Source organism: Eublepharis macularius, chromosome 2, assembly GCF_028583425.1.
Source record: "Eublepharis macularius isolate TG4126 chromosome 2, MPM_Emac_v1.0, whole genome shotgun sequence".
Taxonomy (NCBI): domain Eukaryota; kingdom Metazoa; phylum Chordata; class Lepidosauria; order Squamata; family Eublepharidae; genus Eublepharis; species Eublepharis macularius.
Window position 1 is genome coordinate 63687902 of NC_072791.1, and position 72089 is coordinate 63759990.

Sequence of the window (72089 nt, forward strand, 5' to 3'; positions counted from 1 at the left end):
CCCTTCCAGGAAGTGATTTCATTACACTGGCATAAGGCGGCTGCCAGGAAGAAGAGAAAGGTAAGCCCTGGGGTCCCCCTCCCTCCTGCCAAGACAGTAAGGGGACCTGGCAACCCTAGAATGTAGGTTGTTAGCTGGAGCAAAGCAACTACTTAATTTGCATGCTGGGAGGAGTGTATGTAGTTACTTTGTTCACTGTAACCTTGGTGGATTGTGATGCATAGAGGGTTTGTTATTTTTCAAAAAGGCCTTTTGAAAGCCTTGTGTTTCTTCCAAGCAAATGTTATATCGCTGAAAATGCCTCAGCTGAAGAAGGAGTAGGTAAGAGCTACAACAAAAGCAAGCCATCGCTCATCTTGGGACTCTCAGCCTTTGGTTTGGGAGAGAAACAGCACAAGTTCTATTTATCTCTGTTCCAATTAATACAGTTGTTCTGCTTATACCAAGGTGTGTGAATGTAAAGCAGGGTGCTATAAGAAAGGAGACCCTAGATCTTGAACTCGCCCTTGATTCCAGCACCTGGGTTTCAGTATTATTAACACCCTAACCAAGAGACTGATGGAGTTAATGTTAAGGAAGCCTGAAAAAGTTGATTCCTGCTGACTTTACACTACTGGAAGTCAGGAGGATTCATTGCTGATATATTGTATAATACACTACTATTCTTTTAAAAATAATTGCAGAATACAAAATTTTTTGTCCCATTCACAGATAAGATATTCACAGTTATGCATTCGTTGTAGAATTAAATTAAAACATATGGTTATGAAACCCCTCCTTAGATGTAAACACAGCCACACAGGAATAATGGACTAAACCCTGAAGACTTTTTACACAGCCTGTCTTCAGGCAAAACTTGCAACAGACTTAATTAAAAATTGTTCAAATTCCATTGAAAGTTCAAGCAAATAAATTAGATCCTGATTATATACAATGAGACAATATTTAGTTGTGATTTTAGACTGGAAGACAGATGCATATTGAATAAGAACAAAGTTGTCATTATACGGTTAAGGCCTTTTAAAGATATATTTTAACATTCTTAAGTCTCCGCAAGCATGTAGAAAATCTTCCTTTTTTCTAAAATTGGTTGATATTAGTTGAGTATAACACACAGGTGTCGAATTCTGAATTTGGATATTTTAGGTGTCTAAGATGTCATCATGCCCTGTAATAGCAAACTTCATGGTCCAGTGCCTATCAATAGGGCAGCAAAATATGGCCACCCTCAGACAAACTAAGGCTTTCTGCTTTCTTGGAAACACCCCCACCAAATAGTTCATCAATTTAAAAAAAATGGCCTGATGAGGATTGAGCATGTTAATTGCCAAAAGGAGGCAAAGAATGTTGGAAGTAATCAAACACCAGCTTAAAGAAAAAGAAAAACGGGGAAGGGGGAGAAATTGGTCCCTTGAACCCCTAACACTTCATAATATCTTTAGGTTCATTGGAATATGAGGAGCAGGAAATTTGCATGCTGAAGTTGCTAAGAGCTTACTGTATTCTGGATGGGAGGGACTCAAGAAATCTAAATGCTTATCTAAAGAGCTAATTCAGGCAGACCAAGTGCGTTCTGAAGATATGTTATCCCTCCTTAGATGAAGCTGAACAGGCGTGGGGCTGGTCAGTCCCTGGCTGGATAATCTTCTGGACAACCCTATGTAACAACCCTATGTAAGCTGCCAGTTTGGTGTAGTGGTTAAGAATGCGGGACTCTAATCTGGAGAACTGGGTTTGATTCCTCACTCCACTTGAAGCCATCTGGGTGACCTTGGATCTGTCACAGCTTCTAGTTCTCTCAGCCCCACCCACCTCACAGGGTGTTTTGTTGTGGGGATAATAATAACATACTTTGTAAACCGCTCTGAGTGGGTGTTAAGTCATCTTGAAAGGTGGTATATAAGTCGAATGTTGTCGTTGTTGTGTCCCAGAATGGTAGAAAGGTGGGATATAAATGAAATAAATTATTTTGCTTTTATTAGCCCAATTTTCAAATAAAATTAGTTTTCAAAGCAGCTTACAGGAGTAAAACTCTAATCTAATGCAACCTTCCTAAAGTTCAATATAAAATATTCCTCAGAAAGAGGATTCTCAGCTGAGCTGGATCTAGGCAGAGTATGGAGTGTCTGTATGGTTGCCAATATCCAGGTGGGGCCTGGAGTTCACCTGAAATCTCCAGACTACAGAAGTCAGATCCCCTGCAGTGACTGCAGCTTTGGAGGGGGTACTCTATGGCATCACATCTCTGCTGAGCTCCCTCCATGGGCTCTGCCCCCAAATCTCCAGGAATTTACCTACCTAGAGTTGGAAACTGTGAAACAGTGAAGATGTTTCCTATCTGTGGAAAAGTGAAGATTATTATTATTATATTATAATTAATTTGTGGAGCGGCCATTTATGGAGCAGCATTCATGGATCCTGTGGCAAAAAACTTGAAGTTAGCTGTTTTAAGATGTTTGCCAACATCCAGGGACATCTAAGCCCAAGTTGTATATTCTGTAAATAAGAATTTGAGTTCCTTCATAAGAGATCAGTTCTTTGGGAAATCTGGAGAATCTTTCTAAGGAGAATCTCATTGCAACACTACCCAATGTCTGACAGCCCCAATGTTGCCAGCCAGCAGGCATTGGGGTATGTGTAAGGATATATGGGAGCATTGTTGGTGCAATGGTATTACATTTATGGTAAAACCAGTTTCCGGCAATTCCTAGAAAAGACTGACATCACTTCTGGGTCCCCCCTGAAAACGTTATAACATTGTCATGCCAACACCATTTTTTCCTCCTGCTGGCTGCAAGAGAGGCAGCAGGCAACAGGAGGTGGGAGTGGGAGACCTCTCACCCCCAGCAGGTAAATAGCATTCCTAGATGGCCCCATCAGAGTTGCCAGCCTCCTGGTCAGGCCTGAAAAACTCCTGGAATTATGGCTGATCTCCAGATAACAGAGACTAGTTCCCCTATAGAAAATGGCTGCCCGGAGGTGGGCTCTGTGGCTTATACCCCACTGAAGTCCCCCCCACTTCCTAAAACCTCATCATTCTCATGCCCTAGCCCCAAATAAAGCTTAGATTCCCAGGTTCATATGGTCCCAATCAGATCTGGATCATGGTATACAGAAAGAGGGGCTTTGAGCTTTCCCCACTGAACTGTTTTTTCAACCTGAAATTGCTCTGGGAAACTGCTATTTACCCCATTGGTGAAAATTACATGTAACATGTCTGGTCTCAACAAGTCAGTTTCTCTCTGTGGCTACTGCAGATAGGAAAAATGGCTCAGATAGGGAAAATATTTTAAATTCACTATTCCGACCTGCCACAGTCGTCGTGACACAGTGCTGTTTTTCTAGAAACATACCTTCAAAGTTTCCTTGGGAATGTGGAACTGAGTTCAAATTCTTTGAATTTCAGTCTAACTTTTTATTGATTTTATTTATAATCCACCTTTCTCACTGAGACTCAAAATGGATTATATAGTGTAAGGATCAAACTAAACCTACATGTTTTTAAAGAGTTGAGTTTGGGTTACCCAGACCCAACTCAAGTTCCCTGCAGCTACACAGCAGCTCTGGAAAATAGCTGTTTAAAAATAAAGGAGAGCCCAAATAGCCTCAGAATGCTTCAGCAGGGGGAGGAGGAGATCCTGCCTCCCCCCCTCAAGCCGTTTCCCCATATCAAAATAACGGGGGAGGGTTATTTCTGCTCCATGTGGAGTATACTGTGCATGTGGAGCAGTAAAAACAGGGGGAAGCTCCCCCAGAGCTATTTTGACACAAGGAAACTGTTTGGGGGGAGGCATTCTGAGGTTGTTTGGGCTCTCCTTTATTTTTTAACAGCCATTTACTTTTTAACTGCTATATGGCTGCGGAAATCCAAGTTTGGGGAAACTGTTTGGGGAAACGCAGAACCAACTCTTTAAAAACCTGCATGTTTACCTTGAACCTAAGTCAATATGATTAACTACTGGGACATTCAATAAACATTACAATAGGCAAACAAGCATGATTCCATATACAGAGAGGTATATGAGCTATTTCTTACAACCCAGCCCTATTATCTGAGAGAAAAAATCCTCCTAAATAATTCGATTTTGCATAGTTTGAAACATTCCTATTCATAAACACACAAGTAAAACACTAGAGTGTTAAGAGAAATTCATGTCTGCAGATTGTGACTTTTATATTTATTTTTGTTTCAATTGTACATTAGAGGTGGGCACGGTCTACATAATGGATCTAATTTCGTCACGAATTTACCCAGTTCGTCATTCACGAACATGCAGGCCGTGGGCTTGTGTTTTTCTCATGGAAGCGCCGAACATTGGGGCTTTCTGTCCGTGTGTCCGTTGGCCCGTCATGCCAGGATTCCCGCTCAAACAATTTCCTAGGCAACGGTGTGGAGCCACCTTTCCTGTTCGGATCACACCAATCTTAGCCCAGGAAACCTTGATTGGCAGATCTGTCAGCCAAACAGAGGTCACCAGCCTTTCTGCATAAAAGACAAAGCATGCGAAGCCCCGCTCCATTTTGCTGGCACGGGGACGCGCGTTAGCTTCTAAGCTTAGCAACTGCTTGCTGTGGGGAAGGTTTTTTTTTTGTGAGAGCGTGGCTTGTGCCTTAGGGCTTTGGGGCTTCAGGTGCAAGAGAGCTTTCTCTTTTCTCCATTCCTGTTTAATTTTTTTCTCCTTTCTATTTTAGTTTTCTTGAGAGCACTTAAAAAAAATCCTTTTACTGCACTATCGGGTTACTCTGATTTCTTTCTGCATTTTGAGTCCTTGGGTTCTTCTCGGGCTTAATCCCCCCCTCCCCTCCCCAAATCTCTTCCTTTTTTCTGGGTTGCCGGTGGGTTCTATTGTGCTCTGAACCCACCCACTCACAGACCCACAGTGGGTGCAAGGCAGCTTTGGGCGTTGTCTGCTTGAGTTCTTGCTTTCTTTCCCCCACGTTCTTTCTTGGCTGCTGATGAGATGCAAGGGGAGGGAGACTGCTATTAGGCTCTGTGAAACACCCACTCTTTGACGACTGGCAGCACGCTTTGGGGGGCTCTCTGCTTCACTTCTTTCTAAGCCTTTCAATCCCTAAATAGTGCGTGACTTGGGGGGAGATTTCCTGCCTGGCTTTTGAGGTACAGGGGGGCTGCTGCTGGCCTCTGTGAAACACCCACTCTTTGACGACAGGCAGCACGCTTTGGGGGGCTCTCTGCTTCACTTCTTTCAAAGCCTTTCACTCCCTAAATAGTGGGTGACTTAGGGGGAGATTTCCTGCCTGGCAGGCTGCTACTGGCCTCTGCAGGGGGGCTGCAGTAGCAGCCTGGCAGGCTGCTACTGGCCTCTGTGAAACACCCACTCTCTGATGACCGGCAGCACACTTTGGGGGCTCTCTGCTTCACTTCTTTCTAAGCCTTTCACTCCCTAAATAGAGGGTGACTTGGCGGGAGATTTCCTGCCTGGCTTTTGAGGTGTAGGGGGGCTGCTGCTGGCCTCTGTGAAACACCCACTCTCTGACGACTAGCAGCACACTTTGGGGGGCTCTCTGCTTCACTTCTTTCCAAGCCTTTCACTCCCTAAATAGTGGATGACTTGGGGGGACATTTCCTGCCTGGCTTTTGAGGTGAAGGGCAGGCTGCTACTGGCCTCTGTGAAACACCCACTCCCTGACAACCGGCAGCACGCTTTGGGGGGCTCTCTGCTTCACTTCTTTCTAAGCCTTTCACTCCCTAAATAGTGGGTAACTTGGGGGGAGATTTCCTGCCTGGCTTTTGAGGTGCAAGGGGGAGACCGCTACTGGCCTCTGTGAAGCACCTACTCTCTGGCGACTGGCAGCTCACTCTTTGGGGGCTCTCTGCATTGTCTCCCCCTTTGCATGGGCACCTGCTGTCCCCTATGGCCAGGGGGGAATGGGTCCCCTGAATCATGTCCGCCCCAAGAAGGCAGGAAGGTGGTTGAGTTCTGTTGCTGATGCTGCTGTCATGTTTCTGTCTCCCCCCTCTCAGGAACCACGCCGACCCATCCAAGCAATGACGCCTGTCCTGCCCATCCCCCACATTCCGCAAAGGCAGGACGGTAGATCCGGTCTGACTCCCACTTCACGAGGGACTCTCCTGTTACTGCTCCCTCCTTGGTTACATACACAGTTGCGATCGAGCAGCTGATTGTACCATATGGGGTGGAGTTGGTTGTCAACATGGTGGCTCCCCTGTCAATGGGACTGACGGAACCTCTTTCAGCTGGTTGAGAAAGTGTCATGCTGCAACTGAGGACCTCGGCGGCGAGGCAGGAAGGTGGGTGGTTGCAGTTGGATGATGTCAGCTACTGTGCTGCTCTCTCTTTGGTTAGCCTGGTTGTGTGATCCCACATCCGAAGGATACAGTCGGTTGACAATGTGGTGGATCCACGACGGGACCTCTTTCAGTTGGGTGGGGATGTGTCCTGCAACTCTGGTCCTTTCTGGCGAGGCAGGAAGGTGGATCTGCTGCCGCTGCCACAATGTCCCTCAGTGGGACCCTCGGCTAAGGAGGAGTCAGTAGCTGTGGGACCTTTCCCCTCCTCCTCCTCCTCATGATGACACGTAGTGTCCCTCGTGTCCTCTTCATGATGACACGTCCTGTCCCTTCCATCCTTTCTGACATGGCAGGAAGGTGGGTGAGGTGAGCTGCCGCCGAGTTTAAGCTAAGATGGAACTTCAGGTGCGGTCACCTGGTAGCTCTGGGATCAGGCTTCCCCCGGGCGAATGTGGCCTCCTTTCCCCCCTTCGGCGAGAATACCAGCGTGCTCTGTTTTGGCCTGTTGGGAATGGGGGGATCCTCCCCCTCCCCCTCCTCCTGACGACAAGCCCTGTCCCTAGTATCCTCCTCCTGACGACAAGCCCTGTCCCTCGTATCCTGCTTGTGACAACAAGCCCTGTCCCTCGTATCCTCCTCATGATGACAAGTCCTGTCCCTGGAATCCTCCTCCTGACAACAAGCCCTGTCCCTCGTATCCTCCTCCTGATGACACATCCTGTCCCTGGTATCCTCCTCCTGATGAAAAGCCCTGTCCCTCATATCCCCCTCGTGACGACAAGCCCTGTCCCTGGTATCCCCCTCGTGATGACAAGCCCTGTCCCTGGTATCCTCCTCCTGATGACAAGCCCTGTCCCTGGTATCCTCCTCCTGACGACAAGCCCTGTCCCTCGTATCCTCCTCCTGATGACACATCTTGTCCCTGGTATCCTCCTCCTGATGAAAAGCCCTGTCCCTCGTATCCCCCTCGTGACGACAAGCCCTGTCCCTGGTATCCCCCTCGTGATGACAAGCCCTGTCCCTGGTATCCTCCTCCTGATGACAAGCCCTGTCCCTGGTATCCTCCTCCTGACGACAAGCCCTGTCCCTCGTATCCCCCTCGTGACGACAAGCCCTGTCCCTGGTATCCTCCTCCTGATGACAAGCCCTGTCCCTGGTATCCTCCTCCTGACGACAAGCCCTGTCCCTCGTACCTTCTAAGTACCTCCTCTTATTCTTTATAAACTCAACTACTTCCATTATAATTTGTATATTGACAAAACAGTCTAAGGCACAACTGTTGACCCTCCCATCCTTTCTGGTGAGGCAGGAAGGTGGATATGCTGTGGGGGAGGGGGCTGCTGTGCCCACATGTCCTTCCTTTCCTGACGCCGCCACGTTTGGGGAAGTGGATATCGTCACCGACCGTCCTGCTCCTGTGAGCGCAAAGGCCCCTCTGAGTGGGGAGGCTGCTTCCTCTCCCTCCCCCCAGGCATGGGGGAGGGGGCTGCAGTGCCCACATGTCCTTCTTTTGCTGACACCGCCACATTCGGTTCAGTGAAGTGGGTGTTGTTGGTGACTTTCCTGCTCCTGTGAGCACAAGGGCCCAATCCAACTGGGGAGTCCGCTTCTGCTCCCTTCCCCCAGGTGTGGGGGAGGGGTCCGCAGTGCCCGTGTGTCCTTCCTTTGTTGACGCCACTACGTTCGGTGAAGTGGGTGTCATCGGCAACCATCCTGCTCCTGCGAGTGCAAGGGCCCCTCTGAGGCTCAATCCTCAAAGTCCAGTGACAAGTAGGACAGTGGCCCAGGTCATAGCCCTGCCCCTCACCCAAGCAAGCAGACACACCATGTCACTGAGGTGGGACTTGTTGTCCACTGCCCAGAGAGGCTCCCTCTGAACAGGGTAGCATAAGTCTCCTTCCCTTGAGGTGTAGAAGACATCCTTTCCATCCCTCCCGTGCCTTCCATTCCAGCAAGGGGCCTTTGAATTGCTACATGATCTCCTGTTGCGGAGTTGGCTTTCACTCAAGTACATCCATTCATTTCCCATCATGGGGAGTTGGTCTCCCTGCTCCCAGGGAGAGCATCTCTTGTTGATGCAACCCCATGTAGGTGGGTTTTGTGGGCAGCCACCTCTCCTGGACAAGAGCACAAGTCTCCCTCCTTCCACCAAGGATGAGTAAGGGTCAGTCAGAATAGGGGAGGGGAAGTTGTTGTTTGTCTCTTTGGAAAAGTGATGATCGAGGAGTGTTACATGAGAACCTTTGGTGGGGAAAGTCTACTCAAGTGAAAATCTGTGGAAAAAACAAGGCCTTTCTGAATTGAACCGGTTCTCGAACCGGTTCTCGAACCGGGCCGGTCCGTTAAAAAGTCCGTGGTCCGTGGTCCGTGGAAGTCCACGAACCCCGAACCGGCGGTCCATGGCCGCCTCCCAGTCCGTGCCCATCTCTATTATACATACTTACTCTACAAAAATGCACTGTGAACAAGGGGAAAATTTAAAATGTGGTTTGCATGTGAAAAATCTGCCTACCAAAGTTATGTGCAAATTTTGTAATCTGCTTAGTTTCAGTGAGAAAAGCAGGCTATAAAATTAAGTATAACAAACAATCTGGAGTCGTGTCTTTAAATTGTTATTTCTGAAATACAGAGTATAAAGAGTGAGCATTTGTTACTTTGAAAAAGAAAAAAAACTTTTTGACTCAGTTGGAGTGTCTCCTTTCTATTGTTACAGTATAAAATTAAGTAAGCAAGTAAATAAATTAGGTAGTCATGCTTAGCTGAAACTTTTGCTGTAACATAAAGCTTAAATAGAATAAATTTAATTAACAAAATTTGTTAGCAGGTTGATTATATCTCATATTCCCTCCAAAATTTGCCCAATATGAAAATTGCCAGTGGTACGATGTCTCATATTTTGTGTGACATCTGAATTGAATAAAAGGAGGCAGATTTAAGACTGCTCAGGCAAAATATCTGTGGAAATTTCTGGGAACATTAAAATATTTTATAAGTAAATGAATATTTCTTAGGAAGCTCTGACATCTCTGTAATTAGGATAAGGCCTTAATATTTGCATTTTAAAATAAATGGTAATGGTTTAAATAGCCATACAAATGCAACAGTTCTTATTTTAGTATTTTTGGCTTTTGCTGGTTTCAATCAAACCCTTAATGCTTTTTTAAACTTTGGACTTTATTTTGGTTTAAAGAAAAAAACAAGCATATTTTTGTCTAGACAATGTTATCTTTACTCACAGTTTTCTCTACAATAATAGTACCTGATTCATCAGAAATCCTGGTATTTGCCTGTGGTATGAACTTTCCTATTTGGTTTGCTATCAGAAAGGAGGCAGAATTAAAATATGGATTAATCGTTCCAATGGTGTTTAATCAAGATGTGATATTCTCCTCAGCGAAGACTGGCTCATTTAACCAGGATGAATTGCTAGGATGAAATGAGAAATGATTCCAATTGGTTTTTCTAAATCAAAACAACCGGTCTAGTATTTGTGGCTCTTAGAATTTTTCTCTTAGATACTGCTATAGAATAATCCATTTGAAAACATGCTGGAGGAAAGATTGACTTTAATCTTGCTCTTATATTTGATATGGCTTAGGGTTATTGTGGTATTTAGTTATGAGAAGAACATTTTCCCAAAATGCCACCTACAGAGACAAAGTTTCCAGAAGTTGAAATTACTTCATTCTCATGAGGCTTTGTTTTGGCATCCTGTATGTTCCTGATGGGAAACCAATCTTTATATTTCACATAAAACATTGCTTCCTAGCTGGTAGCACGAAGTTAGAGATGTTCCTGGATCTTTGATAGTAGTCATTCAGCGGATAAGTCTCATTATTTAAAGAGAAAATATTAGTTAGTAAATTATATAGCCATTTAAAACCAAAGTCTTTACAGAATAGCTGTATAGCAGTGATTAACCAATCTCCAAGAATTTATTTGTAATAATAAATGCTAAATAATTAGTTCATTTTTGTGTACATAGCAGTTATTCAAATGCAGTTTTTTAAAGGATTCGGATCACCTCAAGAATAGCAGAACCCCTATCAATACTGTTAGTGACAGTTGCAGCCGCTAGGCAAGATAGGTGGGATGTGTGGAGAGAAATGCAGCATCCTGTAGAAAGACCAAAACATAACTAGAAGTGGACATAATTGCAGTTGCCAACCGTAACTATGTCTGGAAAATTTCAAGTCTGACTAGAAATACAGAAAACTCAGAAGGGCTCCTTGTAGCAGCTTGTTCAGTTGGGCAGAGAGGAGGTGCCAACTCCCCCACTAAATCTGTTTGTTTAAAACATGTATATACCACCTCTCTAGAGAACCTAAAACACAACTTATCATTGGGGGAACTCTCTGAGGATATACACACCACTCCAAAATTGTGAGAACCTTGTTATAACTTCCCTCAGATACATAGATTAAAGAGTAGAGATCTCTTATCGTCTCTCTGTGAGCACAAAGACTTTTGTTGGTTGCCTGAGTTACTGTCTTCTTTCCTAGGCGGCATTTGTTATTTAAGGCATATTACTGAGTTTTAAAAAGCAGCCTTGCTCTCCTCTCCTCAAAATAAAAGCAGTAGATGCCTGTGTGCCACAAACTACCTGGAAACCCAGAGGTTTCTTCTATGTAAAAGGACTCTAAGATTTCCAGTTGTCTTAACTACAATAATGGCACAGAACAGCTCCAAGCTTCTGATTCACCGGCCAAGCTTCTAAACCACATCTCACCACATATAGAGGTCAAAAGTAGACATAGGCACAAACAGCAATACCAACGAAAAAACCCCACGAACAGCCCATTCGTTTGTTTGTGAACGGGCCATTCGTGAGTCCCCATTCCAAATGAACAGGTGGTCGTCGCAAGCCTTGTTCGTTGTGTTTGGCCACTGTTTGGGAAGCCAGACACTCAGGTGCCTTCAATGAATTCCTCCAGCAACGGCAAGGACTGAACTCTGTCTGAACTCCTTCTGGCTTTCCTTCTGGCTTTAACCCTTCAGCTTCCAGCAGATAGTCCAGTATTTGCCACTCAGAAGAGAAAATGACAGCAAAGGGGGGGACACCCACCGATCATTTATGCCATTGTAAGAGTATGAAACCCAAAAGGGTATACTACTGACACACTATTGTTTATATTTGTTCAGCCTTGATGCAGCTATAACAGATACACACACCCACATACACAATCAAGCATCTTTAGAAATGCAATCAGGGCCAGCGCGCCTATTGAGGCCAGGTAGGCGGTGGCCACAGGCGTGGGGTGCCGGAGGGAGCACCGGAGGAGGCGCGGCGAAATGACAGCAAAGAGAAAATGACAGCAAAGGGGGGGACACCCACCGATCATTTATGCCATTGTAAGAGTATGAAACCCAAAAGGGTATACTACTGACACACTATTGTTTATATTTGTTCAGCCTTGATGCAGCTATAACAGATACACACACCCACATACACAATCAAGCATCTTTAGAAATGCAATCAGGGCCAGCGCGCCTATTGAGGCCAGGTAGGCGGTGGCCACAGGCGTGGGGTGCCGGAGGGAGCACCGAAGGAGGCGCGGCAGGCGGGAGCGTGCGCCACAAAGGACCAGCCTCCTATCCCTCCCACCCCACGCCGCTGCCGCCACCAGCACAAGCCCCCGGCCAGGCGCAGCCACTGCGGGCAGGCATCTGCGGCAGCGCAGGCAACCGAGCAGGAGAGCTCGGAGGCCGCCTGCCGCAGCAATCGGGCCAGTGGCGGCGCATGCGCTCCCGTGATGACGTCATGCGTGACATCATCACGCAGGCCGGTGTGCGCGCGTGCTCATGCAGGCGTGGGGGCGGCCGGCCGGCCGGCCGCAAGCAAGGTAAACCCTTGCACCGCCCCTGAATGCAATAATGTATAATATCACATATTCCAGACTGGGTTTCCAAATGCTGGAAGAAAAAATGTTATGTACCTTTAACAGTAGTTTGTTTACCACATGTTATTTATATCCCTGCCATGAAAATCTTCAGCTGCTCCATTACCACACATTAAGACTCTATTAAAGGGACAAGACATTTTTCTCCAGGATTGTTGGCAACTCTAATTGTAGAGCAAACATAACAGTCTGAAATTCAAATGTTCAGGTGAAATTTCCATGAAAAAATATTGTTCAAGACTAGAAAGGATAATTTGAAAATGAGAACACTTCTGAAGATTTCAGAGAATGTATTCAAGTATCACTGGAACTTGCAGACTCCAAGAATAAGAATTTATCCTGAGAACTTAAAATTATGACCTCTAACGCTGTACAAACAGACTTCCATTGACTGGGAGTTAGATAAACCTTAATTCTAAACTACTGATTTAGAAGTTTATCTTACTCAGTCTCAGTAGAAATACCACTGTGGGTTTTATAAAGACTTTTTTTATTGTGAAATGTTCCTTTGGACTTACAAAAAAGGAAAATACTTCACATTTTTTGTTCTTTTATAAGATGGGCCCCAGACTTTTGGAAACTCTCCACCGTGAATCAGAGGAACAAGAATCTAAGAAGTGCCCCCTTTGTGCAATCCAAAGACCTTGAGAGCACAGTATGATGCGTATGTCGGCACATCAGATACACTATTTTAGGTGTTCCAAGAGCAATCTGAGAACATCTGTGATCTTGGCCACACTTTGCAGATTGTGTCTCAGCTTGACCCACAACTTTAACCTTTTAGAACTACAGCAGGGGCAGCTTGCAGCCTATTTCTGTCACTGAGCAGCATGGAGATTCAAATACATCAAAGAACCCTTTGAGGAAGGTATGAAATGCATCACCCCTCCCAAGGAAGAGGAGAGGAGCAGAAAGACACAACATATTTGCTGGTTTTAAAGTCACACACTGTTTGTAGAAAAGGTTCTCCTTTGCCCACCCTCTGATCCAAATTTGGTGTTTGTTTGGACAAACTGTAAAGCTACCGAGGCTAGACGTCAAGAATGTTTCACTATATCTTATGTGCCCTAAAAGATTCTTTGAATAATTTGCCAATGAAAAAAACCCTCACCTGTGTATTTACAGGGGGAAATCTAGTTTCAGTGAGAGAATCTGAGTTTCAGAGCTTTCATAGAGAGGGGGAAATAAAACCACACAAATAGGATTATATCTTGGCCTTAATCATTTATACAGCTGGTACGTTCAGTACATGGAATCAAAGACTATTTGAAATCAAATCTATTCTAAGGACTCACACCTCTACCTCTGTTTTTTAAAATCTTTTCCCCTGTAATCTATCTTGGATGCTCTTTGGAAAATTGAGGTTTATGTATGCAAATAAAAACCAATCTCTACAAAGTCTGTGATACATAACATAAAGTTTCACATAGATATCCTTCAATAAATAAAGCAAGAGCAAGGTACAATACCTGGTTTGTTAGGACATTTGGTGCTGCCTCCTTTATCCTGCAATTTATATTTTTGGAATAATACTGTGCAATACCAAGTTGACCTTAACTTTAGGATAAAATCTTGTTCCCTTATGTTGGTATATAGAGCATAAAATTGATTCCACTTCTTACTCTAAACAAATTATAATCTTGGTCAATGTGCATGTTATTCAAAAATCTGTTTTAAATTATTGTGTTAGATTCATGTATGTAAACGTATATTTTTATATAAGAATATTACACGAGCCTTTCTATACTCAACCAGTCAATGATCCATCCAGTTCTGCAGAGCTCAATGCCCTTTGAAGTTCATGAGGACAGGATTAGGGCTGCCTCTGCCTTTGTGATTAATCCACAGCTCAGCCCAGAAGCAACCAGCTAATTGTGATCTGCAAGATGGGAGGGAAGGTGGGAGCCTTGCAGAGGAAAAAGCTTGTGCACACACCCAGTAAATAAGGGGACAAGACACAATCTGAATGGGTTAAATAGTGGACTACAATTTTATTATCCTGCAATGGGGGGAAAGCCTTTTATTAATATGATTATATCCTACCCACAACATAGTTATTTATCCTATATAATATCTCCTTATTTACTGAATGTGTGCTCAGTTGAAAGCAGAAGCGTGCAGTTTCTAAAAGTGAAGGCTGAGTTTTTGGCTATCCTGGCAAGTAGCCTCTGAAAGACAGATCCCTCAAACAATTCGTACTGTGGCCATCACAATATCTAGTATTAATCAAATGACAGGGACAGTAGTCAGACTCAGCAGCATCCCATATCAGCACTCTAGGCAACAGGGAACACTAAGTGCTGGAAACGCAAGGCAGAACAGGGAGCTAAGATGGAAGTCAAGAAAGCACATCAAATCAGACATAGTCTTTAGTTCAGCAACTGTTTCCCACAGAGGCCAAACCAGGAAAACTCACAATCTGGGACCTTTCATTGCCCCCCCAGCAACTGATATTCCAAGGAATGCCATCTCTGAACATGGGAAGTGCCAAGTTAGCATTACACAAATGCATAAGATTATGAAAACAAGTGGAAATCTGTGGCATAGTCCACTCTTACTTGCCCTGAGGTGTTATTTACTTGACTTATTTGTATCTTGTCTTCTGGACCATCTGAGGGCCAATGCGGAATAAAGGATGTTGGACTAGCCAGACCATTGGTCTATTTTATCAGGGACCACTTTATGTTCTTGAATAATCAATCAAGCTACAATCACTAACCTAACATCTAAAATGTTTAACTGAAAAGAAAATGTTAAAATACCAGAAAAAATCCTTAAGAAATATCAAGTGGGGAGTGAAAAATGAGTACCAGTCAAATCTTGTTTTAAGTGACTCAGTTGTTAGCATCTAATACCAATGCCAATCTATACAGCTGATACTTTGTTTATTTATTGCACTGTTTATTGCCTTATTGCCTTTCAACTGATACAGCAGAATGCCCAGCTACCAAAACAAATGAAACCAGCTCCTGAAAAAGCCAGCAATATACACAAAAACTACAAAACAAAGCTCAGGAGAAATATCATGAAAAGCAACCCTTCAGATAAAACCAGAGAGCAATATAAGAACAAAAACAATTTGTAAAATGAGCGGCAGGTCCTGAAGAGTACAGTTTTGATCTGACATCTAACAACCTTAGAGATAGAGCAAGTCAAATTTCCCTGGGGAGGGGATTCCATTATCACAATGCCCCAGTTGAGAAGGCCCTGTCCCACAAGGCCATCTGCCAGACTTCCAATGATGGCAGCATCTGGAGCTTTGAGGAAGATATATGGGTAGGTTGGTATGGGGGAAATGTGGAGCCAGAACTGTCTTTAAGAGTGAAAAATCATTACTTTTACATTGGGCTTAGATGAAATGTTGTCTTAGAGCTCCATAATTTACAAGTTCCCTTTGACTGTCTATTCCTGCCCCACTTTCTCTACTGTTTGGAGCAGGTGGGAAGCTGGCTGAGGCTAATTAATTCCAAAAATCCATTTAAAAATATGCTTCTAATTCTCATAGTTACAAGGGATGATGCAGGATGCCTCTACTGCAAGTGAAGAAAATGAAGCTAAAATATATCTTCTCAGGGGGCACATGGCTCTTCTGCCTCTTATCAAGAGCAGTTTCACTTTCCAGTTTGGCTCTTGATGGCACCAATGTAGCTGAACATTTGTTCCTGATAAACCTTTCTCGTTAAAATCAAGTTACATATTGGTTGTGAATCTTCTGTGTGGCTTCCTCTTTGTGATACTTAACAGTACAAGCTAGCAGCTCTAGAATTCTGTGGGGTGTTGGAACAGGTGACTCAGCATGCCTTGGACATGCGCTGCATGTCTCTCTGAACGTATATATAACTCTAGCAATCTGCTACTCTTTTGTCTAAGGTGGGAATGTCTCCTGACTCCTCCTTCTTGTCTCTATGCCTCTTGGGAGATTTCTCTCTTTTGCCACATGGTCTTTCAAGGAGAAGGATGTAAGCAGGGCTCATTTGGAGGGGGAATGCGCTGGAACGGCGTTCCGGTATGTGGTCAGAATTTTAGAGTTTGGATCAATCTGAATCCAAACCCAGAACTTAGAGCCAGTCCTGGCCCAAGAAGCAACTTCCGAAAGCTCTCACTTTGGTTCATGTATGTCTATTCTCTGTGAGAGCTGGCAGAAGTCTGCAGCAGCCCCCTTTTTACACAAACCAGGCAGGGGCCATAAAAGAACATTAAACTGAGGAAGGGTATTCAGCTTTGATGCATAAGACTGACAGAAAGGGGCCCAAGCCATGATATAAGGGCTAAAGTTCCCCTTTAACCTACTTGGCCAGTCATAGCAGGACATTTTTTAGGCTTCATGAGGTATGCTGAATCATGCTGACTCTTCAATAAGAGCATCTATACACTGAAAGTCACGTGGGTAAAGACTGGCTCAAAAACAAGGACTATTTTAGCCACAAGGACAAGGAGCACCTGAAGATCCGAGAGAGAGCAAAAGTACTGTTGGGCCATATATGGCAGCAGAGTCATGGCACCACCCATGTCAGAGTGTTACTAACCAATCAGCTGTCAGAATGCTACTAATCAATCAGCCATCAACCAATCAGAAAGGATTACTCTATAAAAAGTCTGACCAAGGAGCTAGTCCTCGCCACTCCTTGGGAAAAGACACGTCTTTTTGTGTCTGTCAACTGGTGGCCATCAAACTTCCTCTTGGGAACCCATAAGAGACCCACTGGTCCAGGGGTTCTCCAGGAGGTAAGTCAGAAAGGCTTTTCTGTAGGGTTTTAGTCACTTTGCTATAAGGTTTTAATGTACTATTTGCTTCTAAGTTAAGGATTTATAAGTTAATACAAAAGTATAGGTTAAGGATTAAGCAGTTAGGATTTTAAGGGGATTTTTACTATAGAATTGATAGAAGATTTGCTTAAGGGTTTATATTGTAAAAGTTAAGTACTCTGGTAGTTCTCTCTATATAGGATAAGGTCCATAGGTTAAGATATTGTTAACTGCACGCTTGTATTTCTGTACCATTATCGGTCTAGCTTTGTTTCTGTAACATTCAAGGGCAGATAGACCAGAGACAACTGGTCTTGAGACTAAATGTACCTTTTGTCAGTCAAAATAAACCTTGATGCTAGTTAAAATCCTCCCTGTACAGAGGTGATTATTTACGTCACTGAAGACAGACCAGTGAGGGGGGGGGGGAGTTGAAATTGAGTCAGGGGTTATTCCATCCACACCACATAAGCCTTGGTAAGTAGCTCATCAGAACAAACGAACCGAGGGCTGCCAGAAGGGGACCCTGAAGGGCAGAGAGAAGGAGGGGTTTCCCATCTTCACCACAACCCTTTTATCACCCCAAAATTCTCACAACACGGTAGAGCTGAAAAGTGGTCATGCGGGTTTTGGCCCCACCCACGCGATTCCTTTTCCTCCCCTCTGCCTCCCCTCCAAAGGAGGCTAAGCTGCTTCAATTCATTCTGCTGCTTTATTTTCATTCATTCATTCATTCATGAGTGCAAGCTGGGCTGCTGGGCTTGGATCTCCAAAGGAGGGTAAGCTGCTTCAATTCATTCTGCTGCTTTATTTTCATTCATTCATTCATTCATGAGTGCAAGCTGGGCTGCTGGGCTTGAATCTCCAAAGGAGGATAAGCTGCTTCAATTCATTCTGCTGCTTTATTTTCATTCATTCATTCATTCATGAGTGCAAGCAGGGCTGCTGGGCTTGGATCTCCAAAGGAGGGTAAACTGCTTCAATTCATTCTGCTGCTTTATTGTCATTTGTGACTCATGAGAGAGAGAGAGAGAGAGAGAGAGAGAGAGAGAGAGAGAGAGAGCGTGCATGCGTGCAAGCTGGGCTTGGATCTCCAAAGGAGGGTAAGCTGCTTCAATTCATTCTGCTGTGTTATTTTCATTCATGAGTGAGTGAGTGAGTGAGTGAGTGAGTGAGTGCAAGCTGGGCTGCTGGGCCGGGATCGCCAAAGGAGGGTAAGCTGCTTCAATTCATTCTGCTGCTTAATTTTCATTCGTGACTAGTGAGTGAGTGCATCCATGCAAGTAGGGCTGCTGGGCCTGGCTCTCCAGAGGAGGGTAAGCTGCTTTGAGTTCATTCGGCTTTATTTTCAGGAAATACCTGGAGATTTTTGGGGAAAGGGACCTGAGAGGTGGTGTTGCCTTCTGACACATTTCTGGTGATGTCTGGGGGTGTGGCAAATGCTAATGAGTTATGCTAATGAGTTCCTGCAGTTCTTTTTCTACGAAATGACCCCTGGATGTAAGCCTCCATGCTCCATGAAGGCCCTTTTCCCACAGACTTACAACTCAGCCTCAGTGCCTATACTTTCAGGCCATGGTTTAGAATTAGGGAATGTAACTCTTTCGATGAGTATCTTTACCTTTTACTCCAAGATATTGCTATGGAAGGAATCTACTTCAATAAAACGGTAAGGTGTATCTTTCTATGATTTTGTCTGAAGACTAATTAATGCATGTTTTAAGGATTTGAACGCTTCTGCCTAAATAACTCTTCAGTTACTCTGCTGTGTTACTATAAAGGTTTCACATAACTATAGTTTCAAATCAAGAAACCTAAATATATAAAACTTCCAATATGGGGCACATGTTAGCCAATATACAGAAACAAAACTAGGGTTACTAGTCCCCCCTGGAAGTGGGCGATACCCTGCTCCCACCCTCTGCCACCTGCTACCACTTACCTAGCCAGTGGAGGGAAAAGGCAGGGGAACGCACCTCCTGAGGTGCTCTCCCAGGCAGTGCAGCATTGGTCCAATTTGGGCCCCAAGCAAGTCAAATCAGACCCATTTGGGGCCTAAATTGGCCTGGTGTGAAGCACAGAGCTTTCCAGGGTCACTCTCATGCTCTGCTGTGGGCTGATTTTGTCCCTAAAAGGGCTTAATTGGGCTCACTGCAAAGCGTGGAAGCACTGCCAGGAGGGCTCTGGAGAGTTCCTGCACTTCAAAGCGGGCCATTTAGACCCCAAACGCACCAAAATCAGCCTGCTGCAAAGCTTGGAAGCGCTTCCAGGGGTGGCACGATGCCCTGCACCATGACATCACTGTCATCACACAGCACAGGAGCACAGGGGTGAGCACTGAAGGAAAGATGAGGGCTGGGTCTCCCCCCTCCCACCAGGAGGGTAAGGAGACTTGGCAACCCTAGTAGGGTTGCCATCTCCAGATTGGGAAATCTCTGGAGATTTGGGGATGGAGCATGGGAAGGGGGAGTTGGGAAGGGGAGGGGAGGGAAGAGACCCCAGTGGGGTCTCATGCCATACAGTCCTCCTTCCAAAGCAGTGATTTTCTTGAGGGGAACTGATCTCTGCAGTGTGGAGATCAGATAAATTCCAAGAGATCTCCATGTATCACCAGGAGGTTGAAACCCTCTTTGTGGGGTCAGTCACAATACTAACAAAAAGGTCACAATACTAACAAAAAGTTCTTATCTTGGAGTTCTTAGAACAATGTGCAATGAACTTGTTCAACCTTTTTATAAAATGAGGGCAAATAAAGTGTTCCAGAAAGCCAGTTAAAAGGATGAGTGTTCTACTTTCCACATTCTTTTTGAAGGAAAAAAATAATCTCAAATGTATATGTGGTTTCACAAGAGCAGAGCTCCCTGCTCAAGTAAATGAAGCTAACTAGGATAAACAGTGATGAAACTTGAAAAATATAGAGGTATACAAGAACAGTATTATATACAGATTTGATGATACATGGCCCAAAAAGTAATAAGACCTTCATAAATATGAAAAGCAATCACAAAATTCTGGCAATAACAATGTTACAATCAGTTCCACATTTGCCAAATGGAAACTTCAGGCAGAGAAACTCATCTGAAGACACATGAATGGGATGCCAGAGAAAGGATAACAACATATTTTTCCTACTATGTTTATATGATAAAATTATTATATTTTAATATAATAATATTCTTGAAGGATAGGGTAGATTTTTAGTTGAGGGTAGGAAATGAGGGCACTCTTGCTTGTTTAAAAGTCAGAGTTTTTTAAAATAATCCACATTTCAAGGCACCTAAAAGCTTTATATGTCCATTGGGGACAGTCCATGGATTTCCAGAGGCTTTAGATTAAAGCTCTACCAAGAGAATAATGCTTCTAATTTTATAAAGAAAAAAATGGCATAATTCACAGCCAAAGATGAGCACATTTAAGTTTTATATGCCTCCTCTCCCAAGACCTGCTCAAGGCAGATGCTGAATTCCAGTTGGAATTAATAGAATATAAAGGGCTTAATTTTGCCCAAAGGAAAAATAGTTCTTCAGCACTACAGTAGTACCAAAAGGCATTTTACTTTCACCTAGCATATTACTGATGGACATTTTCTCTTTAAAATGGCAACAAACAGAATATTTCGTATGAATCCAGAGGCAAAATGCTATTGTATATGCAGTGAATAATCTATATTTAGTTTATAGTTTTCTTTCCATTTTCCAGTCACAGTATAGAATGAATGATACCTTGTGATTAGGGTGCTTTACAAAATGTGAGGAATGATACTTACTAGCCAAGTTAACAAAAACATAACCATTTTGAAATGTTAACAACTCCCTATTATTCTAACTTTTCTTCTATTTCTTTTCATGCAACAGAGTATTTTTCTACATTAATATATCCATTACATTTCTGTTTTCCATTAGGGAAGTGAACAAGTTGTTGCTTTAGTCAACGCAGTGTGGGTTTCAGACTTAGGGCTGCCAGTGCCAACCTCCACGTGGTAGCTGGAGATCTCCTGAAATTACAACTGATCTTCAGGCCACAGCAATCAGTTCCCCTGGAAAAAATGGCTGCTTTGGAGGATGGACTCTATGGCATTATACTCTGCTGAGGTCCCTCCTCTCCCCAAATCCTACCTTCCACAGGCTCCACCCCTGAAAGCTCCAAGAATTTCTTAACCCAGAGCTGGCAACCCTAGACTCTGCTGAGTTTTCTCCTCCATTCTTTCTAAACCCTCTCCCAAGTTTCCATAGGCTTTATTTTGACAGTATTTGTCTGGAAAACACATTAGTATAAGTACAGTTACAGATATACAATAACTTCCACAGGTGAGGCCTCTCCTGAAAAAACCATCTTTGGACCCCACCGATCCATCCAATTACTGACCAGTCTTGAACCTCCCATTTCTGGGGAAGGTGATTGAGTGGGCAGTGGCAGAACAGCTGCAGGTTTTCCTGAAGGATTCTTCCATCCTGGACACATTCCAGTCCGGTTTCCACTCGGGACGCAGGATGGAGACAGTACTGGTCACCCTCATGGACAAGCTTCGCATACATCTGGATCGAGGTGGGTCGGCGCTGCTGATTCTGTTGGATCTTTCAGCAGTGTTTGACATGGTCTACTATGAACTGTTGCCGCACTGAGGTGGGGATCCAAGGGACTACCTTGCAGTGGCTCATCTCCTTTCTCCACAGTTGAGGACAGAGGGTGGTGCTTGAGGAGAGCTCATCCACACACCAGCCTTTGGTGTGCGACATTCCGCAAGGGGCAATACTCTCTCCTTTGTTATTCAATCTGTACATGCGGCCCCTTGCCCAGTTGGTGAGAAGTTTCAAATTAGGTTGTCACCAATATGCAGATGACACCCAGTTGTATCTGTTGATGGGCAGCCGGCCTGACTCTGCCCCTAATGTCCTAGTAGAAGCTTTGCAGGCTGAAGCTGGATGAGTAAAGCAGAGCTGGCTGAAGTTGAACCCGGTAAAGATGGAGGTCCTGTACTTGGGCTGGGAGTTGACAGATTTGGGAATCCGACTCCCGATTAGTGCTTGTCTCATTGGTCCAGAGTCTCGGAGTGATACTGGATTCCTCCTTATTGATGGAGGGCCAGGTCACGGCAGTTGCCCAGTCTGCATTTTCCCATCTTCGACAGGCCAGGCAGCTTGCACCCTATCTGTCGACCCATGACCTAACTACAGTGATCCATGCAATGGTCACCTCCAGAATAGACTACTGTAACTCGCTCTACGCAGGGCTTCCCTTGGGCCTAACTTGGAAATTACAGCGGGTTCAGAACGCTGCTGTATGTGTCCTGATGGGCACACCATACAGGGCACATATTACTCCCATCCTGCAGCAGCTGCACTAGCTCCCCATTGAATTTCGGATTAGGTTCAAGGTTTTGGTGTTAACCTTTAAAGCCCTAAACTGACTGGGACTCTTTCTCCCCATACGTACCCCAGAGAGCATTAAGATCAGCAAATAAGAACCTACTGGTGGTCCCTGGCTCCAGGGAGGCCTAGCTGGCCTTGACCAGGGCCAGGGCTTTTTCAGTCCTGGCTCCAACCTGGCAGAACTCTCTGTCAGAGGACACCCGGGCCCTCCAAGATCTTGTATCTTTTCAGAGGGCCTGTAAGACTGAGATGTCCCAAGAGGTGTACAGTTGAAGCCAGTCTTTGATCGTTTTAGGAGCCTCCCTACTAGCTCCAGGGGGGCAACGTAATAATCTGCCTCCCTATAAGCGCAGTCACCAGATTATTATGAACTGTGGCCCCATCTCTTCTTTTTTGCTTTGGTTTATACCATGATGGGGGAAATTGGAGGGGAGCCACCATCCGAAAGGCTGTTTGTATGTATTTGCAGTGTTTTCTGGTTTTTAAATGTATTTATCTGTTTTAATGCTCATTGAGCATTTTACTGTAACCCGCCCTGAGCCAGTTCGTGGGGAGGGAGGGTAGAAATTGAATCAATAAAATAAAGTAAATAAAAATAAAATATTCAAATGATCATCTCAGGAATCTACCAAATTGTACTCTTGATTAAGCCTTTGCAGGCATGCGAGCCTCTGAGAGATAGCAAAATAGAAAAAAGTCCAGTAGCACCTTTAAGACTAACCAACTTTACTGTACAATAAGCTTTTGAGAACTACAGTTCTCTTCGTCAGATGCATCTGACGAAGAGAACTGTGCGCATCTAATGAAGAGAACTGTGGTTCTTGAAAGTTTATGCTATAGTAAAGTTGGTTAGTCTTAAAAAGGTGCTACTGGACTCTTCTATTTTGCTACTACAGACTAACACGGTTAACTCCTCTGAATCTGAGAGTTAGAAAATTCTTGTTTGTTCCTTAACCTTGGCCATTTCTAGATGGCTTACCTGAAGCCGCTCCATGCCGCAATGTTGTGGATCGTGCCGGGGAAAACACGATATTTTGTGTTTTCCCCGGCACGATCCACAACACTGTGGCATGGAGCGGCTTCAGGTAAGCCATCTGGAAACGGCCTTTGTTTCCCACACTCATATGCACATTTGTGAATGAAAATGCCTCTTGAAATAAATGTTAGTCTTTAAGGTGCCTCTGGATTTTTGTTTTGTTTTGCTGTGACCCCACTGCCTCAGTGGCATATACTTCTAAAGAATGCATTGAAATGCCGCACACAATAAAAAAAAACCCTTAATGTTGCCAAAAAATGTTTTATAACTCTCAAGGGGATCCTAAGAGTTATACACTTCTAAGCCCACTGACTTTGTCAGAACCAAACTTCACATTATGTTTTTTGGTGAATAGGGTTGGGGGTCCCAGATCTGCTTCCCTTTCTCTGCCATCACACAATAGCTACATGGGGAGACATTTTTAATGTCCCCAAGAGGCCAATTCTGCTTGGAAATGCAGCACTGGGGGGAGAAGCAGCCTTCTCCTCCATTACATAATGCCTAACTGTAGTAAAATGGATGTGTGTGTGTGTGTGTGTTTGTTATGTGCGGTCAAATCGCCTCCAACCTATGGCAACTCTATGAATGAAAGACCTCCAAAACATCCTATCATTAACAGACTTACTCAGATCTTGCAAACTGGATGACATCACTTCTTTTGAGTCATGCCATCTCATTTTAGGTCGTCCTCTTTTCCTACTGCCTTCTACTTTTCCTAGCATTATTGACTTTTCCAGAGAATCTTGTCTTCTCATAATGTGACCAAAGTACAATAGCCTTAGTTTTGTCATTTAAGCTTCAGAATTCAGGCTTCATTTGATGTAGCACCCACTTATTTGTCTTCTTGGCTGTCCAAGGTATCTGCAAAACTCTCCTCCAGCACCACATTTCAAATGAATTAATTTTCTTCCTGTCAGCTTTCTTCACTGTCCAACTTTCACGTCCATACATTGTAATGGGGAATACCATTGTTTGGATTATCTTGATCTTGGTTCTCAGAGAGACATCTTTAGCTTTAAGGATCTTATCTAGCTCCTTCACAGCTGCTCTTTCAAGTCTCAATCTCCTTCTGGTTTCCTTGTTGCAGTCTCCCTTTTGGTTGATGATTGAGCCAAGGAATAGAAAATCTTCCTCATTGTCATCTTTGAAATTGGGCAACTCCTCAGTAGTCATTACTGATGGTCAGATGTAATCTTGATGTTTAGATGTAATTCTGCTTTAGCACTTTCTCCTTTAACCTTCATCAGTAGTTGTTTCAAGTCTTCGCTATTATGTACCAGTAACATGGTGTCATCTGCAGATCTCAAACTGTTTATGTTCCTTCCACCAATTTTTCTCCAGTTTCTTCTAGATCTAATCCAGTTTTCATTATCCACACAATCAAAAGCTTTGCTGTAATCTATAAAACACAGGCTGATTTTCTTCTGAAATTCCCTAGTGTGTTCCATTAGCCATTGTAAATTTGAGATGTGATCTCCAGAGCCTCTTCTTTTCCTGAATCCAGCATGAACACCTGCATTTCTTGTTCCTTATACGGTAAGAGTCTTTGCTGTAGAGTTTTGTGCAATAGTCCGATAATTGCTGCACTCTTTGTCATGCCCTTTTTTTGGAATTGGAATCTAGACTGAGCGTTTCCAGACTGTGGACTATTGTTTTGTTTTCCATATTTGTTGACAGATTCTTATTAAGATTTTGATGGACTCCATTTCTGTAGCTTGAAATAGCTCTATTGGTATTCCATTACTCCAAGTGCTTTGTTTTTCCCAATTGCTTTGAGAGCAGCTTTTACTTCACTTTCTAAGATTTCTGGCTCTTCATCAAAGGACTCTTCTTCAAAAATATCTGTCATCCTTCCATCTCTTCTGTATAGTTCTTCAGCATATTATTTCCATCTTTCCTTTATTTTGTCCTGATCAGATATTGTATTTCCATATTGATCTTTCAGCATCCCAAACCATGGCTTGAATTTCCCTTTGATTTCCCAGATCTTGTGGAACAGATCTGAATCAATAGCTGCAAGATTAAAGAAAGTGGTTAATGAAGTTATTATAAATGAAAGCTTCAACCATCTCAAGAAAGTGAAAACATATAAGATTAGAATCTAGGACCTGGGAGGTGTTGGTTCAAATCCCTGTTCTGCCATGGAAGCACACTAAGTGACCTTGGGCCAGTTACAGATTATTAGCCAAAACTACCTCACAGATTTGTTGTATGGATAAAATGGAGGAGAAAAGAATGCTGTAAGTTGCTGTGGGTCCCCATTGTGGAGAAAGGCAGGGTATAAATGAAATTTAAAAATTATAAATATAGCTGAAGATACAAGGCAAATAAAAAGTGGGTGAGTGAGAAGGATATAACAAAGCAGGGAAAGGTAAGAATAAGGAGGTTTCCAGGTGGAGTAAGAGGAAATAGTGTAGGGACAGGGAAACAAGGGGGAAGTGAGGTGTCCACCACAAGTCCTTTCAGGTTCCCCACCAAGCAGCTGGAGGCTCACAAAGTTTTCCCAGGAAGAGACTGTCAGGGGAAGCAAAAGAGGAAAAAGCTGAAGACAGAGGAGCAGATAAAGGTACATATGCAGGTGGGTGGGAATGAGAGAAGGAAACAGAAAAGTCCTAGAGGGTCTCCTGCTTGTGTATAAATAATAAAGTGCCATAGAAATGAACAAGAATGTGGTGCCATCGCTGTACTTGGATTGTAAGGACTGGGTGAGAGCAGTGCTGACAGAGCCACCATCTATCCCCTCTGCCTTCTCCATCACATTGGGGTCTTCCTCCTTCTCCTTTTGGCTTAACCATACGAGAGCCATTATAGGCTCTCCAGACATTTTCTTCAAAAGCATCCATAGAGGAGGAGGGACTTGGACTGGAGACATGGAATTGAGTAATAATCAAATAGTAGGTGATGGTTTAAAAAAAAAGTATGCAGAACCACTGCTATTCAGATAATACTGTCCTTGACAGACCAATGGTCTGACTTGGTATACAAAGATTCAGGTCCTCAAGACAGGAAGGTTTAACTCCCCTGACCACACAGACTGTTTTCTGGATAAAAATTACCCTCTTCCTCAATGGGCCATTAGCCTAGACAGAGAAAAAGACAGGCTTGCCACTCTGCTTACTCCAGGTTTCTTTTTTATCATCTTACAATCATGACTCACTTGCATTCATTTATTGCATTCATTCTCTGGCACTGTGTTCTTCCAACAAAGTAGAAGCATCTGAAAAGCATCTAGAGTATTTTCTTGTTTGGAGGACAATCAAAGGCCATTTTCACACGTGCGCGTAGCCTCACGGCATGAAGGATCTTTCCCAGCACAATCCCCTTCAATGGTGCAATGACATCAGAAAATGCGCCATTAAATGGGATCGTGCTGAGAAATTGCACTCATGCTTCATGCCGTGAGTTTTGCGCAATCTTCCATAGGCTTTGGGTCATATGAAAACGCCCCAAATAGGGGGACTTTTGTTAACCAAAAAGAAATGTTTAGGGTATGCTTTTCCTTTTCCAATGATCTGTACAAGCTATATATCAGAGGCTTGTCAAGATTCATAAATCTTTTTATCAAGTCTGGCTGTTTCAACACATCTTTCCCCCTCACGCCAAATTGCACAAAACTCATGGAATGACGGTGTCTTCGTGGTGCAATTTCACATCATGACTCCATTTCATGGTGCGATGATGTCAGAAATCACGCCATGAAACAGAGTCATGGTGGGAAATCACACCATGAAGATGCCGTCGTTCTGTGAGTTTTGCGCAATTTTGCGTGAGGGAAAGACGTGTGGAAACGGCCCTTGTCAAATCTGCTTGTATTCAGAGAACAGGACAGCATGAGGATGTTACTAATGAAATGTGTGGGCTGTTTTGAATAGATTCTGGAGAGTATGGCATATAAATCTCCTTTTAAAAATAAATGATATTGTGCTACAACTGTTTCTGGCTATTCATCTTCCAGGCCAGAAAACAGCTTTGATAAAACACAGATCCTGCAAACTCTGTATGCACACACAAACCACCTGTCTGCCTTAATGATCTTAATGATCTATACAAGAGAAATCATTCAATAAGCCATTTAAAAAAGAATTTGCATTTTAAGGAGCCCATTCTGGCGCCTTCTAGCATTTACAAGTTGATGTGGAAGAGTCAAACTAATATTCATAAGAAAGTGCCTCAGTGTTACTCCCCATTTCTGAGGCTGGAAGATGATGACCTTTGAATAGATGGCTAAGGTGAATGTGTGTGTATGTATTACAAATCATATATTATAAGCAAATATTCCTATAGACAATAATAAAATTACTGTGTCTGTTCCAGTAATTTATAAATGAAGTTTGTTAATCGTGAACCAGCCCTTTCCTGTACGTTTAACCATTTCTGCAATATTCAACACTTCAAAAAACTATTCTTTCAAGTTGTCAAAACTCACAATTCTGCTTGACAAAGCAGATACCATCATTGGCCAAATAAGTGCAAAGGTAGATATTACCAAAAGGTCTAGTTTGATATTTAAATAAGAAAATGAATATTCTGCCTCTCCAGAGAAATAATTGAGGCAGCTGACAAAGTAAAAACAATACAATAAAATCATAAAAACAATAACATACGAATTATCCATAATAAAATAAGTCATAAAAACAAGCCAGGAGCATAAAAACAGCATATAACAGCATTTAGTGACCTAAAATGTGAGTCATAAAAGTGTTTGTAGGCTAGACGTAGACCATAAAAGCAGCTTTAAAAGATGGAATTCCTCATTTAAAAACTTGGTTTAAAAGAAACGTTTTGGCCGGGCATCAGAAAAGTAGACACTAGACTAACCTGATAGGGAAGGGCACTCCAAAGGCAAAGTGCCACTTTGGTGTAGTGGTTAAGAGCAGCGGGACTTTGATTCTCCACTCCTCCGCTTGAAACGAGCTGGGTGACCTTGGGTCAGTCACAACTCTCTCAAAGTTCCCTGAGCCCCACCCACCTCACAGGGTGATTGACATGAGTAGAGATGGGCACGATCGGCATTACGATAGAAAAATACCCACGATAATGGCGATCGCGACCCGGCGGATCGGTGCTGTCCACGGTGACCGATCCAGCGTTCGGGGGGGGGTGCTTGATTGGGGCTTGATCGGGGTGATCGGGCTCAGATCGGGAAGCCAGACACACAGGCACCAGCAATCTATTCCCCTGGCAACGGAGCCAGGGGAATGCCTGAGCTGTGTTTACCCTCCTTCTGTCGCCCTGGAAACCCGAATGGAAGCCCAGCTTTCCTTGATCAGCAGGGCTTCCTTCCAACCACGGAACAGCAAAGCTCTCACCAATTGGGAGAAGACACCAGGGGGAGGGAGGGGGAAGGGGGTGTTCTGTAGCCATGGGCACTCCAATCTCATCCATGAAAACCCTGATAGGCAGCTCTGACAGCCAAACACAGACGAGCGGCCAGACCCCCCCGCCCCCTGAGGGGAGGTGGCTCGTCATCATCTCCCTGTGCCCGCCAGGCCCAGTGGCTGCCGTCTTCACCCACCATTCATTTCTCGCCAGCACGCTCCTTTTTGGCCTGGCAGGTGGGCACATGGGGGGTGCCACCGTCAAGCGGCCAGACCCCCCACCTCCCCGTGCCTGCCAGGCCCGGCGGTCACCGCCACCACCCACCTTCCCACATAGCTGGGAACAGCGGGGCGCCCCTCCGCTTTGGCCTCCCCGATCCACGATCCCCGATTCCCAATCCATGGATCGGAAACGGGAGATGATCAGTGTGGATCGCTAGTTCGGGATCGTCGCCGGTGCCAATCCACGATCAGCTTGATTGGTAATTTTTTTTTTATTGTGCCCACCTCTAGTCATGAGGATAACAATAACACATTTTGTAAACAGCTCTGAGTGCGGTATTAAGTTGTCCTGAAGGGAGGTATGTAAATCAAATGTTGCTGTTGTTATTGTTATGGATTGTTATGTTATGGATTGTAGCTGATGGGTTTGACAGTACAGAAGGAGGAAGTTCTTCAGGTAACCTAGCCCCAAGGTGGCTTTAGTGATACAGATAACCACAGAAACAACCCAAGACCTCTAACAGTGTAAACCTGGAGGGAGGCAAAAGTGCTCAAGCAGCTGACTAGCTGCTACACCAGCATATCACCAAGATATGTCAGCATAACATGGGGATACACTGGCGCAGCCCCCCTGCACTGCCATGTTACCCAAAGTGAAGGTCTCTTTGTGAGTTGGGGGGAATTAGCAGCAAGGAGAAGGCTGTGAGAGGGGACAACTGAGGGATCTCCATCAATGTATACAAGGATTGTCCCAGCTAGAGAACTCCTTTCAATAATCAGACAGATATTTCAACCAAAAAGGGGATTTTTATTGAAAATAACAGAGATCAACAGCATACAACACACACACACTACACATTCAGGGCTAATTAGGAAAGAGAGTAAAGGTCAGGTGATATTTCGCATCCAGACATCTGGGAGAGAGGAGGAGTGTTGAGTGACCAGCGCTTCAAGGTGGAAGGGCTCGAACGAGGTCCGCGGATGGATGCTAGATTCAAAGCATGCATACAGCACATTCAGAGAAGGGACTTATGGCGTATAATAATAATAACAACAATAACAACATTCGATTTACATACCACCCTTCAGGACAATTTAACACCCACTCAGAGCAGTTTACAAAGTATGTTATTATTATCCCCACAACAGTCGCCCTGTATCCATAATACAGCCTTCTAATATTATAGGGGCACACCTCACTGCTAACAGCCATGCCAGTGCCAAGCTTGGCACTGCCACAGCCCCCCATGGAGCACTACCAGTGCAACTCCTACATAAGTAGGGCAGGGGGTGCATTTCTTCTTCTGGAAAAAAGAGTAAAACAAAAACCCTGTAGTCTGGAATGAGAAAAGTACAATTAAGTTCAAGAAAGCTGGAATACACTAATCACTAATTTTTCTGACCAGCACCAAGACTGAGAGCATCAGTTCTTCTGGTGTTGGGGTGGAGTAGTTGAACAGGAGCTGTATGCTGGGAAATCATTAACTCAGTGTTCAAATTCAGAAACCAGGGTTTATATGGGCTGCTGGATGCCTCCATGGGCTAAGCCTGGGGGTGGGGGGGGCAAGGTAAACCAAGAGCTAACGAGTGCTGGGCACGATGCTCATTGGCCTCCTGTAGTTCTCGGGTCACTGGAGACATGGCAGGTGTGTGAGTGGGTTGCTATTTCTTGACTCCATGGGCATCTAAGGGTTATGCCATGGGTTTACTGGTGTTTTTTTCCACTGGTTCCAGGAGACATTCCCAGGTTTAGAGAGCCAAATTTTGTCAGCCTTTAAGGTGCCTTTGGACTTCAGTTTTATTTTGCTGCAACAGATTAACTCAGAATTTCAGCTACCCGTTGGACCCAAACACAGATATAAAATGGAAGAGTAGAGAAGAGCAAGAGTCCAGTAGCACCTATAAGATTAACAAAATTTGTGGTGGGGTATGAGCTTTCGTGAGCCACAGCTCACTTCTTCAGAAAGCTCATAGCCTACCACAAATTTTGTTAGTCTTATAGGTGCTACCGGACTCTTGCTCTTTTCTACTGCTACAGACTGACTAACACGGCTACCCATCTTGATCTATAAAATGGAAGAAACACTGAGCCTGGACTGAAGATGAAAAAGTCACAGAGAAAATAATGCTATATCAAAACCCCTACTAATTCCACATACAAGCTTTTTATTGTTGACAGGGCTAATAAAGAGCAACATGTGTTCTAGTATTTGCTTTGGCTGTTGACTAGTCAGCATTTTATTTTCCTTTGAAATCAGCAGGAGGAGGGGAAATTATATCCCGCCCACTTTTGAAAAGAAAGGTAGTAATTAATTAGAAAACAAATATGCAATATCCTGTTAAAATTAGTTTTTTAGATCAGCTTTTAAAAGGAGGACTATTCCATTTATAATATGAAGGATATGGGTTGTTATGGATTGCTTCAAAGGAAAGAGTCTCATGGCAGAAAAGGATGGATGGAGTTCATTAGGAAGTCTTAAGCGAGGACTTGGGCAGGAATTTCTGCCTCTAGGCTTACCATACAGCAAAGGCTTGGAAACAATTCAGAGAATTCCAACAGTCCCTTGCAAACTGCAAGAAATTTGTTCATATGCAAACAGTCTGTGTGCAGAGTATAAGCCAAGACCACTCTGGGTGGTCGGGGGAGGGGGGTTAATAATAGTTTTTATGCATCAGGTCAGCTTTCTACTAAAGATGAAGGGGTAGACTGGCAGAATCCTCTCCCTGGCCAGCTACAGATTGAAATAGTGAAGGAAGGATGAACAGATGAAGTCAAAAGTGGGAGGGGGAGTGGAATAAGAATGGAGATGTGCCAGAAATGTGAATTTCTTTATTGTCATGTTTTAAATCCTTGAGGGTCATGGACAGCTAAAATGTATTACAAGATTTATGTCACCTTACTTTAAAGGGTTTCCATGGCATACAAATACAGGAATATTTTCTGCTCCTTTTATTGATTTGCTGTTGACAATGGATGTCATTTCACACAGGCATGCTAGAAAATGGGCACATGAATTCATAAGAACAGGCTAACAGCATGGTTGGAATTCCCAGGTTTCCAGTTCATTAGTATTTTTCATCTTTCAAGTAACTTTAATATGCAACATGTTGAAAGAAACAAGATTTTGCAACAATCTTATTTTGATCTTACTAGAGCCCTTTAACATAGAAGTTTGTTTTTGTTCACCACTGAGAAGGGAGGGGTCTGCTTAACAACATAGTTGTTATTTGCAGGATTTGTTCCTATGGTGGTCTCATTGACTTCAAAAATATTTGCACAGAACCAAAGACATACTTTGACTTTCAGCCTTAAATCATGGCAAATAAAAAAGTGAACTTCACATGTATGGAAAGATTCACTAGATGATGCAAAAATGCACCAAACTCCATACATTTCTTTCTTTCTTTTTTGTTATATTTACAATGTGAGATCCCAGGTCATGCTACATTTCTTTTTTTAAAAAAACTTAACATGATTCTGAGATAAGAGAGAGAAATCAGTCTGTAAACCATACAGCTGTGATAAAGCTGAATGCTTCTGAAAATGATTAAGATTTATCTACTTTTTGATGTGCCTGTTTGAATACTTAATTCATGATGTTGCCAGATTTTTAATCATCCTGCTCCTGTGCCTTTAATAACAGCAAAATGTGAATAAATGAGAAGAAGGAGCTTTTTATAGCCTGGAGTTAACATGATAGATGAAGCTTCTCCTGCTACACTTCTAGTCAAAGCACAGAAACAGGGATAATAAAAGTGTTGCTAACTTCTCTCTGTGTCCCTTTGAAGGCCTTACTCCTGGGTCATATGAACTAATAATAAAAATGAGAGAAGCTTTAAACATATGCACAGAGTATTTCCCTCATTGTTGGGGTGAATCACAGCACAAGTGAAAATTATCAAAAACAATTGGGGAGACAGTCTTCTTTCCTGCCATCATGCTGGAAATTAATTCTTGTTTTGCCAGCCATCATCTGATTTTGGACAGGACCTTTCTGCATGCACACTTTTCTATTTTTCTCTCAAACATTTATGTTAATATTAATAATGAAAATATGTCAATAGCCACAGATATGGATAGAGCTCAGACCAGAAACAACCTGGTTGACTTCAGATGTGAGCCCATGTCTTGCTCTAACTTTGTGACTCATAGGGGCAACACATTATTAACTCAGACCTACTATTCTTTTCCAAATAAACCTAAAGGGGAATATCAGCACAAATCACACAGGTACAAAACAGAGCCCTGCATTCTATTTGTTGCTTTTGAATATACAGCTTTTTTTTTGCACAAGCTATTTTTGCCGCATTTGGCTCCATACTTCTTTGGGTTTTCTTCTGAATTCTACATGATTAACTCCCCCTTCAGATTTCAATGTGGCATTTCAAGGGTTCTCTTCCAAGTTTTCTGCCTGTGTTTTTTCTGTGCTGGGAGAAAACTTGGAAGAGAACCCTTGAAAAGCCCCATTGAAATGTGAAGTGGATGTTAATCGTCCAGAATTCAGAAGAAAACCTGAAAAGGTATAGGGCCAAATGTGGCAAAAGTCACCCATGCAAAAAAGGCCTACCATAATGTTTCTTTTTAAAGGACACATTCCAGGACTCGGGTACAAACACCTCCTGCATGTTTCACTCTAATGAAATTGGGTCTGGACACACTCAAAGATACCCTTTATTATTGCTTCATGAAGGGATTTGTTTATATGTTTATTAATTTAAAATATTTCTGCCCTTCCTTTCTCCCAATGGAACCCAAGCCAATGTTTTTTTAATTGATATATAGAAGGCATGGGTGCTTCCCAAACTTTTCTATCTCCCTCAGAAATCAGACTGTTCAGAATTGTCTATAAAATCCTGGCCATTGTTTAAAACAAGCACAGCATATATAAACAAGGAATGTGGTACATATAAGACAAAGTATCATTTATTCTCAGTTCATTCATCCATTACCTTTCTTCAGCCATCTTGATCAAGCTCTCTTGACTAATTTCTATCCTGTACTAGAAGAGAAAACAATAGCAACACTACACACACACAATCAGTTTATATAGCTGTTGTGGAATAATACATGCTTATCAAGATTATTTTACTGAAGAGCTCCTTAAATTATTTGCAGCTGAGAAAAGAGAGTTATAAGACCATATACCCGGCAGTAAACTATTTTAAAAATGGACTTTGTGGAAATATAAAAGGAATGAGTGAGGCAATTGACTAAGTAAAGGGTGTGATGACATGTCCTTCCATTAATCACTGTTTCAGTTTACTTCAGGTCACTGAGAGAAGGATCAGCATGATGCATGAACATATTTGCCTTGTATTCTAATAAATGTAACTAGAGGGATTCCCTCTGCCCCAAAGAAAGAAATGACTGAACATTTTCCATTTTCAGTGGAAGTAAGGATCTTATTTTTGTTTGGTTTTCCATAGGTTTTTATCTCAAGCAATTACTGAAATCAGAAGCAAGTAATCAAAAGAAGTGACAGAAAATAACAAGGGCAGTAATGTCTATTTAAAGTTCTATTGCTAAACTGGGTTTTTTGGAAAGGACTAGTGCTGAGACAGGCAGCTTGGGAAATGAAGCTTAAGAAAGAAATAATGACCATACTATCATATCAAAGCCACTTAGGAAACTACCATTCATTCACATTCATCCAGAACAGATGATAGTTTGCATTTATATGGAATTGGTATGCTGTGTTTTCTGATCACTTTTATATGCAGAGAAGAAAAATAGAGCGCTGCTACCCTTTCATACCAGCAGACACCAAAGACAATCTCCCTCTCTTGAAGGACCTTTCTTTCCCCTCTCACCTAGACTGTTCTTTACCAGGTAACATTTTCATCTTGTGTGTTGCTGCTGATCCTGTCCTGCCCAGGACCCCTTCAAATTGTGCAGCCTACTGGAACAGATAGCATAGTGTGACTCTTGTCAGGCTTTTGACTCATTTTCACCCTTTTCATAGCATTTTCATCTGAAGTAACTCCAATAACACAGTTCTTAAAATGAGAGGCACTTGGGTTCCAGTCTGTTCTGGCCCTGGAAACCTTGGCTTTATTTCCAAATGCATGGGAGCTGATTGTGATGGTTAGATAGTGAGGAGAAAGCACTTGGCAAATGCTCAGAGGTTCTGCACTTAATTATTACCTCACATGTTTCAACAGTGAATTTATGCTTTCAAAAGAATTGGCTCTCACATCTGGGATTAAGGGAAAGAATTTCCAGGTCAGAGGGTTTGCCTTCCCGCAAGATGTGGACCTACTGATCTCTCATGTTTCAAATTAAGTTACGGCGTTTAAATCCTTGTCAGCTTAAATCCTATATAACTATCATACAATTCTAAGAAGAGTTGCTCCAGTCTAAGCCTATTGAAATCAATGAGCTTAGACTGGAGTAACTTTTCTTAGGATTGCACTGTAAGTATATCTGTGTCAAAAAGTAGTAAAATTTTGGATGATTTGTAACATAGTAAAACATTACTATAAATGTGAGGCATGGTTATGATACACATAGAAAATAAACCTCTGAGGAAGGTTACTGACAGGTGAAATCCAGGTTCTTATAAACTACTTCTGTAAATTACCCACTAACTGCATGTTCTATCCAGCCTATTCATGCATTCAAAACATGATATGTTCATCATGGCTGAATCATCAGCAGAGGGGGATTTTCCCTTCGTTGATAAATAAGACAAAAATGAGTCAGACCTAATAAACAGAATGGAGGAGAGGATGAAAGAAAAACCTTGTGATAAATGCAGGGTGGTTTCCTGAGTTCACTGTCAAACAGTGCCCAAACAGTCTTTCAGCCTCAGGTAAAAGAAAAATTTCTAAGATATTTCAACTGTAATAGACAAGTAGCCAAGAAGTCAGTAAACTGAAATGAACTAAAATAAAATAAACAGCTACTAAAAAGGGGGAAATATATTAATGTTGCATTATTTTTTTGCTAGCAGGACTCAACAGTTGGATACATTTACAAAACAAGTTGAATGGATTTACAGATTTCCTAGTTTTGATATGTTAATGCAATTGATGCATGGTGGGGGGAGGGATCAAGATTAGGAAGGGGCTATAGCTTAGTGATAGATAACATGTTTTGCACTTGAAAGCTCCAAGACTCAATCCCCAGCATCTCCAGTTCAAGGGATCAGTAGCAGGTGATGTGGAAGACTTCTGCCTGAGGCACTGGAAAACCACTGCCACCCAGAATTGACAGTACTGTGCTTGATAGACCAATAGTCTGACTGGGTATTTGGCAGCTTCATGAGACTGGACCATGAGTGTAGGCTCGGTGTCGTTTCCATGTAGTAATTATTCTTTGTGCATTGAGTATATATTTGGGCAAGCTGTGTGTGTGTGCACGCGCACACTCTGTATCCTATAAAAATCTGGAACACAGCTCACACTTATGGTCTATATGTTGTAGCTGTTCCCTATCGACCAGGGATAGTCCCATCCTAGAGAGTCCCAATTTTACCTCTTGGGAAAGTTTTAGAAATGCCTTTATAATATTTTCTTCATGTGCATAAACTTCATAGTTCTCTTCTGCCATTACCAAGATAGGAAATATCTGGAATGTTGCACTGTAATATAATAAGCAAAGCTATATCCAATATGTGATTAAAGATTCTTAAGTTTAAGAGAAGTTGTGGCCAGTTTCTTGCTCCAGAAGACAGTGCTGGCCAGCATACAGCAGAGAAGAACATTTTCCATTGTGAAAGGATGGGACACATAGCAGTGTTCATGCATGCACATACAAAAGAGTGTCCCTGTTTTGTGTTCTGAAATGCTGGCTTGCATGATACAGTTTGTACGCACATAAACTGTGTACCCAAGAAATAATCAATGCTAGGATGTTATGGGCAGGGCCAATGGGAATGATCACCTTCCCCCCTAATGGTATGTAATGGGATTAAGAATGTCTGTATCATCCTAGAGTCCCATTTCTATGCTCAACTGAAAGTGCCATCCTGGTAGATCCTTCTGTAAAGCAGGCTTGCATAATAAGGGGTTAATCTGTTTTCTGTCTTAGCTAGGCATAATTAATTAGCATGAGGCCAGTTAAGTGTCCAGTAACTGTTCCTGCCAGGGCAAAGGGGAGTTGCATGCCTAATGAACTAATCTAGGATCGATTATTGGCTGACCAGGTTTATTGGGGGCAATTAACATTCTTTCCTTTGTCCAGGACGCCATTGCCCTCTAGTCAGTTACACAGTTACCTCCAGCATGTAAGGAAGTAGAAGCTAGTTAGCTCTTCTTTATTTTATCACCAATGTAACCTTTATTATTTTATCCTTTATGTAGTAAACATTATTCTAGAAGCTGAACACATGTCTCTGTGATTCTTTATATGCTGTGCAAATCTCTACTCTGCTAAATATTATCATAATCAAAAATTATTAATCATTAACCCATCAAATTCCTTTACTCCTTAGGTCCTATGAAACCTAGATCTGAAGTTGGAAAGATATGAGTAGGATTCATGAAACAGCTGCTTTATAGGATACCATGTGGTGACAGTGACCATGAGGGGCAAGAGTTATCTGTAGTTTCCAGTGATACATAAACCCAATATTCACATCCATACACACACATTTTCCTAGTAGCTGTGAGTGTGTAGACTTCCAAAGAGTCAGCTCAACTATTGAAGCAGATAAGCAGTCTCTTAGGGTACCAACACTTTTAGGAATGCCAGCAAAGTAGTTCACAATCTGCAACAAGTATCCCAGTGTCATTGAAATATCACAGCAGGTGACACAGGTGTACTCTTGGATTCCATTTCAGGAAAATTCCATCAAGAAAAAGAGTGCTGCTATTTTTATATTTTTGTATGATGCTTTTAAATGTTTTATATGGAATGTTTTAAATGTTCTTAATGCTGTTATCCGCCCTGAGCCTGCTTGTGGGGAGGGCGGAATACAAATATGATAAAATAAAAATAAATAGAGTCTGTGCAACACTTGCTTAGATTAAGAAAATGTCTTGCGTTTGCTCTAGCCTCATCACATGGCAATCTGTGAGCTTGGTTCTCTCCTCTTTTACTTCGTGTTCATGTATCTAATATTTACATCAGTAAAGGCAAATGTGACAGGAGCTGAAACTGTGAGGGATATATATAAATATCCCAGTCGATCCTCATTATGGGGCAATTATCCCTTCACTCACCAGGTGCAAGATATTCAAACTTCTTCAGATATATGGATATGTATATATAGCAGAGTCAATAGTTGAATCCAGTGAGAAGTCGACATGGGCATGAACCCCCAAAAAAAGAACGACGTGATTCGTGGTTTGTAGCATTCCACAAACCACGAACCATGAACTTCCAACCTTTTCCCAGTTCGTGGTTCGTGAGGCTGTCATTTCACAGACTCCGCGCTGGAACTGACACGGGGTGTGTGAAACTGACAGCCTCTTTTTCTGCCGCCCGGGCTGTCAGTTTTCCAGACCCCGCAATGTTTCAGCACTGGGTCTGTGAAACTGACAGCCCAGGCAGCAGGAAAAGAGGCTGTCAGTTTCACAGACCCCGCGCCAGTTTCAGCCCATTGGCTGAACCCAACATGGGGTCTGTGAAACTGACAGACCCTTTGTCCTGCACAGGGGCTGTCAGTTTCACAGACCCTGCGCTGGGTTCAGCCGATGGGCTGAAACTGGTACGGGGTCTGTGAAACTCCAAACCTGGCCACGGAACAGCTGGAAAAATGTGTTTGTTCCATAAACTTGCATTCCCATGGAACGTGTGTTTCGGTACAAACGAACCAGCCATTCCATACGGAATTTTGTTCTGTGGTTCATTTCATGCCCATCTCTAGTGAGTAATTATATCATTCTGCAGACATATTTGTTCAGATAATATTAGACTTCATTTAATAACTACATACAGTAAAGCAAAGAGCAAACAGCAATAACAGACCTTTTTTAACTGACACAAAAGGAATGTTCATTCACAGCAGGGAGGGACCAGTTCAATAGCAACAGATAGACAAACTGACACTATACAAGTATCAAGCCTTCTTTCCATCTGCAAGTACTCTTCACTCTTTCTATTCAAATTAGGCTACAGTGATTTATTCCAACAATCTCCTTCTCACTATGCCTCATTTGAATTGACCAAATTTAATTTATTACGCAGTTTCTCAAAATTGTCTTTACTTAAAGGCTTTGTTAAGATATCAGCTATCATTTGTAATGTTGGACAATACTCCATTTCAATAAACCCTTTCTGACACAAGTCTTTTATTGCATGGCGTCTTATATCTATGTGTTTAGTTTGTGCATTTATTTTTTCTGATTGCACTAACTTCAAACAACTCTGATTATCTTCCAAAATTTTAATAGGCTCTGAATTTGGCAAGATCTTCCAGAATCTGGCTAATCCATTGTGCTTCTTTGCACACCTCTGCAGCAGCAACATATTCTGCCTCTGTCGAAGAATAAGCTACTGAGTTTTGTTTCCAGGTAGCACAACTTAAAGCTCCATTTCCAAATAAGAATACAAATCCACTAGTAGACTTATGATCCATTCTGTCTCCAGACCAGTCTGCATCTATATATCCAACTAATTTAGGATCTGTTGTTACTGTTAACTTTAGTTTAAGATCAATAGTTCCTTTTAAATATCTCACTAACCTTTTTAGTGCAATCCAGTCCCGATTAGTGGGTGAACTCACTCTTCTACATGGTATACCCACTGCAGATGCAATATCAGGTCTTCACGTGTTAGCTAAAAATAATAGTTTCCCTATAACAGTTCTGTATAATTCATTATCATGTAAAGGTTCACTTTCATCCTTTACTGAAATGAAATTAGTACTCATTGGAGTTTTCACAATATGTGCTTCCTTTAAACCCAAAAATTCTATCAAGTCTGCAATTTTCTGCTTCAGATTAAAAAGAAAACTATCATCTTCTCTTTCTACTTGCATACCCAAATAGTAAGATAATTTTCCAAGTCTTTTAACTTCTACTTCCTTATTTAAACATTCAACAATTTCTGTACACTCTTGTTTGTTTACACTATTTTATTTATTTGTTTATTTATTTCAAATTTCTATTCTGCCCTCCCTGTGAGTAGGCTCATGGCGGATAACAACATATTAAAACACAAAATACAATAAAAACAACATATTAAAATACAATAAAATCCATACACATTTAAAACAGGATGGTGGACAGCCTTCACAGGGAGGATTAAGATTTTATACACCCCTTTTTTCAGGCCAGCGGAGGCCCAGCCTCAGCCATATGCCTGGTGGAACAATTCTGTCTTGCAGGCCCAGTGGAAGGATAGTAGGTCCTGCCGGGCCCTGATTTCAGCAGACAGAGTGTTCCACCAGGTGGGAGCCAGGACCAAAAAGGCCCTGGCTCTAGTCGAGGCTAGGCGGGCCTCCTTGGGGCCAGGGACCACCAACAGCTGTTTGTCCCCTGATCAGAGTGTCCTTTGGGAAGAGACGGCCCTGTAGATATGCTGGTCCCAGTCTGCACAGGGCCTTATAGGTCTATACCAGAACCTTGAATCTAATCTGGTACTCCACTGGCAACCAATGCAGCTCGCATAAGAACGGTGTTATATGTGCCTTATTTGGCACTCTTGTAATAACACGCGCTGCTGCATTTTGTACCAGCTGTAATCTCTGGGTCAGGCTCAAGGGCAGCTCCACGTAGAGCGAGTTACAGTAATCTATCCTAGAGATGGCCATTGCTTGGATCACTGTAGCTAAATCACGGGTTGACAGGAAAAGGACAAGTTGCCTGGTCTGCCGCAGATGGAAAAAAGAGGACCTGACAACCGCTGTGACCTGTGCCTCCATTTTCAGAGAGGCATCCAAGATCACCCCCAGGCTCTTAACCCTTGTAACTGGCACTAACGGTGCCCCATCGAGGGCCAGGAGCTGGAGTCCTGAACCTAATCCCCCGTGGCTCAAGTACAGGACCTCCATCTTCGTCGGGTTCAGTTTCAGCCGACGCTGTTTCAATCAACCAATCACAGCTGCAAAAGCATGTTCCAGGACATCTGGGGCTGAGTCGGGCCGGCCGTCCATCATCAGATACAACTGGGTGTTATCTGCATATTGATGACACCCAAGTCCGAAACTTCATACCAACTGGGCAAGGGGGCGCATATAGATATTAAAGAATAATGGGGAGAGTATTGCTCCGTGTGGGACCCCACGCACCAAAAGATGGTGGAATGACAATTTCTCCCCAAGCGCCACCCTCTGTCCCCGACCATGGAGAAAAGAGACATGCCGCTGTAAGGCAGTCCCTCGTATCCCCACATTGGCGAGGCGGTGAGTCAGAAGATTGTAATCGGTCTTCTACACAATATTATATCATCTACATAAATAAGTACATAAGTTTTTTTTGTTTTGTTGTTTTGTAGAAAGGAAGATCAACTTTACTTGGTACAAAACCCTGTTGTAAAAGCAATTTGTTTAACTTATCATTCCAGGCTCTAGCAGCTTGTTTCAAACCATATATTTCTTTCTGCAACTTACAAACTAGTCCTTCATCTATTTCAAACCTTTCTGGCTGATGCATATACAATTCTTCTTGAATTTCTCCATTCAAGAAAGCTGACTTTATATCCAGCTGTTCAACATGAAGTTGTTTGAATACGGCAACACTAAGCAAAGCTCTAATTGTACTATACTTTACTACAGGTGCAAATGTCTCATCTTAATCTTCTCCATATTTTTGTGTATACCCTTTTGCCGCTAACCTTGCCTTATATCGTTGTACATTTCCATCCGGATCTATTTTTTTCTTAAACACCCATTAACAACCAATAGCTTTTTTATCTTTTGGTAATTTTGTAAGTGTCCAAGTATTATTTTTATTCAAAGCTTCAATTTCTTCTTTGGCCACTGTCATCCATTTGGCTGCTTCTTCTGCAGGTAATTTGTCTATTTCTTTCCATGTAGTCGATTTGCTATTCTGTACTACCTCTGCTGTGTATGATAGCTGTTCTGCTGGCACTCTTTTATTGATTTGAGATGAACATCTAATGGAAAATTCTGCTTGTTCTTCCAAATTATCACATTCAGTTGCTTTCTCTGTCTCTGTTTCTCCTTCTGTTTGTGAATTTCCTGTACTTGAATTCCTATTTTCTTTTCTTCTAAGAATAATTTTATTTCATCCTCTTCAGTTGGCCAATTAATATTAGTCTGTTCTTCTGTGAAACTTTTCTGGTTAGAAACATTCGTACAAGATTGCTCTTCTTCTTTAAAATATGCTATGCTTCTTACTTTCACTTCTCCTGTTTCTTTGTTAAGAATTCTATAACCTTTTCATCCTTTTTTATATCCAACCATTATTCCCAGTTCAGTTCTATTGCTAAGTTTGGAGCATTTTTGCGCTGGCACATGTGCAAAAACTTTTGATCCAAATATTCTAATGTTACTTATATTTGGCACTCTTCCAAACCAAAGTTCAAATGCTGTTTTATTAGTTGTTTTTGTTGGCAGTCTATTCTGCAAATATGTTGCTGTCATCCCTGCTTCACCCCAATATTGATATGGTAAGTTAGATTCTGTCAATATATGTCTAACCATTTCCATCAGATAGTGATTCTTTCTTTCTGCCACTCCATTTTGTTCTGGGGTATATGGTACAGTGTGCAAGTGCTCTATACCATTTTTATTTATACTACTTGATGTGGTGCGACATAAACTCACTAGCATTGTCTGAAAGTATTGCTTGTGGTTTTCTCCCAAATAGATTTTCAACACTTGCAATGTAGTTCTTCAGTTTTTCTGCAGCTTCTGTCTTTTCCCTCAAAAGATAGTTACACAGTATCTGGAAAAATCATCAATAAATGTTTATATATATCTATTTTGTCCACATGGCATTGGTTGAATTGGCCCACAAAAATCTGTATGAATAAGTTGCAAAGGTTTTGTTGAACTTCTCTGACTTTGTTTAGGGATAGAAGGTCTTGTTCCCTTCCCCAGCAAACAATTTTCACATGTTTCTCTATTCGAGTCAATTTTACAAGGTTTAAATTCCATTTCTCTTACCAAACCTTTCTTTTGCAGTTCTTCCATTATGTTGAAGTCTCTATGACCAAGTCTTTTATGCCATAAATGAATACATCTTGCACTTGAACTCTGTTTAGCCAAATTCACTCTTTCTTGATTTGTATCTAGAACAAAAACTCCATTATTCTATATGCGCAAAACCTTGAGCATATAGAATACCATCTCTAATGATTGTACATCTGCTTTGACTAAAATTTATATTAAAACCATGCTTGGTCAAATCTGATACACTTAACAAACTGTCTGTTAATTCTGGCAAGTAAACCACATTTTTCACCTCATTGTAGACAATTCTTCCTCCTGCTACACATTTAAGCAAGCCTTCTCCTTTTCCTTGAACAGCTATTTTATTGCCATTTGTGATTATGACATCCTCTGATGAGGTTTCATTCAATTCTTTGAAGAACTCAGAATTACAGGTCATGTGCATAGAAGCTCCCAAATCAATTATCCAGCCAAAAGATTTATTGTTAATATCCTTGTTTTTTCCACAGTCTGAAATTACTTAATTGTTCTGGTGAGCAACAAAAACATTTTTCATGTGCCTTTTGCTTCCACTTTGTTGCTTTTCTTTGCTAACACCACTTTGCTTTATACAGTCTCGAGAAAAATGACCTATTTTTCACAAAACATTTTCTAGTTTTATCTCTCTTGTTTGCACCTTGTATAGTGGTTCTATGGGCCAAGCTACAAGTGACAAATGACACTTGAACGGCAAGTGAACAGACTCACGTGTGTTCCTCCCTGTTGCGCTCCACTTGTGCTCCACTTGATCACTACATGCACAAGTGAAGCACAAGTGAACAGGGAGGAATACATGTGAGTCTGTTCACTTGCCGTTCAAGTGTCATTCATCACTTGTAACTTGGCCATCTGTTTAAAATTATACTCAGTCTTTTGTGCAGAAAATGCTTGTGTCTCACCTTCTGCTGCCTTCTCTGCTCTCCTAGATGCTTCTTCCTTGAGTTGTGACACAAGAGTTCACCTTTAGTCTCTAGTGCATGTATCAAAGAACTATAACTTTCTGGCAGGCTTGATAAAATTAAAATGATTTTGTCCTCTTCATCAAATTTCTTGCCTATGGTATTCAAGTGATACATTAATTTTGTTGCTTGACTTATATGTTTTTCTAGATCTCCACCATTGTTTAATTTTAAATTAATTTTTTTTTACAAATACAGTGTCATTCAGTGTGTTTCTTAGCAGTCTTAAAGTCTCTTATGTGGTAGTCACTACCATTCACATAAGTTGCAATTTCTGCCCTCACCCTTCTGTCTTGTTTTTCCCAATTCCCCTTTTGGGCTTCTCCTTCTGGTGGGATTTGTTCTACTGTTTCCCACAAATCCTTCTTCACCAGCTCATTCTCCATCCTGAATTTCCATAAAGAATAGTTAGTAGAGGTAAGAACAGGCACAGCAGGCTCTAGTGATTTCGCTGCCTTTATATACATAGCCATTATATCTCTTCTTTTATTTATCTTAAAAAAAATTATTTCTGGGCTGGGCCCATAACCCCTTTGTGAGGGAGATATATATAAATATCCCAGTCAATCCTCATTATGGGGCAATATTCCTTCACTCACCAGGTGCAGGATATTCCACCTTCTTCATATATATGTATATGTATATATAGCAGAGTCAATAGTTGAATCCACTGAGAAGTAATATCATTCTGCAGACATATTTGTTCAGATAATATTGAACTTCATTTAATAACTATATACAGTAAAGCAAACAGCAAACTATGAGAGAAAACTTGTTCATGACTTGTACATAAAATAGACAGTTACAGTAACAGACTTTTTAACTGACACAAAAGGAATGTTCATTCATAGCAGGGAGGAGGCAGTTCAATAGCAACAGATAAAGTGACACTATACAAAGTATCAAGCCCCCTTTCTATCTGCAAGTACTCTTCATTCTTTCTATTCAAATTAGGCTACAGTGATTGATTCCAACAGAAACTTCACACACACTTTATCTCCTCATGTGCCATCACCCCAAGCATTTTCTTCCAGCCTAATTCATTTTTCACAAACCAAGCTGAAGTAAGTGCCTGAGACACAAAAGCACACAGAATGAAAAGGGGAATGTTCAGATCCACTTACATTATATGTGTGGATCCTGTTGATGTGAAAAAGAGAAAAAGAGTGAGAAACCACCCTTCACTTTATAGGTTCCCTGGGGCAGAAAAAATATATGGTTGTCCTATCATATACATATGTACATTTATTTAAAGGGTAAAAGTTATGTTTTGGCCCAATGCCTAAAGGAAGAATGAGCCTCAAAGGGAAGGATATTCCAAAGGTGACGTGCCACCCCCAAAAAACCCCTCAATCTTGTTTCTAGTTGCTACCTGCCTCACCTCTGAAGACAGAAGCATAGAAAGCAGAGCCTGAGGAGAGGAACTTAATCAGTGGGCTGAACAATATAGGCAAAGGCAGTCCTAGGCAAAGTAGATACATAAACTTTGGCCCTTAGAGGAAACCATCTTCTTCTTTCCATGAAGAATAATTAAAACAAATGCAGAAGACAGCATCCTGACAACTTTGGAAATAAATCAAAAGGCCTGAACCAGTGAGCTCTGGCTGAAGTCAGGCAGTGCAGTGAATGTAGTCTGAGGATGCTGCCTTGGCCTTTATGTGACAAGTCTGACAACAATGCTAATTATTTGCAGCTGACAATGTGGAGCTAGCATTGAACCAAGACCATGAGCTTTATTTTTCTGTTGTTCTTCTATGAGCCATTAAAATAGTTACACTTGAAAATAATGGAATTCAGCTCGCACATTTGGAAAACAACACATTGCAGAAGCCCAAACAAATGCAGCTGTTGGCCGTAGGGGGCAGGTAGCCATCACATCATTAATAGTCATTCTCTGTGCCTGCCAATTCCTCATCTACTGGTAGTTTGCAATCCAGCACAACAGCTGTACTAGCTTGGATATCGTTACAATGTGATAGAGATGAATGTTTAGGCCCAAATTATAAATAAGGCACTCTAACAAGGATAAACACATCAGGTTTAAATAATCCCACTAAATATGCTTCATTTTTTTAAATTTCAGTCCTGATGATTTACAGATTTTTACAGGAAGCCTCCTTTCAACCAAGTCATGATTACACAATCAAAGTATCTTCATCATTTGGGGAAATGTGTAGGCCAATTGTTTGCTGGAAGAAAAAAAACCCCGACGTAATGGGAAAGCTTTAAAAAAATTATTTTTCTAGCAGGCTTACTGTGACATCGGAACTATGTCCTTATATGTCAGGATATGGACAGTCACATCCTGTGAATATACATACCATTCCCTGAAGCCCCCCTCCTCTGCCCAGCTTTCACAAGCTACTGCATGCTGTTGAATGGAAAGAATTCCATTGCAGACCATCTGTACACTTCTCCATTCCATCCACAGCCACTAATGAGTAAGCAGTCTGTGGCCTTGATAAACCTCCTGCTGTTGTTGCCTGCCTAAGACTGCAGAGACAGAATGAGAGCTGTCAAGCCATTCGTAATCCACAATACATAAGTTGATACCTCACAAACTGGGTAAGAGGTCTGACCTAAAACATTCCTGAAAGTAATCTCTTCAGCTTCTTCTCAAAAATCTTCACAGAAGAAGCTAGCTAGAATAGCCTCCCTGGAGACCTTGTTCCATTACTGAAATGCTCTATCAAAAAGAGTCCAGTAGCACCTTTAAGACTAACCAATTTTATTGTAGCATAAGCTTTCGAGAACCACAGTTCTCTTCGTCAGATGCATGGAGGGCAGAAAGAAACTGGTCAAATATAGAGGAGGGGAGGGGAGGAGGATAGGAGGGATGTAAACAACTCCTTTGATATGGAGATGCAAACAGCTCCTTTTGATGTGGGGATCAGTTTGCTTGTGTAAAGGTTCAAAGGAGTTTGCCTGTTAGTCTGTAGTAGCATAATCAAAAAGAGTCCAGCAGCACCACCAAGACCATACAATTCCACTGCAGCACAAGCCTTCGATAACCACAGCCCTCCCCGCCAGATGCATCTGACAAAGAGAACTGTGGTCCTCGAAAGCCCACATCAGGTGCCACTGGACTCTCCCTGACCCCGCCTATGTAAATGAAATCAGTTACCTGTGATAATGAGATAACCATTCATAGTCCCTATTCAGTCCCAGCTTGACAGAGTCAAATTTACATATGAATTCTAATTCAGCAGCTTCCCGTTGGATTTTGTTTTTGAAAGGTTTCTGTTGAACTACAGCGACCTTTAAGTCTTTGATGGAATGTCCTGGGAGATTGAAGTGTTCTCCCACTGGTTTCTGGACGTTGCCATTTCTAATGTCAGATTTGTGTCCATTTATTCTTTTGCGTAGAGGTTGGCTGGTTTGTCCAATGTACAGAGCAGATGGACATTGTTGGCACATGAGGGCATATATCAGATTGGAGGATGAGCAGCTGTAAGAGCTAGAGACAGTGTAGTTGATGCCATTGGGTCCTGTAATTGTATTCCCTGGATAGATATAGGAGCAGAGCTGGCATCTGGGTCTGTTGCAGGGCCTGGTACCTGTGCTGGTGACTCTGCTAGCCGATTCATGATTGTGGGTGAGAAGTCGTTTAGGGTTGGGGGGCTGTCTGTAGGCAAGGAAAGGTCTTCCACCCAGGGCTTCTGAGAGAGAGGTATCATTTTCCAGGATGGGTTGTAGCTCACTGATGATACGTTGGATGGGTTTGAGCTGGGAGCTATAGGTGACAACCAGTGGTGTTCTGTTGTTAGTTCCTTTAGGTTTGTCCTGGAGCAGGCTGTTTCTGGGTACTAGTCTGGCCCTGTTGATTTGTTTCCTTACATCATTTGGTGGTTACTGTAGTCCCAAAAATGCTTGTTGTAAATCTCTTAAGTGGGAGTCTCGATCAAGAGCATTGGAGCAGATACGGTTGTAACGTAAGGCTTGGCTGTAGACAATAGACCAAGTGGTATGTTTAGGGTGGTAGCTGGAGGCATGTAGATATGAGTATCGGTCTGTTGGTTTCCTGTATAAGGTGGTATTTATCCGTCCATTATGTAGTTGTACAGTGGTGTCCAGGAAGTGTACCTGTTGTGCAGAGTGGTCCAGGCTCAGGTTGATAGTAGGGTGAAAGTTGTTGAAGTCCTGATGAAATCTCTCAAGGGCTTCCTTCCTATGGGTCCAAATGATGAAGATGTCATCCAGGAATCTTAAGTATAGTAGTGATTCCAGTGGATGGGAGCTGAGGAAGTGTTGCTCCAAGTCCGCCATGAATGTTAGTATATTGTGTTGCCATGCGTGTGCCCATGGCTGTGCCATTAATCTGTAGATATAAGTTGTCACCAAATTCGAAGTAATTGTGAGTGAGTATGAAGTGACAAAGTTCAGTGGCGAGGTGTGCCGTGGTTTTGTCCGGGATAATATTCCTTATGGCTTGCAGTCCATCTGCATGTGGGATATTGGTGTATAAAGCCTCCACATCCATGGTTGCTAGGATGGTGTCATCTGGTAGGTTGTCAATGGACTGTATTTTCCCGAGGAAGTCAGTGGTGTCCCATAAATAGCTGGGTATGCTGGTGGCATAGGGCCTGAGGATAGAGTCCATGTATCCTGAGACTCCTACTGTGATAGTGCCTATTCCTGAAACAATGGGGCGTCCTGAGTTACCTGGTTTATGGATTTTGGGTAGTAGGTAGAATTTTCCTGGTCGTGGTTCCTGGGGTGTGTCCGTATGGATGCATTCTTGTATGTCCATGGGGAGAGTCTTTAAAATTTTATTGAGTTCTCTTTTGTATTGCTCCGTAGGGTCAGGAGGTAGTATTTTATAAAATGTTGTGTTGGAGAGTTGTCTTTCTGCTTCTTGTATGTAGTTATGTTTGTCCATGATGACAACTGCTCTGCCTTTGTCAGCTTCCTTGATTACGATGCCAGAATTATTTTGAAGACTGTTTAAGGCATCTCTTTCTGCACAGCTGAGGTTCTGCTTTAGGTGTTGTTGTTTGTCAATTATCTCAGCCTGGGTATGTTGACGGAAGCATTCAATGTAAAAGTCCAATGAGGAGTTGCGGCCCTCAGGGGGTATCCATGTGGAGTTCTTTTTTCTGGAGTTTTGTAATGATGAATGTGTATTGCTGGGTTGGGAGGGTGATTGCTGCTGTGATGGTGTCTGTTCAGTGCTTTGTTCATCGTTTTGTTCATCTGGTGGGGAGGGCTGTGGTTATCGAAGGCTTGTGCTGCAGTGGAATTGTATGTTCTTGGTGGTGCTGCTGGACTCTTTTTGATTATGCTACTACAGACTAACACGGCAAACTCCTTTGAACCTTTACACAAGCAAACTGATCCCCACATCAAAAGGAGCTGTTTGCATCTCCATATCAAAGGAGTTGTTTACATCTCTCCTCTCCTCCTCCCCTCCCCTCCTCTATATTTGACCAGTTTCTTTCTGCCCTCCATGCATCTGATGAAGAGAACTGTGGTTCTCGAAAGCTTATGCTACAATAAAATTGGTTAGTCTTAAAGGTGCTACTGGACTCTTTGATTTTGCTACTACAGACTAACACGGCTAACTCCTCTGGATCTATGAAATGCTCTAGTATTTGTGAATCTAGCTGTACAGTCCTCCTCTCAAATTATGCCAGCTGGACAAGGATAGGATGGTATGATGGACCCCCCCCTTCACTCCTCCCACACTGAGGCAGATTTTCCTGCCAAAATCCAAATTTGCTTGCTATGGCTGAGCAGCCCCAAGTAGCATGTCTCTGTTTATGATTGTAAAGTTCTTTTTGTCTCACCCTGGTAAGTAGTTATATTTTTGGCTTTTTAGCCCAGCCCAGAAACTTGATAGGGAAAAAACAGGAGCCCTCTTTTTTGTATGAAATGGCACTAGAGGCTGAATAACTCTCAAAAGAAACAGCAACTTTACTGAACAGGCAAGGATGGGATATGGGCAGTCAGGAGATGAAATTGCTGAGGTAAAATTTTCTGGTAGAAGAGAATACTTTAAAATAGGCAAAATAGTTTTCTTACAGCTTAGTTTCAATGTTTACAATCCTTAAGAGTGAGAAGTGTTTTGTTTAATACTTTGGTTAAAGCAACAATGTTTCTTCACAGATTTCCCTTTTCAACTTGGGTATTCTGATGTTAGTTCAACACTGTTTTCCCTTTACAACAGACTCAGGGTCCTATTAGAGTCAAATCCCCTTCTAGATACGGGACAGGAATTATTCTTCTTCACCTTAGAAGACATAACCCTATTCACTTGGCTCGAATGAGAGTCTCCACTTACTACTCATGCATTGTACAAAAACACCCCCAGTCCTATCTTGTCTGTATAAACAGGTTTCAGCTTGTGCTGGCTTTTATACTTGAAATCCTTAACTAAAAATCTTCCTTAAGACAATGTTGTTACAGTTAGGGCAAATGTCTTCTTTTTCCTCACTTCAGAGGGGAACCTGTCTGACCCTCTTTGTCAGACTCTCTCACACACTCAACTCCATTCCTTCTAACTGAACTCAAAATCCTGTCAGCACCAACTGCCATCTTGAAGGCTGGTTCTAACTGGCCAATCAGATGGAGAGGAGGGGGCAGCCTGTCAATCAAGCTCTCATCCACGCAGTTGTTATCTCCTTCCCTTCCATCTCTCTGAATGCTGCACTTAAGAAACCTTCTTTAAAGTGAATTCCATCACAGATGGCTACTAAATTCCTAAATCCCTTACGATTATGGATGCCAACTCTGAATTAGGAACTTCCTGGAGATGTGAGGGTGGAGCCTGGGGAGGGGAGGGTTTGAGGAGGGGAGGGACCTCCGCAGGGTATTATACCATGAAGTCCACTTTCCAAAGCTTGAAGTGGTAAGTCAATGTAAGCTGACTTGCAACTGTGTCAGAAGCACACTGCTGTAAGAGGGAAGGAAATAGGGTAAGGGAAAGGTCTGGAGGAACAGAGTGGCCATTACAGCACTGATTCTATATTCACCAATAACAAAGTATGACTCCTCCTCTTGTATGAGTGAACTGTTGTAAAAAAAATTATAGTCAATTCACACCCCAAGATGACTGCCCACTTCCTATCTGTCTTCCAGTTCAGCTATGACAGACTATAAGATACAAACTCATTTTGCAGTCAGTCTCAATAACCAACAACCACTTATAAACTCCAGTTGAGGTCATACCATTCTTGTGTCAGGTTCGGAGACCTGTGAGAACATAAGCAGGGGATTGAGTGATAAGAACTATGGTAAAAAAGACACTTTGCACTAATAAATTAATGAAGCCTGGTAACAGACATGGGAAGAGCATATTGCAGATGCTTGCTTTCGCAGAACACATAGCAGTATCCTGCCTCAGGACTTCAGACAAAAACACCAAACAGAAACCCCTTCTGTGAGTCAAATCCATGTGCAAATTTCCAACTCAGCCATTGAATAGACACATTGAAGCTTTTTCTATGTGCGCATTTCCCTTGCTGGATTGAGGCCACTGGGTTCTTTCAGCTTTTCCTTGTGTGGATTCATTAATGACCTATTATCCTCTTGACTGTTTTCTATGAATAGCATGCCCCTCCCACCTAATGTCATTTCTTAAACGGGGGTGGGGGAGCCTTGCTTTCAGGCGAGAGGACTAAAGATCTTCCAACATCCACATGGAATTACCACTGCCCCCCCTTTTTAATAAAAGAACAAATTTCACTTGAGTGTATTTAAATTCTTACAAATGTACATTGATTGTACAGATTATGTGCAAACAGCATTTGATGCACTGGAAACTAATACATTCTTTAAGTCTGGTATATATGCTCCACATTATAATCTTCCTTTCCCCTAACTGAAATGCATTTGCTCATATTCCATCCTGTGTCCTTTGCTTCTCTCTTTCATTTGTCCCCTATTCTTTCTCTTTTGCGCTCCCTCCAATTTACATGTACATTTGTCTTTGCATCTAAGAAGTGGACTCTAAACCACAGCAGTTCATGCTGGAGTACAAAAAAAAATTAGGCTTTAAGGTACCACAAGACTCCTTTTTGCTTTTAGGGCAATAAACTAACATGGCTACTCCTCTGGAATGTATTTTGTAAGCTCCACAGAACAGAGACTTGCCATTTTTTTGCTGGTGGTTTAGTCCAGACTACACTTTGCATGACATATTTTATAAAAATACTATATAAAAATTGTGGTTAATAAAACTAGCCTGGTTTCACTGCTTGGTATGCCACCCTATGAATTTGTAAAAATAGTGCATGTCTTCCTAATAATGCAACCAAAATGCTCAAGGAAAATGAAAAAGATGGGATGAGGAGAACTTCAAAAGCTCAGGTTCGTTTGTGCCATCTGCTCTGGACTCAGTTGGTATTTAGAGCCATGGGAAAATGCCATTTTCCCCAGTCAAAAGGATAAAGAGGGCACTGGGGAAGCACAGTGGAAAAGTGGGCAATTCACCAAGTTGTTTATTCTATGAAGGATTTCCAAATGGATTCACAGCCATACCTGTGGAACAAGCTCACGCTTGTATTCTCAAAAGCATTTAATGTATTGTGAGTGATATTGACATATGGTACTATAATCCTGCTTTTTAGGCACTGGGTATTTTTAACAATCCCTAGGATAGAGCTTTATCTCTTCGACCCTAGACTTTGTCCCTCTGCTTTGCTGTATCTTTGTATGAGACAATGAGCACATCCTTTATTTTTCTCCCATCTGGTATCATGCTGTATCCTACTGCAAGCTTAAACCACAATAAAAACAATGACAACCAGAAATGCCCACACCAAGAGAACACAATCATGCTGTGTCTGGTATAGCGTACAAAGATAATAGGTGCAGTCAGGCCAGGCAGGAGTCTTCTCCATCTGTTACTGTTTAAAAGCAATGTCTCCACTTCATTCCATTTGAGGCTGAAAAGACAAATATCTCCCTGAGTTGTACAGCCTATAGTAAAGCCCTTGCAAAAGACCTGCTACTAATGACAAACAATTTGGTTTTTTTTTATACCTATAAGTCTGTACTCCTGAGTGTACATCTTTCTACCCACTAACATTTAAGGGCATGATGGGGTTTTTTTTCTATAGATCCTGATCATGTAAAGAAGGGGAGGGAAGACTTTATATTTCTGGGAACAACTCAATTTTTTTTTAGAGAGAGCAAGAATGTGCATGCCTTGAGAGCTACCAATCACTAAATAGTGGTTTGCTAAGTGGAACCTGACACAAAATGGCAGCTTGTCTAAAAAGTACATTTCAGAGCTAATCTGCAGTGCTGAAGTGGGGAAATATTTCTTCTGCTGTTTTCCCAAAGAAAATCACCACCACCCCAAAATGTAAGTTTCACTTCAGGGGAAAAATACATAGTTACAGCCAGGGCTTTTTTTCAGGGGGAACTTGGGGGAACAGAGTTCCGGAACCTCTTGAAAATGGTCACATGGCTGGTGGCCCCACCCCCTGATCTCCAGACAGAGGGGAGTTTAGATTGACCTCCGCGCCACTCAGCGGCACGGAGGGCAATCTAAAGTCCCCTCTGTCTGGAGATCAGGGGGCGGGGCCACCAGCCATGTGACCATTTTCTCTGAGGGCAACTCACTGAGTTCCACCACCTCTTTTCCCCAAAAAAAAGCCCTGGTTACAGCTATATTTTCCCTAGAAGAGACAAATAGCAACTTTGGGGGGGAGTACACTCCTTTTCCATCTAGAACAAGGATAAATATGCATGTGTATATGTAAGAGTAGGAGGAAAGATGTATAGGAAAGGGTTCTGGTGCTGTTTTCCCATCCAGAGTAAAGGTGCATACATATGTGTGCCTAATTTGCACAAAGAGAAAGAGGAGAGAATATTTTGCACTAGCTTTAAGGGAAGGAGAAGAAAGTAATTTCAACAGCACTGGTGGAGAGGTGAAGAGCTACTGGAGTAATTGATTCAGATTACACTGCTAGTGAGTGACTGGGCAGTCTGCCCACCCCTAAGGACCTGACATGTAAACTCAAGTAATAAAGCCCTGGTGCCTTTTGTGTGTGTGTTTGTTCTAATTTTAGAAAAGCTGCTTCGGGAGAATCTCTAGCTGCGAACAGGCAGCAGGAAAGGCAGGTTAATATCCCCCCTCCCCCCCAAAAAACTTCTCCACTCTTAATCATACCTTCAGCTCCTCCGCTTAGGTGGAGGGCAATATCTTAGGATCGGGGGTAATCTGGAACAGAGAAATAATGGCAGGGAAAGGGTTAAATAATTGAGTAATCACAGTTAGCCATGGGTCTGTTTGCGAGTGGGAATGGATTCTCTGTATGATGGGAGCTGCTCAGAGGCAGACTGGTCAGCTGACAGTCCTGGTTGCAGTGATATTGCGGCAATTCTAGGAAAAGAGTTTTATGTCCAAAATGAAGAGCAAAACTAGATATGTTTTTTTTAAAGAGTTGGATTTGGGTTCCCTGGACCCGATTCAAGTTCCATGCAGCCAGACAGCAACTGCAGGGAATGGCTTTTTAAAAAATAAAGGAGAGCCTGTTTGGGCTCAGAACACTCATACCTTTTCCCCAAGCCATTTTCCCACACTGAAATAGTGTGTGTTGGGGGGGGGGGTCATTTTTGCTGCTGCACATGGAGTATTCTGTGCACATGAAGTAGCAAAGCTGGGAGGAAAGCTCCCAGCACTGTTTCAGCATGGGAAAATGGCTGGGGGGGGGGAGGCAGGAGCCCTTCCTCTACCTGTGGTAGCATTCCAAGTCCAAAGGGCTCTCCTTTAAAAAAAAAAAAAAAGCAGCTATTCCCCACAGCTGCTTTGTGGCTCTTGGATACCCAGGCCTAACTCTTTAAAAACATGAATGTCTAGTTTGGAAACTGGCAAATATATTTATTTAGTTAGCTATTATTTAATTCCCACTTTTCCTGTCAGTGAAAGCAGTTTACAATGTGGATTGATTTAAAATACAGAAATCATCGTAATCATGCTAAAATCATTTAGCTAAATGATGGAATTAAAACAGCAGATGTTACAAACTGAGATACAGAATAGCAAATTAGAACTAAAATGATCAGTTTATGATCCAGCGAACAGACCCGTAAGCTGACTAGGGGGTAAAAAAAAACTCAACCAAAAATGAAAGAGAACACAAAGAAGGCACCAGTTGGGCCTCAAGGGAAGAGTGTTCCATAAGCCTAGCATCACCTCTTAAAAGACCAGGTACAAACAGTGTGCTCCAAAGCAGTTACTCCAATCTAAGTCCATTGATTTTGGTTGACTCGGTTTAGGATTGCACTGCCAGTCATCTCAAAAGGTGGGAAGACATGGAGCAGTTCTTAATGATGAGTGATTTCATGTGAGTACAGTTCTTCAGATACCCTGGGGCCAGTCCATATAACATTTTAACATACTTCGTAAACCACTCTGAGTGGGCATTAAGTTGCTCCCGGGCTGCATGATGCCATCACTTCTGGGAAATGACATCATCGCACAGGTCCTCGTGCAGTCCCTGGGAGTGCTCCCACACTCCACAGCAGGCTGATTTTGGCCCATTGGGGGCTGAAATTGGCCCACTGCGGACTGAAGGAATGCTGCTGAGGTGCGTAATGGGCTCTGGAGGGCACCTGTACTTCACAATGGGCCAGTTTAGCCCATTATGGCCCACTGCAGGGAAGGCCCTGGAGCTCTGCAGGCCAGGAAGATCCTGAAGCACTCCTGGGAGGCATGTTCCCCCACTCTTTCCCCCACCAGCCAGGTAAGCAGGAGCAGAGAGTGGAAGATAGAAGCTGTGGATCCCCCACTCCAGTGGATGACTGGCAATTGTATTCTCACCTTAGCCAAAGAGAAGCAGCTAACTTATCAAGAGAATAACACATACACATGGACAAACATGCACAGCCCCCAGTGTCAAAGGCATGCTGTCACCTATTGCAACAGAAAGGAATGAGGGGAAACTCTGCCTTCCATGCACAGAATTGTTGGATCTCGTATCTTCTCCCCTCATACAGAACACATAGAGGATATTTCTAACTGTTCTGAAATGTAAAGTGATTTACACATTTTGGGAAATTTTGACATCTTAGACAGGCAAGAGCCAATAATGGGCCATTTAATTGCTTTCGGGAAATAATTCCTAAATGACATTTGGATGAGACGCTTTAAACATTGAGAGCATGTTGATGCCAGTCCCTTTTCAAGAAGTAGTTTCCTCTGCATTGATTGTTTTGCAGTCTTGCAAAGCATATATGTTTTCCCAAGGTGGTTTGCAATCAATAAAGATAAGAAGAAAAGATTGTTATGGGTTATTACTACCTATGTTAGGCAATTGCTGGCTCTTGTTGAATAATTCATTGCAATCCAATTTGCAGGAGCTGCAAGTTCCATTGCCAGCCATAGAAACAAACATTTTTCTATGGATCTTGTGGATCTTAGCAATGGAAGTTCGGTGACCCAATCCAGAGAAGTTTAGTTATACTTACATTCCATTGAAATCAGTGGTAAAAGTTTGCCACTATTAATTTAGCATCTATCAACTCTACAGACTTAAACTCAATAGTCATCCCCTCTCCCAGGTACCCTTAGTTCCATGATGTAAGGATAAGGAACCTCTAACAATTCACAACCCTAAACCAAACAGCAATGCCCAGGATTTTTTGGCAAAAGCTGTGACAGCTAATGTTATGCAAAAGCTCTCTATATTTGTAGCATTATATGCCCTTCATTCCTACCAATTTTCATCAATGGATCCTGTGAACAATTTTCTCTAGAATTAAGATGGAACATTCACAATGTTCTGGTTCACAGCCTTTAGGCACAATCTAAAGAAGTCATGTGCATACAAAAGCAACTGTACGGCTGGAGTTTGCTGTTTCTGCAGCAGAGAGGTCAGCTTGGTCTAACACTTGATGAGGCACACAGTCCAGGAGAGTCTCACTGCAGTCTAGAAATGCTTGGCCTATTTGCTCCCACTAGGAAATTGGGAATCAATCCAGAGACCCCTGAGACATCTGAGGGCCCTTGATGATCTCCCATTTCATGATAAGAAAGATGCAGGAGAAAGCAGAGTAGCAATTCTCTTTGGCTGCTCCCGACCAACACCAAACAAGTGACAGAAGGAGGATGTATTCAGGGAAGGAAGATGAGGTAATTGTGAGGTGGTGCATCCAGTGGTGGCATCTTGCCCAGGGCTCTCCAAAATCTGCATCTTCTACCACCAAGGAGGCAAACTACTTTTAATCTCAAAAGCAACATGCTTCCTGGCCAGCAAGGTTGTGTCGGATATGACTCCTCCATGCACTAGTGACATCTCTGAATTTCAGACATGGTGTTTAAAGTTGGAGCATTGCTTACTATAGCTCAATAGACTCAGTGTTGAACTTAGAGTTAAGACCAGATTTGAAACCTCTGATCAATCATGAGCAAAAAGGTACTTCCCAGCCTCAGTTTGCTGTTTAAAATGGAAACAATATTTAATGTAGGGCTGTTGTTAAAGAGGAAGAAAAAAACCAATTGTTATTACTTGTTTGATCGCCTTTGAGTTGCAACAGGTTATAGATCTAAATGAATAATCAATCAAACTAGTTTAATAGATATCATTAAAAAGTTAATAAAACCCAACCTACTCATGCAAGAATGATGCCAAATAATGTTATCTTCTGCCACTGGCATTATAACTGTTTTTTCTAATGGTGCAATTACAACCTCTATTAGTCAATAAAAGTTCTTATTCTGAACCCTCCTCCCTTGTAAATGAGATTTTATGTATGTTTCAGTTGCCATGGGATCAGAATCTCAATATTTGGAGGTGATGTTTACCAGAGAATTACCGCTCCATTTACAAACGTGATTTGCATGCAATAAAAGAGACAGTCATGAGTCTTTGTAATTTGAATTGGATCTTTCTGAGCTGACGCATTCAGCTTGATTCAGCTGTCCAAAGAAACTGCTCAGGTAGAAACAAATGTTGTTTCTCGGAGAAACCCACTATTACTGCTGATATGGGAAAATTGTTGAATGGATTGTCATCCCATGGGAGCATGTACCACTGAATTAATTTTGCCCTAGAGTTAACACTAAGGAAGTAAGAATTATTATATATTGATTTTATTTTTTTTCAACCTTAAATTCCTGTGGCTGTATTTGATCAGAATATTGGAAAGAGTTTTATGATACTCTAATCTCCTCATATGCGGTATACAATACTTCTATCTTTTAAAATGAATAGTTACATCCCTGTGAATTTTATGCACATTAGTTTTAATACACCAAAAATATTCTGTCTTTAATACACCAAAAATATTCTGTGGATAGTTGACGTTGATAAGGCTTTGCTACTGTTAAGGGATTGGGAAATTTTACCAGGCTGTTCCTTCCCAGTGCTACTATGACAGGACAAACCACACCTGAGGTGATTATCACTAGTGGTGTGTTATTCAGTATATCGGGTCTAAAAATATACCCCAAAATACCTTATCTGTATTTTTCAGATATATTCAGGAATCCTGATCATATCTGGGATTTTCACATATACTGACCTTACTATCCCAATTAATCCGAGAAATGTTTGTGAACAACTGAGATTACCATTTTAAAGGTTGCAGCAGCTTGTTTTTCTTCTCTTGCAGGTTTCCCAGGCAAAAAGAGGAAAGGGGAGGAAGGAGGCTCTCACAGGTAAATGACATTGCACATTAGGAGGAGCTCAACTGTCTGTCCAATCACAATGCTTCTCTCATAGCCCACAAGCTGGCCTCCTGGTTGCAATTTCAGGGTAATGTTTTGGAGCACGTGCTTTTGGCTGCTCTACTCTGGCCTTTCTGTGCCTTACTTCTGTTTTGCTGCCTGCCGCCAGGTTGGTTTGGCTGGGATTCTCTGGTTCAATGTTGGTTCTGTTGGGCTTTGTTTGTTCTTTTTGCATTTGGAGGCTTTTGGTCAGTGGTTGCTCTTGTGTTTTCAGCTTCTTTGCTCTGGAGAAAGCATCGGATTCTGTGCCCTCCCCCCCCCACACACACACAGACAGGTAACAATAAGAGTATCTGGGAGTAGACATGGGCACAAACCAAAAAAAATTACCGAACCAGAGGATCGTGGTTCTGTGCAGACCACGATCCCGAATTCTCGAACAGCAACGAACATCTCCCGTTCCTGAACCAAACCGTGGATCATGGACTGTGGATCATGGAGGCCACAGCGGATGGGTGCTGGAGCTTGGCCCCAGAGCCAGGCAGCAGCCCTGGAACCAGAGGAGATAGATCCCTATCCACCAAAGCCAAGCACTATTGTACTCTCTCAGTCTCTCTCTCCAAAGGCTAGCAAGTGGCAAACAAGAGCTCTGTCCCACTCCACTGCTAGCAGAAAGTGAAACCCAGCCTGGGAACCCATGGCTATTGATAAGCATGGGTCCCATTCAGCAACACAGGAGGTCTGTGTTTGGCTGTCAGAGCTGCCTATTGGGGTTTGCAGGGATGAGATTGGAGTGTCCATGGCTACAGAACACTCCCTTCCCCCTCCCTCCCCTGAGTGTCTTCTCCCAACTTGTAACTGCTTTGCTGCTCTGTGGTTGGAAGGAAGCCCTGCTGATCAAGGAAAGCTGGGCTTCCATTTGGGTTTCCAGGGCGACAGAAGGAGGGCAAACAGAGCTCAGGCATTCCCCTGGCTCCGTTGCCAGGGGAATAGATTGCTGGCGCCTGAGTGTCTGGCTTCCCGAACCGAGCCTGAATGCCCTGAACTGGGCCTTTCCCGACCGCTGGATCGTTGGCCATGGCCGATCACAATCCGCCAGGTCACGATCACACGATCGCCATTTTCGTGGGGTTTTGACATTCATAATGCGGTTCGTGCCCATCTCTGTCTATGAGTACCTTTGCTGTAATTTTCTTGAAAAACTGCTCTTTCAGCTCCCTAGAAAGATTCTCCCATAGGGAATAATGAACCCGATTAATTTCACCCCCCCACACACCAAAAAAAGGGTGACAAATAAAAACTGGTATGAGAGGACCCAGCTATCAGGAATAGCAATATTTATGGCCTCCACGATACTTGAATCTAAAAAACACCATTTTTTTAGTTCACATCTCTAATTATCACCTTTATTGTGAATCTTTTAAAGGTACAGAAATCTTTCCAGAATCTGCATCCAGCGATACCAAGTCAATATTTTACTATAGTTTGTCATATTTGTTTAAGAAATTGCTCTTTGGTCATTTATTTTAGCCCCAAGATTGCCATTACAGCACCATCTGTGGGGTAGGTCAAGACAAGGTTACAGTTTTGTGCTTCTTCATGATGAGACACCAGCAAGTAGCACCCCAAGCATCATCATGCTTTAAAAATTTTAAATTTCCTGCATTAAATGAAAGTCCATTATATCTGTTTTCTCCCAAAGGTGAACAGCGAATGCAACAGGCACATATGATTGCACAAGGACACTTAGTTTATACTTGATCTGTGCAAAACAAAATGAACAAATCACTAATAAAGTGATGCAGTATTTATTATTCTCAGTGACATCATCTGCCTTGTGACAATATAAAGAACTTGTTGTTTTTAAAGCCTAGCAACTTTAATTATTATTCATTAGTAAAACAGCTGTAGAACAGTACTATAGTTTAGGCAAAGAATTGTCTTGCCATAGTTTTATGTCTTCAAGTTTTTTCTTATGTTTTAAACTAGTCTGTTAACGGCTAATTGGACTTTTGGTCAAAGTTGTTACTGCAAGATGTCAGAATAAATATAAATATTAATATAAATGTTATAAATCAAACACGGATTTTGTAGTTGATTTTGGAAAAATTCTTATGGTGGAATTAGAAGCACTTTGCATTTCCTCCTCATTGTCCTGTAATGTACTCTAATCCTCACTTGGTGACAATGAAGTCACCATAAGACATGCAGATGCTGCTTCAGCAGCAGTTACATACCTCTTCTGACATCTAGTTCCAGCTTTAGATGCTGGAATTCCTGTACTGTGCACAGTGAATTAGGGCTTCTAAGGCACAGGTGATGTGCATATAGAGTCATGCCTCTGAATGCATGACTGATAGTGCAATCCCAAACAGAGTTATAACCTTCTAAGCCCATTCATTTTTATGGATTTAGAACCATGTAATTCTTTTTAGGATTGCACCTAAGAAGTTCCCTCAGAATATTACTAGTCCCCCAGTTTTTCATCATATACTCATTTTATAGCTAGTATTGGCAGGTATTAATACAAAGAAAATCCACTTGCATACCACATTAAACAGGCAAGAAGAGTGGACAAAACATGTTGGATCATCAACAGTTCTTGAAATGACAGGCAAGATCTCCAAGTTAGTACAAGACAGTCCTAATAATATTAGATAGGAATCTGGATGTGTGGCAGTAATATGACCATTTCACTACACTCTTTCAATTCTGCTGCTGTTAACTGTTTTGGTTTTTTTTACATAAGATCAGCCCCCAAATTCATCATGCCTATGGTCTCCAATCATTTCTGAATGTGATGTCACATTGTAGATGGTTCAGATCTGGATGAGAATTAAAGGGAGTGAAGAAAAAGATGAACCAAATCAGCATCTGAAGAAAACAAAAGTTTGTTACCCCCACTCCACTCCAGGCTGCCATATATTTTTTGTTGTTCTTCAAGAAAAAAGTATCTGTTTGTTTTAGTTTGTTTCTGGATAGCAGTAAAAATAAAATGAAAATTCTATTGATGTTTTATGTGATCAGCTCAAGTTTTACCTCAGGATACACTGTCTTGGAATACTACCTGTTCTTCCAGCAGCAGAACAATCTGTGTCTGATGTAGTGATAGTTATCTCTCCCCTCCCCATCCCAATTATAAGCTAACCATTTATTTGGCTTATATGTTTTGGCTCACTTGTCTGTATCCATCTGCTAATTTTGAGGTACAAAGTAAAACTTGGAAATGAATTTGAGGTTCCCATAAAAAATGATGGACAACAAGATTTCTTAACGGAATCATTTCCCCATACAATCTGCTATTGCCTCAGCAAATTCATTATTATATGAAATTAGGAAAGTTGCACATAAAACTGGATTCCAAAAAGGGCTGACACAAGAGCACCCTCAGATCATACTAGATGGTTGGATGATACAACCTACTAAGACTTTATCTGCTAAAAGGTGAAAGTCAATTCATTCTTATTGAGAATATATTCATCCTGCTTTTCAGGCTCAGGATTTTCAAAGAGTCTTAAAACCATAAAAATTCATTGAAATGCATATCATAAAATAAAATAATAGCTAATCATTACACCTCTTCTGTGAGAATATAGAAAAATAGCAGGAAACAGGTAGGATCCACTAAGCCAACAATAAAAAGAACAAAAGAGAGATCAACAACAAATTACTTTTAAAAATATAAAGAGCTCATTGTTGACGATCTTCAGGAAGATCAATAAAGATCGTGCAAGGTAAGTGGGTAAGGGAGTTCTACAGCATAGGGGCTAAAATAGAAAAGGCCATGTTCAGTGTAACCTCACAGGATTGGCTATCATTGGCATTCAGGTTTCCATAGTTATGTAAGTAGACAGGCAGGTTCATACAGAAGGTCCTTTAGGTAGCTTGAGCCCAAGCTGCTTAGGATGGTGCTTTGGATTTCATTCAAAAACGAACAAGAAACCAGTGTAATTCTTCTAATACTGTCATAGTGTATTTATTGGGTTGGGTGAGAAACAGATGGATTTCTGTGCTGCTGTTGAAATTTTGTAAGTTTGTAATTCTGTAATTTTTAAATAGTTATATTGTATTTATTTATGGTTTTAAATCTTTTGAAATGTAATATTTTATTGAAATGTTTATGCAGTATAATCTACACAGTCCATCATATCTACAACGGAACTCTCCTCTGTTTCTTCGATGGGGTCATCCTCTGTGGGAAACCCACATCGATATCCCAAGCTCAATAGCTGCAATAATTTCCAAAGCCTAATGGCTAGAGTGGCAGAAAGTCTCCAAATATTGGCTTATACCCAAATACAAAATATACTTGTGTTTCCAAAGCTCAATGGCTTAGACGGCTGGGAATCACCAGGAGGTTGGCAATGAGTCTGCTACCTTCTTGCTCTACTCGTTTCATCAATTCTTCTTCACAGCCAATAATTGCACTCAGCCAACATATTCACTGTAAAAATACAAATGCCAAAGCCACTACAAAATAATTGTTACACTGAATTATTAGTACAAACATACAATTTCCATACTCACATTCCAAAGAGGACTGTGTGTCCTGTCATAACCAGTCAATGTAATTCGAGTGCGGGTACGCCCATGTATTATCTACCTTGTTAAATACCTACACTCTTCAGATTGGGCACTAATCCTTTCAGGAACTACAGAAACACTGCAAAATTAATCTCACTGTTTAGCCCCTTAGGGGTTAAACAGTCCATGCAATGTATTCACTGGGCTTCTGCTTTCAGTAAATAGTTCTTATTATTTGTGTTGGATTTGATGACCTCCAACACTGAGTACTTCAGTTCCCGTTCATTCCTATGATAACTCCAAAAATGTTCCACTAAAGGCGCTGTAATATATTTCGTTCTTATTTTTGATAAATGTTCTTGCACCCGAGTTCTAACAGTCCTGGTGGTGCTGCCTACATAACATAATAAGCACGGGCATCTAATAATGTATACCTCATTGGTGGAGGAGCACGTAGAGTAAGCATTAGAATACAGTGGTCGCCCCATTCTAGGGTGCACGAAAGATGTTATAGGCACACTTAAATCGCAAACATTGCAGTGGCCGCAGGCGAAATGTCCCTTTGGTCAATTACTAGGCGGGTCAAGACACTTATAATCTGAATGGACCAGATAATCATTCAGATTCTTGCTTCGTCTGTATCCTATTCTGAGTGGTAGATCGCACCCTGGTATATCATTTAGAATGTGCCAATTCTTTCTAATTATATTTGCAATACCCCCTGAGTATTGGGAATGGTCCAACGCCCATGTAATGCCTACATTCTCTTCCTTTCTACTGCTAGTATATTTCAGGAGGGATTCCCTGGGTGCCGAAATGGCATGACTTAGGGCATGCCGAATGCTCTTCTCAGGATACCCCCTCCTAGCAAAATCCTCACTCAATCTATTGGCCTCCCTCTTAAAATCCATGGAGTCAGAGGAGTTGCGCTTTAAACACAAAAATTGTCCATAGGGAATATTATGTTTTAAGTTCTGTCTATGGAAGGATGCATAATTCAAATAGGCAACCCAATCTGTGGGCTTTCGGTACGGCCTGACTCCCAATGTGATTTCCGACTGTTTATACACTACAACATCTAAAAATGGTATACACCTTATGTTGCCCTGAGCTGTAAAGCAGATGTTCTGATCAATACTATTCAGCCAGCTCACAAATTCATCAGCGATTGCTGGCCCTTTAAGAACGAAAAAAAGGTCATCAATAAATCTTTTTAATGTTATTATCTGTTCAAAGAAAGGATTGTTATTACAGTCTAATATATATCTACTTTCTAAATCAGCCATGAACAAGTTAGCAATAGATGGTGCAGCAGGGCAGCCCATCGCCACCCCTTTTACTTGATAATAGAATTGTTGTCCGAAACGAAAATAATTTCTTTCTAATATAATATCCAAGATGTTCAACAAAAAAGGGGTGGGCGGGGTTTCAGATGTTCGAGTCCTTAATACATTTTCAACTACCCTCCTAGCCTCATTGAGTGGAATTGAGGTATATAATGACTGCACGTCGAAAGTCATGAGATAGGCATCAGGTGGGATGCAAAGACCCTCTATGAAGGATGTGGTGTCTTTTATATAAGTAGTCAAGTTGATCACAAAAGGCTGCAAAATATTATCCAGGCAGATCGCTAAGGGCTCCAGCACTGAATTGGTGCTGGAGACTATGGGTCTGCCCGGAGGGGGGAGGGTTCCTTTATGTATCTTCGGGAGACAGTAAAAAACGGGTGTGCGTGGGTTGGTATTCAAAAGATTCTGATGTAACTTTTGGGAAATCTCATTTTCACCTAGAGCCTCATCTTGAACTATTTTAATGACCCTAGTGATGTCTTTTAATGGGTCATGATCAATGGATTTATAAGAGCTCTCATCAGCCAACTGCCTTTTTACTTCCTCCACATAATCCCGAGCGTTCAAAATAACGATCCCTCCTCCTTTGCCAGCTGGTTTTATTACAATGGTCTCATCATTACATAATCCTCTCAAAACTGCTCTTTCTTGAGTTGTCGTTATTCCACATTTTTGTCTCTGTCTTTTCCAACTTAGCCACATCTCTGATTACAACCCTCTCAAAGCTTTCAATCAGACCGTCACTGACATTCGGGGTGAATGTGGAATGTTGTTTAATCCCGTAACTCTCATTTGGTTGGGAGGTGGTGTTTCTAAAGTGTTTTTTTAATTTAATTAGACAAAATAACTTGAAAAGATCTACTCTTGTTTGAAAGGGATTGTATCTAGGGGAAGGGACAAATCCTAAACCTTTATTTAATAAGCCAATTCCTATTTGGGTCAATACTTGGTCCGAGAGATTGAAAACTAAGTTTTGTACCTCCCCCATTTGGCTCAGTGGCCCTGATCTAAAAAATTCCTAGGGGGTTGTCTCGGCACCGTTCTGCTCCTCAGGGTGCGTGTTCCCTGCTAGTCTCCAGATTGGTCAGTATCAGAGGCATTACGTGGGCGTTGGACCATTCCCAATACTCAGGGGGTATTGCAAATATAATTAGAAAGAATTGGCACATTCTAAACGATATACCAAGGTGCGATCTACCACTCAGAATAGGATACAGACGAAGCAAGAATCTGAAGGATTATCTGGTCCATTCAGATTATAAGTGTCCTGACCCGCCTAGTAATTGACCAAAGGGACATTTCGCCTGCGGCCACTGCAATGTTTGCGATTTAAGTGTGCCTATAACATCTTTCGTGCACCCTAGAATGGGGCGACCACTGTATTCTAATGCTTACTCTACGTGCTCCTCCACCAATGAGGTATACATTATTAGATGCCCGTGCTTATTATGTTATGTAGGCAGCACCACCAGGACTGTTAGAACTCGGGTGCAAGAACATTTATCAAAAATAAGAACGAAATATATTACAGCGCCTTTAGTGGAACATTTTTGGAGTTATCATAGGAATGAACGGGAACTGAAGTACTCAGTGTTGGAGGTCATCAAATCCAACACAAATAATAAGAACTATTTACTGAAAGCAGAAGCCCAGTGGATACATTGCATGGACTGTTTAACCCCTAAGGGGCAAAACAGTGAGATTAATTTTGCAGTGTTTCTGTAGTTCCTGAAAGGATTAGTGCCCAATCTGAAGAGTGTAGATATTTAACAAGGTAGATAATACATGGGCGTACCCGCACTCGAATTACATTGACTGGTTATGACAGGACACACAGTCCTCTTTGGAATGTGAGTATGGAAATTGTATGTTTGTACTAATAATTCAGTGTAACAATTATTTTGTAGTGGCTTTGGCATTTGTATTTTTACAGTGAATATGTTGGCTGAGTGCAATTATTGGCTGTGAAGAAGAATTGATGAAACGAGTAGAGCAAGAAGGTAGCAGACTCGTTGCCAACCTCCTGGTGATTCCCAGCCGTCTAAGCCATTGAGCTTTGGAAACACAAGTATATTTTGTATTTGGGTATAAGCCAATATTTGGAGACTTTCTGCCACTCTAGCCATTAGGCTTTGGAAATTATTGCAGCTATTGAGCTTGGGATATCGATGTGGGTTTCCCACAGAGGATGACCCCATCGAAGAAACAGAGGAGAGTTCCGTTGAAGATATGATGGACTGTGCAGATGTGTAATGACTTGTGCAATTTTGTAATGTTGTATTTATTGTTGTTTAATTATGTTGCAAATATTTGTATTTCACTTGATTATATTAGTAAATAAGGTTGTTTACACCTTGTAGTGTTTTGTGGGGTTCCCAGGGTCATTCTCTTCCTTGGTTTCTTGCTTCTGGGGAATCCTCCGTTTATGCTTGGTTTGTTTGTATGCAGTATACTCTGCCATGAGCCTGCTGGTGTGGGGTGGGCGGAATATAAATTGAAGCAAATAAATAAATAAATAGCAAAGGGCTCCAATTAACCATTTCACCAATGCATTTTGAAATAGCCAAAGTTTCAAGTGGACCAAGGCAACCCTGTGTACAAAGCACTGCAATAATATAACTTGGATGTGACCAAAGTATAGATAAATCTGGTGAAGCCATCTCTGTCCAAGAAAGGACAAAGCAGGCATATCCACTTATTGTTTTCTATTTTTTTTCTTCTCATTAGTCTCCCTTTTTTCTCTTTTATGTTTGTATGTATTGTTAGTTTGGTTTTTTTGTTAGCATCCGCAAGCTGTGCTGATCTTTTAACGGAGAATACATCCCCATCCGGCACACCTTACGTACTAGCTCTACTCCCCACCAACACCACCTTCATTTTTAGATAACATGGATCTGCACAACTATAGACCAGTATATAGCCTTCCTTTTTTGAGGAAGGTATTGAAGAAAGTGGTGGCTAGACAGCTGTAGGCATTCCTGGATGAATATATGGGTTTTTTTAAAAAAAAATATTCAGACCAGGCACAGAAACTGCATTCTTCAGCCAGCTAGGTGATCTATACAAGTCAGAATTGTCTTCCACCTGATTCTCCTGGATTTCTCAGCAACCCTTCAGTATCACTGATCATGCTATCCTTCTGGACTGCCTGGCTGGGCTGGGCCTGGGTCCCTCAGGGCTGTGGTGGCTTCATTCCTATCCTGAAGGCATGAACCAGAAGAGGACTTCTGCTCAGCTCCATGACTGTTAGGGTCTATGTCACTACACAGTGCTCTCCTCCTACTGTTGTGTTCAATTCCATTTAAATTTAAGGACACAACAAAATTGCTAAACCAGTATCTGGAATCAGTGAAAGACTGGATGAGAGTATTAATAAGTAGAAGCCCCATCCAAACAAGATAGAAGTACTGTGGATGGGAACTAAAGATGAGCTGGGAACAAGAGTTTCACCAATTCTGGATGGGGTTAGGCTCCCCCTAAAAGATCAAATGTACAAACGTACAAATGGGGTACTTCTAGACTCTTCGTTGTCCTCAAATAAACCAATGTCAGAAATTACCCAGAATGCTTTCTATCTTGTTCTCCAGCAGTAGCTGACCCTAGAGAAAATGGATCTGTCTACACTACAGTCACATCTGTCTTAATCTAGACATGATGATGTAGTAGGGGTTGTCCTTGAAAAGAATTCAGAAAAATCAATTTGACCAGACTTCAAAAGCCAGGGCTATACAGCATTTACCTTTGGGTATGTTGTGAACTGTATGATAAGTTCTTCAACCTGCAGTTCCACCACTGTCTAACCACTGCTAACTCTACCGTTGTGTTGGAATAGGCAACTCAGCATGCCTTGGATATTGGGGGGCACTGCATGTCTCTCTGTATGTATGTGTAACTGCATGTCTCTCTGTATGTACGTGTAACTCTTTTGTCTAAGGTGAGAATAACTCCTGACTCTTCCTCTTGTCTCTATGCCTCTTGGGAGCTCTCTCTCTCTTGCTTCATGGTCTTCCAGGGAGAAGGATGTAACCCTCTGTGCTCCGCCATGAAGGCCTTGTCCACAGACCCACACCTCCAACCTCGCTGCCTATTTTCAGGCCATGGTTTAATTACAGGGAAAGTGACTCTTTAGATTAGGATCTTTCTCTCTTCTCCAAGATATTGCTATGGATGGAATCTACCTCAATAAAACTGTAAGTTATATCTTTCTATAATTAATGCACATTTGAAGTTAAAACGCTTCTGCCTAATAATAATAATAATAACAACATTCGATTTATATACCGCCCTTCAGGACAACTTAATGCCCACTCAGAGAGGTTTACAAAGTGTTATTATTACCCCACAACAATCACCCTGTGAGGTGGGTGGGGCTGAGAGAGCTCCAGAGAACTGTGACTCACCCAAGGTCACCCAGCTGGCTTCGTGGAGGAGTGAGGAATCAAACCCGGCTCTCCAGATTAGAGTCCCGTGCTGTTAACCACTACACCAAACTGGCTAAATAACTCTGTTGCTGCCATAAAAATATCACAAACTATAGAAAAATCCTAATATGTTGCAACTGCTCTCTCTCGCTCTCTCTCTCGCACACACACACACACACATACACACACAGTTGATATAGCCAGTGCTGAAGCTTGCTAGTACTGTGGCCCTCTTCCTTCCTGAGGTGGCTGCCATCAGTTCTACAACTCCTAGTGTTTAGGGCTTCCAACCTCCAGCTGGGGCGTTGAGATCTCCTAGAATTACAACTGATCTCAAGACTACAAAGATCAGTTCCACTGGAGAAAATGGCTGTTTTTGAGGGTAGACCTTATGATGTTATACCCCACTGTCACTCCCCACTAGACATAGGCACGAATCAAAATACGAATCAAATTTCATAGGGAATTGGGCCTATTCATGTGTTGCAAAAATGTGTTTCGTGAGGCCACATTTTTCATGAAATCCACGACTTTGGGGGGTGATTCATTCAATTCATGAATGCTTCAGATGCCAGACCAGCTGGCACCGATCCATTGATTCCCTAGGCAACATAGGCCCGAAATTTCTGCAGACCTTTTGTTGCCATGGAAGCCCTAATCTTAGCCCACATAACCTTGATAGGCAGCTCTCTCTGCCAGCCTGAGATCTCCTATTTTACTCTTTGAGAGCAACAAGCGGGATGAAGATGAGTCTTAGCTATGGGAACACAAATCTCATCCCTCCAAACCCTGTTAGGCAGGTCTGTCTGCCAACCAGAGAACTCCTGTTCTGCTATATGTGAGCGTTTCTTATATAAGGCACAGCTCTGTGCCTCCTGCTGTCAGTTCCAGTAGACAGAGGGAGAGGGAGGAGCTTTTGCTGGGATTTGGAGTGAGAGTGGATTTGGGAGCTTTTGGCTGAGAGATTTGGCTGAATTTCAAAAGAGACTGAAAAGACTCTTATTTTCTGCTCTTGTCCTTGCTGGGAAGGATGTTGGGTGAGGGTGCCTTTGAAGTCTCCCTGCAAGTTTGGCATCTCTGGGTATGAACGGGGCCATTGTAGGGCCCTGGTATCTGACAAATCATGAACCTAACAAATCATTTTGTGAAACGGGACAATTTTGTGCAAGTTCGTGGTTCATGAAGCACGACAAACCATAAAACTCAGGGTTTGTTTTTTTCTCCCATTTTGTGCCCATCTCTACTCCCCACCATTTCCTGTGCTCCTTGAGCTCCACCCCCAAATCTTCAACAATTTCCCAACCCAGCATTGAGAACCCTACTAGGGTTGCTACTGCATTCATCCATCACTCTTTAAGGTCATGTTCCCTTTTCTGTTCTTTAATTTCCTGTCTATTTTTCTAGGGCTGACAGGTACCAGTATACATTGCCAGCTTCCTCCAGGCCAGTTTTATTTAGTTCAACCAGGCCAATATGGAGCAGAGAGGTATTGGAAAACCCTCAGCACCTCACACTCAACAAGACAAATGGAATGGTGCAGAGTAAGACAGACCATATTTTTGGAGGTCTAGATGAGATGGATATGAGATGGATATGGGATGCACTATACTTTATTGCATTGTCTCTTATAAACTTGTAATCTACTTTGAGTCTCAGTGAGAAAAGCAGATGACAAATGAAGTATATAAATAAATATTCTTAAATAAAATACAAGAAAATGTTCCGAAAAACATTTGTGGGGAGAGAGAAAAAATACTTTACTCAGCGGCATACCCCTTTGAAAGAGAAACCATGGAGAGGGTGAACAAAAGAAACAGGCTGGACAAGCATGCACCAGTTCAGTGGCTAAAATACAAACACAGATTCTAGATTATTTTTGGTAGACAAAGAATGGTTTAGATAGGCAAAGAAAAGTAGAAAATTTGAGCTATAATGCTGAGGGCAGATTTTTCACTCTGCTCATATGCTTTTAAAGCAAGGGTTTTTTTTCTTCTAATGACTGGGTGGTGAGAGTCCAGTTACAGGCAATGGGGGAAGGGGAGAGTTGTTCTCTGGGCCTAGTGCAGGTCTTCTTCATAGCAGCTCTTTGGCAGTTTCCCTGGCAACCAACTTCCTCAGGAGCTATGATGCGGTAGTATTCCTTCAAACAGCTGTTTGTGCTTAAGTCACTACTTTAGAAAAACATTGTAAAAGTTGGTCACACAAGGTGACACCAAACTATTCCAGTTTATTTCTTCTAATATACACAATTTAAAGTAAAGAAAGACACTCAGAATACAACATTTTGCACTCAGTCAAAAGTCAAGAAAGACACTCAGAATACTATATTTTGTAGTTAACTTCTGTGGCACAAAAGAAACATCATTCCTCTATTTAAGCAAGCACCTTATTTCGAGAATAAGTACAATTCCTCCCCTCCCTTTATGCTGTTCATTTCCTGCTTTCTGAGTTGTGCTCAAACTGCCTTCCTCCTATGCCTCTGGCTGTCAAGTGTATTGAGGACTGTTGAGGTATATCAGTGTTTGTTTTAAAGTCCACAATTCTATAATGCAATCTTCAATGCTTGATTCAGTGCTGTGGGGTTTGTTTTTTTTTAAAAATCACTTTTCTAATAAAATAGACTATTGTCTCTGAAATTCCATTCTGAAGTATATCAGTTGGTTTCTAAGGGTTGATTATCATGTTGTTCTCTGCCCTGCTCACATTGTTAAAATGTATAGATCAGAGCAACAGCCACAGAATTTTATCTTAGCCATCTATCCCACAGTCCTGTCACCCCAGGGCCCAATAACTTAAAAAATAATTTTAAGCAGTGGGTCTTTTTTAAAAATCTGATTTACATAAATATAAATCTTCTCAGCTGTTCAAAGGTCTATTACATTGTTTTTGTCCTGGAAACAGAGCATAACAAGAGGACAACACTACATAAAAGACCACATAAAAACAGCCTGCTGTACAAGGAAACTATTGGAAGGTGTGCTGTGAGTTGATTTTGTAAAGCTATATAATAGTTATGCAAGAAGACCAGCAGAAGCTTACTCCAGTTATGCACTCCAAAGTTCAGCTCTCTAATCATGTCCAAATTGCCTCATAATTGGTCCAATGGCCCTTATAGCACCTCTTAAGTCAAAAGACAAGATATTCTAGTTTGCAGCTTCTTTATCCCAGAGTATAATAAAATTAAAGTATAATCCTTAGGGTAAGAACACTATCTTAGCTATAAATAAAGTGACGAACATGTTATCTTTATTTATTTAATAAATAAATGGAATGTGATGGTGATGATAACAA